At 39.2% G+C, this 65,428-nt stretch overlaps 4 protein-coding genes across 5 annotated transcripts in view; all 4 read right to left on the bottom strand.

Annotated features, from left to right (window-relative positions):
• Positions 1-18,453: 18,453 nt before the first annotated feature.
• On the bottom strand, positions 18,454-25,449 carry KRT25 (keratin 25). Its single transcript, XM_017880248.1, has 8 exons — positions 24,966-25,449; positions 24,502-24,584; positions 23,993-24,149; positions 21,606-21,767; positions 21,395-21,520; positions 20,826-21,043; positions 19,710-19,777; positions 18,454-18,824 (listed from the first exon to the last, which is right to left on the bottom strand). The coding sequence occupies exons 1-8, from the start codon at positions 25,392-25,394 to the stop codon at positions 18,715-18,717; spliced, it is 1,353 nt and encodes a 450-aa protein (XP_017735737.1). The 5' UTR covers positions 25,395-25,449; the 3' UTR covers positions 18,454-18,714.
• A 10,849-nt stretch (positions 25,450-36,298) lies between these two features.
• KRT26 (keratin 26) lies at positions 36,299-42,214 on the bottom strand. Its single transcript, XM_017880244.1, has 8 exons — positions 41,734-42,214; positions 41,216-41,298; positions 40,331-40,487; positions 40,039-40,200; positions 39,833-39,958; positions 38,961-39,175; positions 37,660-37,727; positions 36,299-36,742 (listed from the first exon to the last, which is right to left on the bottom strand). Exons 1-8 carry the CDS (start codon positions 42,172-42,174, stop codon positions 36,591-36,593), a joined length of 1,404 nt encoding a protein of 467 aa, XP_017735733.1. The 5' UTR covers positions 42,175-42,214; the 3' UTR covers positions 36,299-36,590.
• A 4,659-nt stretch (positions 42,215-46,873) lies between these two features.
• Positions 46,874-52,609, bottom strand: KRT27 (keratin 27). 2 transcript variants are annotated; one of them, XM_017880246.1, is made up of 8 exons: positions 52,133-52,609; positions 51,261-51,343; positions 50,714-50,870; positions 50,114-50,275; positions 49,908-50,033; positions 47,586-47,803; positions 47,318-47,367; positions 46,874-47,204 (listed from the first exon to the last, which is right to left on the bottom strand). In XM_017880246.1, the coding sequence occupies exons 1-8, from the start codon at positions 52,574-52,576 to the stop codon at positions 47,065-47,067; spliced, it is 1,380 nt and encodes a 459-aa protein (XP_017735735.1). In that variant the 5' UTR covers positions 52,577-52,609; the 3' UTR covers positions 46,874-47,064. The 2 variants fall into 2 exon arrangements, with proteins under 2 accessions (XP_017735735.1, XP_017735734.1); XM_017880245.1 differs by having other exon boundaries at positions 47,574-47,803; positions 52,133-52,606.
• Positions 52,610-61,768: 9,159 nt separating this feature from the next.
• Positions 61,769-65,428, bottom strand: part of KRT28 (keratin 28) — a 10,094-nt gene continuing 6,434 nt past the window's right edge. The window contains 4 exon segments of the mRNA XM_017880243.1: positions 61,769-62,142; positions 62,736-62,778; positions 62,780-62,792; positions 63,418-63,635. Coding sequence (XP_017735732.1) covers positions 62,000-62,142; positions 62,736-62,778; positions 62,780-62,792; positions 63,418-63,635 — 417 coding nt within the window. The 3' untranslated portion in view covers positions 61,769-61,999.

Here is a 65,428-nt window from a genome sequence, read left to right as displayed (position 1 = left end):
AAAAAAAAAAAAAAAAAAAAAAAAAAAAAAAGATTCACTGGATCCTTTCATAAATCTAAGACACATTTATGAGATCTTAATGGTTTTATTTTGTCTATATCTTGAAACATTTTGCTATTTCATTATCCTAAAAGTTATTTCATCTTCACTAATCAGTTATTCCGAACTATGCTAAAAAAAAAGGCTAAAATAAGAAAATGAAAGAATTATGGAATCACCTGGAAGGATGATACAACAATAAAATAAATAATCGTTATTCCATCATCAGTTTTCTCAATGCATTGCCCAAAGTATTATATCACTTTTCAAGAAGGTATAAGGAAAGTATGGTGATACCAGCTTTGAGCCTCTGTCTTTTTTTTTAAAAATTATAATTGAACAATATTGAAAATTTAGTTTTAGATTTTCTGCCCATAATGGCAGAGAAGAAACCTGAGGAATATGTTTGATAATTATTAGAAAAATCGGAAAATGATGCAAAGGAGAAATAGCAGCACTTTAGACTCTAAAGAAAATGGTGAAGTTGATTGCTTAAGCAGATCTTGGACTATGAATGTCCAGAGGATGATGTTCTAGAATGATTTTCTCTATATCAAGATTTGAAGACTAATTTATTTATGGTTTGACTGTGTCCCCACCCAAATCTTATCTTGAATTGTGGCTCCCATAATCCCCACATGTCATGGGAGGGACCTGGTAGGAGGTAATTGAATCATGGGGGCAGTTTTTTCCCCTGCTGTTCTTGTGATAGTGAATAAATCTCATGAGATCTGAGGGTTTGATAAAGGGCAGTTCCTCTGCACACCCTCCCTTGTCTGCCTCCACTTAAGATGTGCCTTTTCTCCTCCTTCACCTTCCACCATGATTGTGAGGCTTCCCCAGCCATGCAGAACTGTGAGTCCATTAAACCTCTTTTTTAAAATAAATTACCCAGTCTCTGGTATGTCTTTATTAGCTTGAGAACAGACTAATACATCGTCTATACTCATTCAACAGAAAGAATTTCATCATACAATATTTTGCCACAAGTTCCTGGGCCATTCCATTTTGCTGAAAGAAGGTGGGCAGGATTCTTTCATTTTTTATGATGTTTGTTACCAAAATGAATGAGGTATCGTTTGTAAGTGCACAGGTGATAAAGGCAGGTGTGTATACAAAGGTTGATTGGGAGGAAACAGGTAATGTAGAAATAAAAAATATTATATTGATTATACAATTGATGTTTATAAATATAAATATAAAAGCGAAAATGTTTTGCATTTTCACTTTTATATTTTATATTTTATAAGAGAGGAGCAAAGAGGGTGGCTCCTCTCTTAAAAAATCTTGTGAGCTATCAAAGTTCTCAAACTTATTGCATTTTGTTGCTGCTAGTGCAAGAGTTGAAAGTGATGATGAGCTAGAACCTATTACAGATGCATTTGAAATCTGGAATCCATAAATACAGAATCGGTATGTTCCAGGGGCATGTGTGACATGCGTTCAAAGGATGTTGCCCATTTTAGGTATATATACTTCCAAAACCACAAAACTATAGAATAAACATTTGGGTTTTCTATGTTTTAGTTTATATTAACATTTTAAATAAATTCGTTTTGTGCTATCTTTTAAATCTTCTGTATGTTATTTGTAAAAGTCACTTGAAATTATAAAAAAATAAAATGGGCCTATCTGATGCAGTTGATAAATGATGATGACTTATTTCTGGGGCATGCAAGGGGCTAATGGGCAATCTTTGCTCCAGAACTCTCACGGAGCTGACGGAGACTTTGGTCTGTATCAGTCTGCTAACTATCCCCCAAAAGACTAAAATCCTGCCCGGTCTTTGCTTTCTCCCTTTTCCTTTCGTAAGTGTTACTTTCAGTCCTCAAACTCAGTCTCAGCATTTACTTCCTGAGAGCCAACCTGCAACAAAACTCCAAGAAATAAAGTGACTTCCCCAGGGCCAGATATCTGGGCCAGATTCCCTTCCCCTTCCCTTCTCTTCTTTCGTTCTTTCTTTTTCTTTCTCCCTTTCTTTCTCTCTTTCTCTCTCTCTTCTTATGAGTCTATGCACTCATATTTGCAGAAGTCTGCCCAGATTTGGGATCAGAACTAGTAGCGTCCTCTAGTGGTAGAACCCTACTAGTTACCACGAAGCCTTCAGCTAGAAACTTCGATTTCTTGAACCATAGTTTTTTCACCTGCAAAATTAAGGATAAAAGTTCCGGCCCTACAAATGGCATAGGATTATCACATCAAATGTGAGAGCGCACAAGTGCTCTGTAAATTGTAATTCCATATTCACACATAAGGTTTGATCATTTTTATTGTTTTCTTGCATTTGTACTGTATTATTTATTCCACAAGACCATATATTTCTAAACCAGGAGGTCAGCTTAACTTCATCTATTGAAAGGCCCATCATAGTCCTCACCATTTTTCTATGTACACTTGGTGTTCCATTTGATGTCTTTTCTAAGGGGTTTATCTTTGAAATTTTTATATATAATTATTTACAAAAAACAATGTAGACCCTATCTATGGCTTCTTTCTGATTCAAGTTTGAGGTTGTAATCAGCTGCTCTCACATACCTTAGCTATTAGGGATTGTAGTTCAGTGTCATGGGTGTGAAGAATGCGTTTTTCAGTTTCAAGATCTCATATCTTGCTGCTTCAGTGGAGAACTGAGCTGGCCTTGACTCACTCTGAGCTATAACATCCTGGCAAAACAGAGCTCTGAAATATACCTCTATTTTATTTACACACACACACACACACACACACACACACACACACACACACACACATATATGTGTATATATATATATTTAACTAGCCACTCTATTAATTGAACTATTCTTTAGCTTCTTTATAGTTTTGCTTGACAAAAATGTCGTGTTACGGTTATCAACATTCAAATGTTAAGACTGGTCGGCGGCTGGGGCAGCATTCCTTACAGTAATTATACGACTACTAGACGATTCCTCAGTCTCATTGCCTAATCAAAAGCAACAGAAAATATTACATTAAAACAGAAAAAATCTATACTTCTGTTTTCTCTGATTTTTTATTTTTTTTGCTGTTGTTAAAACAAACCCTGAAGAAAATGATTGTTTTGGAGGAGAGGTGGAAAAGCACTGAGGCGCGATTCCCTTCTGTGGTGATTCACTTTCTTCAGTTTGGTTTCATGTTCATTTCCAGGCCAGCAGTTGTGAAAGTTTTCAGAGCATTGCCTGTGTCATTGACCTCCATTTTGCACTTTAGATAAACCCTGTTTTGATGCTGGTGTTTTGAAAAGTGGTTAAAATTGTTTAAAATAAAATATTTTCCCAAATATTTTCTATTAAATTACACGTATTTTTTTTCCCCTGATATCAAGTCGAGTAACTTCAGGCAAATTTAGTGAAGTTCTCTACCACCTAGAAAGGGATGAAGAACTTAAAGGAATTTAGATGAATTCCTTCCTTTTAAAATTCAAAAATCTTAATTTTAAAAAGTCTTAACTCAGAGTAGTGGTTTCTTTAAGAACTCAAACGAGTTAGTGATATTGCTTGAACAAAGATCCATGACACCTGCACTTTTATTTGTTTACTGACAAGATGAAGATTATTCTTCCTTACATGGCTTTGTAGATTTTGTGTTGTATCCAAAGAGGAAGTTGTATTAAAATATCCGAATAAACTGGAATCACATCTTCCTGCTATAACATACAGATTTTAAAGATTAAAGATGGAAATGTTGATAGCTTCAGAATAATTTATTTTGGACAAGGATACCTTTAATGCCTGTTTTCTTTATTGCTCACATTGTATATTGTATAACAAGGTAATATGAATATTTCAAACTCACTGTGCTGTTTATGATGAACATAGTAGTTAAAAGTTGGTGCTATTGCTTCATTCATTTACAATTTGTCTATCACTCCATTATTCTGCTTATTTATTATTCTCTTATTATTCAATTTATTATTCTATTCATTTATCAATTATTCTATTTAGTTATTTTAGTATTGTTATTATATATCATATATACATTTGAGACAGGGTCTGGCTCTGTTACCCAGGCTAGAGTGTTGTGGAGCGATCTTGGTTTACTGCAACCTCTGCCTCCTGGGCTCAAGAGATCCTCCCCCTTTGTCCTCCCTAGTAGCTGGGACCACAGGTGTGCACCACCACACCTGGCTAATTTTTGTGTTTTCTGTAGACATGGGGTTTCATCATGTTGCCCAGGCTGGTTATTTATCTTCTATTTTACATATCAGTAATAAATCAACTTTTATCAATTATTTAATATTTATTGAGCATCTTGCAAAAACATTTTGCTATGCCTTGGGAATAAAACTAACAAGTAATAGTCCCTACTCTTAAAGAATTTCATATATAAGCCTGATCAATATCGAGACCTTTTCTCTACAAAGAGAAATTTAAAAGTCAGCTGGGCATAGTGCTGCATACCTGTAGTCCTGGCAACTCAGGAGGCTGAGGCGGGAGGATCACCTATGTCCAGGAGTTTGAGGTTATGGTGAGGTGTGATTGTGCCACTACATTCTAGCCTGGGAGACAGAGCCAGGAGTGGGGAAAAAAATCCTTCATGTATAATTTTTGTTGTATTTTATATAATCACAGCAAGTCTTCTCTTACATATTCTTCACGGTGTTCAGTAACTGTCCAAAAAATAATTTACTTTTTTTTTTTTTTTTTTGCCTACTGAGAAACAGTAGAGAGAGATTATTAACTGTCCGAGTGTTGACCTAGAGACAAACTCTGGGTTGCAGATGGCTGATTTATCATCTTCCCTTGTTGACAAATAGCTGCCCTAGTTACAGACCCAGTTTCCATGTGTCTTGATACCAGAAACTCACTTTGCCGTCCACCACCTACTTCCACTCCACCTTCTGCCACAGGCTTGCAACCATATCCTGCTGCCCAGTAGAACCCAGATTCTCTCCACAGCTTGCTGCTGAAGTTCTGTGCTGCTGCTTTGCTGCTAAAACCAAAACCCCATCTGTCATCTGCTGCTAAAAAGTTGTGCTATCTCCATAAGGCCCAATCCCCCAAATTCCTTTCCACCACCAAACCGTGGAGACCAGTGTAGGAGACGCTGTAGAGGAGCACATCTATGTTTCTGCCATTGACTGCTCCAATATTCTAGAGTGTTAACATCATAAGTGGGGCACCTATTCCATCTTAAATTCAACAAACGCTATTAAGCACTTCCTTTCTGACAAGTACTGAGCTGGGAGCCAGGGATAGCACTTTGATAGATAGTAGAATTTCAGCTACATGTGGTTTAAATAGGGTATTGTGGAATTTTATAACTATACCATTGCTTCTGTGGAGAACTATATCAGTTCTAAAAGGTCAGCATGGCATGGCAGCTAAAAAATCCTGGAGCCACATTTTTGTACTTCTAGCTCCCCACTAATTATTTGGCTATTTACTTGCTGTGTGACTTTCAGCACGTAACATAACATCTCTGAGCCTTCATTTTCTCATCTGTAAATCGAAGACAATAGCTCCTGCTTCATAAAATTATCACATGGATTAAATAAGTTATGTTTGTAAAGGACCAGGAGTAATTCCTGGCATACAGGAAGTGTGAAATGTATTATTAAATGAAAACATTTATTAACAACTCTTGGAATACAGCCTTCTTTTGGATTGAGAACCGCTTTTGTTTTTAATGACAAATGGATGTAATCAATAACCATTATGGCTATTTATAAGATTTTAATCACTAGCAGCTGTTAACTTCAAAAATAGAAAGCAAGATTATGTCTATGTTGCAATGCATTTTTTTTTTTCAAATTTTAAAAGCCCCTCCAAACCATTGCATCTAATAAAGAGGCTGAAGAGTGTAGGTTTTTTTGCTCGACTCGTCAATTCTTCAATTAGTGGATAATATTTGTTGTAATTTTTGGCTGGACCAAATCCCTGCTGACTTTGTTGAGTGAGCTGCTTGTTTAATACTGTACCCTGGTAAGAAAGGGTTTCCCAGATCATCTGTTCTTCATGTGGGAAAAGCCCACTGTTGTAGAAGTTGGCCTTTACATCTCGACATTACCTAAACTGCAGGTCTGTTCATCATCATGGAAACCTACACCACTTACACCACTATCCCTAATCTGCCTCAAGTGCCACTTTTCAAAAATATGTCCTAATGATTTATCAGATTAAACACGTTTGGCTCCTTTAAATAAGACATCATTTTCTTGTCTAATCTCTTCTGCTATCAATGCTTTTGCATTTCTATATCACTTTTGCCGTTTTCAACTACGTTTGTATGTGTCATTGTAACTGAATACTTATTAGAGCTGTGAGAGGCAGTGAGGGCATTTTACAGAGAAGGAAACTGAGGCCCAAAAGTGATGTTTTCCTCTATGCAGTACAATCTGTTACTGCAAGAATTAGATTAGAATCTGAGTCTTTTGATTCCCAGCCAGCACTCATTTTCCTACCTAAAGTCCCCTGAGATCCTGAGCTTATGGTTGCCACCTTCGCTGTTAGTCTCTGAGGGTGTGTCATCGACCACCCATTTACCTTGAGGAGATGCTAGGCTGAAAGGTGTACATACCTGCAGAGATGAAGTTTATGGGAGAACACGGTTCTCCCAGTTTTTATGATTCCTTACATATGAAATTCAGTGTTCCCCCATAAGTTCTGTTCCTTTGTAGTGATTTAAAAGTTATCACCACATATTTTACGTTTCATAATATTTCATTTTTTGGGGGAAAGAAAGAACCTGTTTGTGTGTGTTTGTGTGTTAACTGTGACACAGGCAGATATAGCAATTTGGCTTTATAACATTAAAATTTTAATCCTTTTTAATGAGGAATATTTTCTTACCTTTTACTCTAATTTCACCAACTTTGTTTCAGATCTTCCTTGTGAGACAAGTTTGGTGAATATTATAATTAAACAAAACTTCCCGTGAAATCTACCAATTTTCCTATGACTCTGAGAATCACACTTGTTTCAATAACCGAGAGGTATTCTGTCCTTGTCTTGGTGAATTCTCCTTCGTGAAGTGAATATATTTTATTTTCTCTTCATTGGCATTAACCAGTGGTATAAAATTAAACGTTTTTGGTTCGCGTTGAAGAAAAGACGTGACATCTGTTAGTTTGTTGCTATGCCTGCCCATGTGTTTTGAAAACATTTTCTATAAAATTGCTTTTTGTGGAATCACTTTCAAGGGGTTCAGTTTTTTGAAATCCATGCCAAATTCCTGGGGTAATGTGTTGAGTGGGAAAAACACTGGACTAGTAGTTTGTAGACCTGAGTTCAAATTCTGTACTTTCACTAAATTGCTTGTGACCCGGGACAAAACAGGTAACATCTCTAATCTGGATCTTGATCTATAAATGATCATCGTACTTCTTGTAAGGGTTTTGTGAAGATCAACTTTTACTTTTTGTCTGTATATTAAAATTCTAAAGTAATATATACACAGAAAGTATAATCACTATTCAATTAATTGCTAGTGTTTATTTTCTTAAGTTCTATCTCTAGACTTTAAGAAAAATCTATATTGTAGGTGAAGAGGAAGGAAAGAGTGGGTTTTACGTCTTGGAAGATAAATGTTTATGTTAGATTTAAGGGAGTACCCATTTGTAATTTCTTCTTGCATTTCTGGGTCTAGAGACTTAATTGTGGCAACAGATTGAAAATACTACCTTCTGATATGTTTGAAACATGCCTATTTGTATTGCTTGAATTTCTCACTTTTGCTTTATCGCCTGGAAAACAGTTTCAGTGAATGTAAGTTTTTTCTTAAGCTTGCCCTGATTCAATTATTTCTTACACAAAAACTTCATCCTTCTTCTTTAGTCAAAGCTTCCAAACACTGTTAGATCCCTCTGAGCCTGAGTGGAGATTTAGGTACTCTCAGGGGTAATTGTCTTTATTTTCTGCTGAGGTGACTTCTGTGGAAAGATCTCAAGTCTTTTCTGCAATTGGGCTTTGCATACATGCATGTGCTGAAGATTGGCAGGAACCCAGCAGATGCTAAACATCAAAGAAAGTATGTAAGAGAGAACTCTTCTTTTTTTTTTCTTTTGAGTTGGAGTCTCCCTCTGTCACCCAGGCTGGAGTGCAGTGGTGCAATCTTGGCTCACTGCAGCATCCGCCTCCCAGGTTCAAGCAATTCTCCTGCCTCAGCCTCCCCAGCAGCTGAGATTATAGGTGCCCACCACCAGGCCCAGCTAATTTTTGTATTTTTAGTAGAGACGGGGTTTCACTGTGTTGGCCAGGCTGGTCTCGATCTCCTGACCTTGTAATCTGCCCTCCTCGGCCTCCCAAAGTGCTGGGATTACAGGCGTGAGCCACCATGTCCAGCTGTTTTTTTTTTTTTTAGACCAAGTCATGCTCTATTACCCAGGCTGGATGCAGTGGCATGATCTCAGCTCACTGCAACCTCTGCCTCCTTGGTTCAGGCAATTCTCCTGCTTCAGCCTCCTGAGCAGCTGGGATTCCAGGTGCCTGCCACTGTGCCAACTAATTTTTGTACTTTTAGTGGAGATGGGGTTTCACTATGTTGGCCAGGCTGGTCTTGAACTCCTGACCTCAGGTGATCTGCCTGCTTTGGCCTCCCAAAGTGCTGGGATTACAGGCATGAGCCACCACACCCAGCCCGAGAGAACTCGTTTTAAGGAAAGATGGACTCCATCATGAGCTCTATGTGACGACAGAGCCTAGATGTCCAAGGGTGTGGAGGGCTTGAGGGTGGGGTGCTTATGCATGCTGGCAGTTGGGGGTAGGACTTGTAGGGGATGAATATGCTGAAGTGAAACTCTGTACTATCTTGGGGCTCTGCACAGGAGACCTCTTTTGCAGGAAAGAGTTAACTCGGCAGGCTTGGGGTGTACAGATCTTGCACATACCAAAGAAAGGCTTAGCCCTTACCCAGCTCTTGGGGAAAAAGCTCTCAGCTTTGGAATATTCTGCCTGATAGGAGTGCCTTTGTATACCTGGGGCTTTAGGCCACAGCAGAGAGTTTATGCCAACAGTGTGACTTACAGTGGGGTTCTTGGGCTACGCTGTATCAGTTTGACTTCTGGAGGGGCTGGAGACTGAGTAACTGAGGTGAATCAGGTAGACATCCCATACCTAAGTGGTTGACCCCCAATAAAAACTCTGGACACCAAGGTTTGGGTGAACCTCTCTGGTTGACATTACTACGTATGCATTGCCACACATCATTTCTGGGAGAACGAAGTGCTGTTTTTTGTGATTCTGTGTGAAAGAACAATTGGAAGCTTATGCCTCATCTCTCCTGGACATGGCCTATGTGCCATTTGCCTTTGCTGATTTTAATGTGTATCCCTTCACTGTAATAAACCATAACCGTGAGTATAACAGTCTTTCTGAGATCTGTGAGTCCTTCTAGTGAATCACTGAAATTGAGGATGGTCTTGGGGGCCCCAACATACCCCTACAGAATGGAGCTCAGAGAAAAGGTAGAAGGGTGTTTCTTTTCTCCCTTTTTGGATAGAAACTTTCAAGTAATTGTAGCATATCATGAGACTTGAGAGTATCAGTGGCCTAGTGCAGAGCATTAAATTATAGTGGAAAAGGCTGGTAGCCAGAGGTTCTGTATGTAGTTTTTTATAGGTGGCAGTTAAATAACTAGAACAATTAAATTAGTGCATCAATGTTAAGAAGACTTCACGGATACCGGTAAATTGGTGGGGAGTGAGGACTTTTGGTTATGTTTCAGTTACTAAATCCTCTAGGTAATTTACAAATTATAGCCATGCTCTCTTAGGTATGTAAATATACCTCTTTCCATATTAAGCAGAATGCCCTCAAGAACCAAGGTGGTTACATTTTTCTTCCCTTTTTGGAAAGCTTTCAATTACTTCCTGCCTTTGACACTAGTTCAGGCATGTTAACCATCTTGCCACATAGAACCTCCCATCTGAGCAGGAAGGTTTAGGCTGCAACGAGCACCGTGTTCCTGCAGGTATAAGTATCACAGAGGACAGGATTAGGAACAGTGCTCTCTGTGTGTTCTTTGTAGACTTGCCATTTTGGCAACACAGTCATTGGAACTAAGCCATTTTCTCCTGAATATATATTTTTTAATTGACTGATTTATTCAACACATTGTCTGAGTCTTACGGTAAAGTAGGGAGAATTGTCATTCACCTTTAGGAGGATTGATGAGGCTGGGCGTGGTGGCTCATGCCTGTCCCAGCACTTTGGGAGGTTAAGGAGGGAGGATTGCTTGAGCCCAGAGATTTGAGACCAGATAAGGCAACATAGTGAGACTCCATCTCTACAAAAATAAATAAATGAATAAATAAATATGAGAATTGATAAGATGAAATCTCTCATTCTGCCTCTGAATCAACTACTTCTCATGGGGCATTAGTTTCCGCAAGGGGAAATGACATGGACTAGTCTCTAATCTCTCTTATAGCTTTAAAGTTCTCTGATAACATAAAATTAATTTTAAATTTTATTTTTTCTTTGCCATAGTAGCTACCTTGACTGAGGGTTTAATATGAACCAGACACTCTCCAAAGTGCATAGATCAGATATTTAATCATCACACCAACTCTCTGAATAGGTGTTAATATTATTATCACCATTTTACAGGTGAGGAAATTGAGAGACAGGGCAATTAGATAACTTGCTCAAGAAAACACAGCTAGAAAGGGATAAAAAAAAGTTTTAAATCCGGAAAATTCGAGGCTTATTCCCTTAACCACTTTTCAGTGTTGCCTTCTCTGACAACTAAGGGACTATATTTTCTTTAGCTTGATATGTTCTTTTGATTCATTAATAAAATGAATTAGAGGAAAAGGTCCCAGCCATGGTGCTCTGACCTTCTCACCGAGGCTGGAACCACTCGGCTCTAGTCTGAATCCTCATAGGACTACCTAGGAACCGCTCCTGATCACGTTCTCATGCCCTGGAAACTGATCACCGGGAATGGTGGAAACAGTTCTATGTACAACCACTAGACCATTCCTGAGGCTACAAATGGTTTGTAAGATTTTCTAAGATGTGGATAAGAAAGATTTTCTAAGATGTGGATAAGAAAAAAACAAAGGAAAAATGAATAAAACCAGGTGTGATATCCCAAATAGTTAACAATTATATGGCCTGGGCATGGATGAGTCAGAATGAATACCAACAGCTGGTAAGTCTGGACTGGGGTCCTGGACCCCCTGCTGTGCCTGGCATGTTTGGTTATGGTGTGCAGCGGGTCATGGGCATCTCTTGCCTTCAGCTGTTCTTGAGTTGTATCCTTTATAGGAAACCCACAATAGTAAGTAAAGCACTTACTTGAGTTCTGTGAGTCATTCTATAGAACTATTAAGCTTTGCAGAGGGGGAGGTTGTGAGAACCCTGAATTTGTAGCCATGTCAGACAGAAGTGTGGGTAACCTGGGGGCCTGGTACTTGTGGCTGGTATCTGAAGTGAGGACAGTCTTGTGGGACTGAGCCTTTAGACATGTGGAGTCTGACACTAACTCCAGTGTGTTAGCGTTAGAATTGAACTGAATTGTAGGACATTGAGTTGGTGTCAGAAGGGAAGAAAACCTTTCACCTGCCTTTACAAAAAGTTTTGCTATCTACGTATGCACCTCTAAACAATGTCTTGTTTAGTTTTTCTATTTGGAACTTTATACAAGTGGAATCTGCCTTATGCACTATGCTGGGACTTGCTTCCTTTGTTTGGCTTTATGTTTCTGTAACTCATCATTGTTGATGTGTGTGGGAGTTGTAGGTTGGATTCTCTGGGAAGCAGAGTCAGAGCTGAGTTTAGTGTGCAGGGTGGTTATTAAAGATTGCCTTGGGATCAACACCTGTAGAAAGGGAGAAGGAAGCAGGACTGGGAACAGGTAGAAAGTGAGTTTCCATCAGGAGCTCTGGAGCTCAGTACTGTCCTGAGTGGGGCCAAGATGGCCAGGCCTTTATACTGCTGTATCAATCATTCATTGGATGTAGGGTGTGAACTCAGGTGAGGTGACACTGCAGCTGAAGCAACCCGAGGGGCTGATGGCTGAGGACTGCCTGCCACCAATACCTATGCAGCTGGGATGAAAAGCTCTCTATTGGAAGCCTGCTGGATCTGGGTAGCCAGTGGGATCACAGCATCACCACAGGGTTTATAGTCCATTATTTTCCACTGTTGGATAGCAGTTTTTGGTATAGACTTCACTTTATTTATCCATCCTACCATTGATGGCTAGTATTTGGGTTGTTCCTAGTTTTTTACTACTATGAACAATGTTGTATGAACATTCTTGGACATGTCTCCTGGTGCACCTGTGTAAGGGTCTTTCCAAGTTCTAGACCTCCTTAATCTGTTTGGTCTGCTGTAACAAAATACCATACACTAGGTGGCTTATAAACAACAGAGATGTATTTCCCACAGCTCTGGGGACTGGGAAGTTCAAGATCAAAGTGCTGGCAACTTTGATGTCTGGTCAGAGTCCACTTCCTGGTTCATAGATGTCACCTTCTGTGCTGTGTAACACTGTGTCCTCACAAGGTGGAAGGGCAAGGGAGTTCTCTGGGTCTCTTTTTTAAGGACACCACTCTCAATCATGAGGGCTCCACCCTTATGACCTAATCACTTCCCAAAGACCCACCTCCTCATACCATCACCTAGACTTCCACATAGAAATTTTGGAAGATCGTAAATATTCAACCCACTGCATAGAATATGCACATATCCAAGTTGGTTAGGTGAAACCAAATTTTTGAAGTTCAGAGTTACAACCCTACAAGAGTATGAGTTTTCGTTGCTCCACATACTCATCTATATTTGCTACAGGAAGACTTTTTGATACTTGCCAAGTTGGAAAGTGTGAAATGGAAGCTAGCTGTGATTTTTAATGTGCATTTCTCTGGTTACTAATAAGATTGAGTATATTTCATGTTTATTGAATGTATGGATTTCCTCTTCGGTGAGGAGCTTGTTCAAATTTTGTGCCATTTTAATAGGGCTGTCTTTTTATCCTTTATCCTCTTTTATGCTTCTCTTAATCTTATGTATGTATCTATCCATCTATCTACTTACCTACCTACCTAATATTTTTCTCTCTGTGCTGAAGTCTGGATAATTTCCTCAGTCTACTTTTCAATTTACTAATTCTCTCTCCTACTGTGTCTAATCTACTATTAGCTCTAAACATTGATATTTTAAATGTTATTTCTTACATTTGTTATATCTAGAAGTTTATATTTGGCTCTTTTCAAATATCCTTAGCCATTCTTTACAGTGTTTTGGATTCTGCTCATATTTTGAAGTTTTATTTTAAAAGTATTTTGATCATTTTTATGCTCTATATTTTAAAATTGTTTCTATTGGCTCTTGCTCATGGTATCTTGTTTAGCAATTTCTGATTATCAACAGCTAATTTCCCTTACAAGTTTTATTTATGAGAATCATTTGAGGCTTGGGATGATAATGGGTCTATCTAAAGAGAATTTGCATTTGCTTCTGTTAGGCCCCCAGGGAGGTACCAGTGGTTAGGAACCCTCTTAAAGTAAATTCCCAGCTTAAAGTTATTTTCATGCAGCAAGGTAGTGTGGATTTTGGCTATAACCCTATCCAAAGTTTGGCTTGTAACCATATATTCTCAGAGTTAATTTTCCCTCTTCCCTTTATGCCAGTGGTTGAGACAGGGAACTTTCTTTGCAATTCTCTGGCAGGGAGGTGAGTTTATTTCTAGGTCATGCTTATATTACATGTGTGGCTTTTGGGGGCTAACACCTATCAGGAAGGGTCTCTGTTTATACTCCCCATCTTAGGCAGGTGCTACATTTTATCTCTTGTTCTTCATACTCTGTGGGGTCATAAACAGTGAAGTACAAGTTCACAGCTTCAGCAAATGCCTCAAAGTGCAAGCCATCTTCAGATTTCTCCTTTTCTCTCTGGGTTCCTTCCTTCATATAGTGTTTGGTCGGGGTTTTCCTTGTTATTACAGCTCGTTAATTTGAAATCCTAATTAGGGAAAGGGAGTCAGGCTGGTGGGGCAGGAAAAGCAAAAGATAAAGCAGATAAGCTACAAGTCTGCCTTTCTTCATGGTCTAGGACACACAGCCCTCCTGCAAAAATAACTTACAATCTTCCTGCACCCAACTATCACCAGACATCTGCAAGTTAGCTCACTACAAGCTTTGCATTATCAATACTAAACAAAGCCCTCTTCAACAGACAGCATAAACACCATCCTATAAAATCTCCAGCAAGCCTTTCTTTCTTTGCAGTCAGCTTCTCTTCTTCTGATCCTGCTTGTTGCCTTCTCACAATGTATTTTCCTACTTTCTCTAATAAATCCGCCTTTTTTTTTTTTTTTTTTTTTTTTTTTTTTTGAGAGTTTTTTGAGACAAACTCTTGCTCTGTCTTCCATAGTGGAGTGTAGTGGTGTGATCTTGGCTCACTGAAACCTCCACCTCTGGTTCAAGTGATTCTCCTGCCTCAGCCTCCTGAGTAGCTGGGACTACAGGCACTTGCCACCATGCCCAGCTAATTTTTGTATTTTTAGTAGAGACGGGGTTTTGCCATTTAGGCCAGGGTGGTCTCGAACTCCTGACCTCCAGTAATCCATCTGCCTCAGCCTCCCAGGGAAGGGATTAAGGGCTTGAGTGACCGTGCCCAGCCAAGTCTGCCTTTGTTTATCTACAGCTCTCTTGGTAAATTCTTTTACCCCCGTGCCACCAGCCCCATCGTTGTTCCCTCATAAAAATTATTATTATTTTTTAAAATTTTGAAACAGAGTCTCCTAGGTTCAAGCGATTCTCCTGCCTCAGCCTCCCGAGTAGCTGGGATTGCAGGCATGCACCACCATGCCCAGCTAATTTTTGTATTTTTAGTAGAGATGGGGTTTTGCCACGTTGGCCAGGCTGGTCTCGAACTCCTGACCTCAGGTGATCCACCCATCTTAGCCTCCCAAAGTGTTGGGATTACAGGCATGAGCCACTGTGCCTGGACAATTAATGCTTTTAAAAAGATTTTAAAAGGATTTTATCCAGTATTTTTAGTTGCTTCCAGTAGGAGAACCAGTTGAAACCAAGTGTCCTGTATCATCTCTTGATTCTCGTTTTTACCCCTGTGACTATTCCTACTGATTGTTCTTCATAGATTTGCATTCCTCTACCTACTCCTTAAATGTTGATATTCCCATTTTAGAACATGACCCCATTTCTTTTTTATTTTACATATGTACATTTATCACATTCATTCTCTTTAATGTAATTTTTCCTTCAGTAAAGCTTACCAACTCTCTACTGTCTAATGGAGATAACTGGTAGTTCATCCCAAATGAAGACTGGCTTCTGGCGAGACATCCCAGGCCCCTCACCTTGGAGGACACAGGGACACAGGACTTGAGCCTTCCCAGCGAGCCTATTATGTTCTTTCTCTCTTCAGGGACCCGCCCGTGTCTCTCTACTTTTCTCCTCTGCCGTCAGAGAAATATGAAAGGTCACTCAGGGGGCCTAGAGTCTCCTCATTCAGGCCAAGACTTTCACTCTTCAAAAACTCATCATAGGAACAATCACTGGGGACCAAGTTTGTGCAAGGCACAGGTTTTGCTGTATAATGAGAGGCTGGTCAAAGATGTGTAGCATAAGCTCTCCTTTTTTTTAAAAAAAGCTTACAGACTAGTTAGGGAGAGGGAGACACCTGACTCATCGCAGCCGTGACCTTTTATAGTTTTATTTTTATTTTTATTTTATTTTATTTTTTTTTTTGAGACGGAGTCTCGCTCTGTCACCCAGGCTGGAGTGCTGTGGCCGGATCTCAGCTCACTGCAAGCTCCGCCTCCCGGGTTCACGCCATTCTCCTGTCTCCGCCTTCCCGAGTAGCTGGGACTACAGGCGCCGCCACGTCGCCCGGCTAGTTGTTTGTAGTTTTAGTAGAGACGGGGTTTCACCGTGTTAGCCAGGATGGTCTCGATCTCCTGACCTCGTGATCCGCCCGTCTCGGCCTCCCAAAGTGCTGGGATTACAGGCTTGAGCCACCGCGCCCGGCCTTATAGTTTTAATTACTAACTTTAGTCTTACATGTTTCCAATATAAAATACTTCTTCTGGTTTTAGATGTGTATATTTATTCATTTATTGAGCACATATTTAATGTGTACCTACCATATGCCAGAAACTGTCTGGTTACTGGAGATATGATATTGAACAAAATGGGCCATATCCCTGCCTTAGAAAGCTTACATTCCAGTGCAGGGGAAGGAACAACAAATAAGAAATAAAATAAATAAACAAGATAATTTCAAGTGCTGATGAAGGTTCTGAAGGAAGTAAGGCAGTGTGAGGTACTAGTGACTTCTGCTGGAGTGGTCAGGGACAGCTCTTCTGACGAGAAAGATCAAAAGGAATTAGCCATGGGAAGATCTGGGGAAGAGAGTTTCAGGCAGGGGGCACAGCTAGTACAGAGGCTCTGCGGCAGGAATGAGCTTGCTGTATTCAAGGAATAAGAGGAGGGCAATATTGTTAGTGCTGCGGGGGAGGTGAAGACATAAGATATGAATAGAGAGATAAGCAGAACCAGGTCACATCGGGCTCTGGAGGCCATAGAAAAATATTTCAATTTAGTCCTAGGTACATCAGGAATCCCCTGGAATGTTTTATCTTTAGTTTTTTTTTTTTTTCTATTTGGAATGCAGGGTCTCTCTCTCTCACCCAGGCTAAGGTGCAATCACTGTTCTCTGCAGCTTCAACATCCTGGGCTCAAGCAATCCCACTGGAGGATTTTAAGAAAGGTAGTGATGTATTCATCTTTCTCTCTGTCTGTGTATATAAAGGGGTTAACCATTGTGTGTGTGTGTGTGTGTGTGTGTGTGTTTTAAAGTCATCTTTGTTAGAGTACAATCAGTGATGTGCTGGCAAATGTGTAATAACCAGGTTTCAGAGGAGGAAGAATTTCTGATTTGCAGGGTTTGCCAATTTCTGCAAAAGTGTGAATACCTTCTCCTTTGCTGACATCAAGCTACCAAGTGATATCACTAAATGGAGGGTCAGGAAGAGATGTGCAGAAGAGGCTGCCATGAGATGGTAACAGTTCTAGCACATGACAGGGTGTATTACAAACTTATATTAAAATTCACCTTTTTAAGTTGTTCAGGTCTATGAATCGTGACATATATAGCTGTGTAAGGATTTACATTGAGAATCATTGCTCTAGTCAATAAGTGTATTAGTCCATTTTCACGCTGCTGATGAAGACTGGGAAGAAAAAGAGGTTTAACTGGACTTACAGTTCCACATAACTGGAAGGCCTCAAATCATGGTGGGAGACGAAAGGCACCTCTTACATGGCAAGAGAAAAATGAGGAATATGCAAAAGCAGAAACTGCTGTTAAAACCATCAGATCTTGTGAGACTTACTCACTACTATGAGAACAGTATGGGGGAAAATGCCCCCGTGATTCCAATTATCTCCCACTGGCTCCCTCCCACAACATGTGGGAATTATGGGAGTACAATTCAAAATGAGATTTGGGTGGGACACAGAGCCAAACCGTATCATTGAGGGAGGATGTGATGATAGGTGGGGAAGAGTGGTGTAAATTGCTTCAGCACTTAGACGATTACAACATATCTTTTTTTAAGTGGAATTTTCTCTGAGATTGTAATATTTTTGTTTCACATAATCTAATGGGGAACATAATGAGGCCTGTGGCTAAGATTGTATCAGAAGCAGGCAATACAAACAATTCAGGGATAATTATAACACACTTAAAAGACTCTTTTTTTCTGCTTTCTATTTTCACATAGAGGCTGAATCTCATTTTTTTGAATAGATTATAATATGGATAATCCATCCATACAGTATAGAGGGTCAACTAAATATCTAGAGGTAATATCTGATCTGAGAAAATTATGTTTTTAATTAATCTAATTTATTTCCCTTTAGTAGAGATAAATCTGATGGTCAAGAGAGTTATAAACATCAGCTACAACTTTGTAGTAGAAGTGGATGGCTCTATTCCTATAACTTGGGTTCTAAACTAAAACTTTTGCTATAACCTCTATTACATTTGGAATACTGTTTAAAATATATATCCAAAAGGAAAATGAGATTGAGCATTAATCATTATAAATATTGAGTATTAAAAATACGTATTAGCATCTATCAAATGCTTATCCCGTAAGTGCACTTTGCAATAACTTATTTCTTTAATCTTTACAATAACCATTTGAAAGAACTACTTTTATTATCCCCATTTACAGATGAAGAACCTGAAATATATACATTTTAGTTATTATTAAAGGGAATAGGCTTCTTAGTATGTCAAAGTACGGCAGATCGGGGATTTAAATAAAAGTACTTTTATTCTTTCTGAATTTGTCTCAGTTTGAATTATAGGGTGAGCCCGATGAAAATCTATGAGGAAATCTATTATTTTAAAAGAGTTTTTATATAAATAAAAGCTGTTACGTGTTCACATATTTATATTGCACACATAAACATTCTAAAGACAATATCACCAATGATAACTTGCTAAAGAAGAGGTTTATTGAATACAAAGAATTGACAACAGATTTCTGTAGGATAATAAAATGAGTCATCATATTTGTGTGTGGCATTCTTCCAGATGAATGGGGAGATGCTGTTATTGATTGCCCAGAAAGAGAAAATAACAGAAAGACAACAGGACAGACATTTTTCTTAGACATGCACATTTTTCTGGACAGATACATAATGCCTTTTCTTCTTAGGGGGTATGTGGCAGACGTTCTCTGTTGCATCTCAAATTAATTGCTTTGAGATTTCTCTTCCAGGGAGTGAAGCCTGGTGGTAAGTATTTTGCTGCGTTGGTCTACCTCCTCAAGAACTTTCTTAACCACTATGGCTTTGGCTGAGTCTGAAAATTAAAATTAAAAGGAGATTTTATATAGTTAAAATGAATAAAACATTGTATCATTTAAAGGAATAATAAAGGAATAATAGTATTTGCATATAGAATGAACTATGCACTAAACACAAATACTTAGACTCATTTTTGGTGAATAATTTTGATTATTTGGTTAGGAAAAAACACAGTGACATGTTATTTTGTTTAAAATTAGCACACATCACTGACATTAGATATCTAGCACATATGATGTCTACTACAAATCTTTATTGTGTGTATTCTTACCAAGCCATGGTAATATAAGAACAATCAAGCTATGCATTAAAAATGAAGTAGTTGGGTATATATACCCAAAGGAATAGAAAGCACTCGACCGTAAAGACACATGCATGCGAATGTTCATTGCAGCACTATTCACAATAGCAAGAACAAAGAATCAACCTAAATGTCCATCAGTGACAGAGTGGATAAAGCCATAAGCACCATGGAATATTATGCAGCCATGAAAAAGAAGAAGATCACGTCTTTTGCAGGAACATGGATGGAGCTGGAGGCTATCATTGTTAGCAAACTGACGCAGGAATAGAAAACCAAACACCGCATGTTCTCACTTATAAGTGGGAGCTAAATGATAAGGACTTATGAACACAAAGAAGGAAACAACAGATACTTGGTTCTACTTGAGGGGGAAGGGTGGGAGGAGGAAGAAGAGCAGAGATGATAATTATTGGGTACTGGGCTTAATTCCTGGTTGATCAAATAATATGTACAACAAACCTCCATATCATGTGTGTACCTATGTAACAAACCTTTCAATGTACTCCCAAACCTAAAATAAAAGTTGAGAAAATTTAAAAAGTAGGATAGCATAACAACAGATTTCATTTTAACTACCTTTGACTTGACTTCCCACATTTCCAGATCCATAATCTTTAGACTTGTAACCTCCAGACTTACAGGCTCTGTGAAAACATCACAAAAGAGGGTGATTTAGAGAGAACCGCATCAATTCTAGGTTCACCATATGGTTTTCTTTAGCTCTTTGGTAGTTTCAACTGTGTAACCCAATATTTGATTTGTAGTGTTTACCGATTTCTGTAGAGGTATGAATACCTTCTCCATTGCTGATATCAAGTTATCAAGTGACATCACTAAGTGAGGAGTTAGGAAGAGATGTGCAAAAGAGGCTGTCATGAGATGCTAACAGCAGTTCTGGCATGCCACTGGATGTATTTATACAACTTAGGTTGAAATTCTCCCTTTTAAGTTTTGCAGGTTTATGAATTGTGACAAATGTATATAGCTGTGTAACGATTTACATGTGGAAGCATCACTCTAGTCAATGAGGGAGGGTTTGATGATAGATGGGGAAGAGTGGTGTAGATCGCTTCAGCAGTTAGACAATTACAAGATATTTTTTCTAAGTGCGGTTTTCTCTGAGATTGTGATGTTTTTGTTCTGCTTCAGTGTTAAGAAGTGATTTTTTTCCTGTATTTCCTTTTATATTAACATCAAGAATGGATAAAATAGTAACTGCCAAGGGAAGTGGGGCACAGAAGAACTTTTTGGGGTGATGAAATGCTCTTCGTTGTGAATTCAGGAAGCTTCCTGCTCCTAACAACCCTGAGCTCTAGACTCTCAGACTTGTGCCCATGGGACTTTATCAGTGCTATGAAGACAGGATTCTGTGAGTGATGAGCTCCAGAAACCATTTCCAGAGTCAGAATCCTGGTCCACATATTGAAACTCCAATTAGCTTCCCGTTTATTCTTTTCACTCTAGAAGTGATATTTTCAATGTTCATACCTTAAACTCGCTGCCTGCTGCATATTGGTTTGTTAAGATGTTAATTTGTATTTTGGCAGTCGAGTGTGTATTATATTTAATATTTAGTATTCATGATAATAAATGCATGCAGCCAAATTATGTCCACTTTCCAGTGGAAAGTGGGATCTAACTTGCAAGCAGATTTCAGGATATTATGCCATCCATGCAAATTGTTTTACCCACCCATCATCTCCTCCTATAAGGAGACAGTAGGTCTCAATTTCTTTTTCCAGGTGGAGCTTGATGTCCAGGAGCTGCTCATACTCGAGCTTCTGGCCCTCAGTCTCAGTTCTGACCTGGTGCAGCTGCTCCTCCAGGGCCCCGATCTGAGCCTGGATCTGCGCCAGCTGTGCACAGTAGTTGCTCTCGGTCTCTGTCAAGGAGCACTCCAAGGAGTGTTTCTGTCAGGAAGCAATAAAGAGAACCTGAGATGGATATGCAGATATGCAGGGATTTGTTTGATATATGATTTTCTCCTGTTGTTAACTTTACGTATAATTGTTTTAGATTTCACATGGGCACATAGTTAAGACTGTGATACTGCCTGAAAATGAGCAAATCCTTCTTTTTGGTAGAATAGACCTAAAGACATTCATGTTGTTTTAGCTGTCAGCTATATAATCCTATTCTCTGCTTATGTTTTAAGACAATTATAAAAATATATATTTCAATATTGTTAAGGTTTTTAAAACCAGCTGGCAAGTATCTAACATGATGCCCTGGGGGATGGTAAAAAATTGTTCTTTTCATACCGTGGCTAAGAGAGACTGAAGTTCAATCTCCAGGGTTTGAAGAGTGCGCTTCATTTCAGTCAGCTCGTTCCGGGCTGAGGTTGTGGCTCCGACATCCTCAGAAATCTGCTGCTGCAGGGAGGCGCTCTGAAATGCCATAAGTGAAGGAGCAAATCTTAGTTTCGTGAATATCAGTTACATGCAAAGGGATTGTTTTCCGGAGGAGAGTCACCTTCTCGTTGAACCAGGCCTCCGCATCCCTGCGGTTCTGCTCTGCAAGAGCTTCGTACTCAGCTCTCATGTTGTTCAGTAGAACTGTGAGGTCCACCCCGGGGGCTGCGTTCATCTCCACGTTCACGTTGCCTCCAGCTGCACACTGCAGAACTTGCATTTCCTAGAGGCAGAAAAGTGTTCAGTTCAACTCTGCAGGGATCTCATGGAAGGTCTAGAAGCTTAGCTTTGGAAGGGCACTTAGAGTTTGTCTGGTTTTCCCCAGGCTGTGCATTGACCCCCTCCCACCACATTTGATATTTCCTGTCCTGTTGACCTAATTCTCAAAGACGGTGAACTCACTACCTCATGAACTAGCCTGTTTCATTCTGGAAGAGTTTTAATTGTTCCAGACTTCTATATTATAGTGAGTCAAACTCCTGTTCTTATAACTTAAACTTATCAGTTTCAGTTCTACTACTCAGAATGAGTCTTAATTCCTTTTCCAAATGAAAGTTTTAAACATTTAAAATGAATGGTCCTCCATTGCTTATTCTATTCTCCACGTTTGTGGACTGCTCTTCATTTCACTAGAGGCCAGCTTTGATGCAGTCTTAACTCAGCTACACCCTGAACACAGCCATGAACATGGTTGAAGGGCTGAGTTTGAATAATTCTGAACAATTGAAATGATGATAAGTAAATAAATTGTGTGTGTGTGTGTGTGCGTGTGTGTGTGCATGTGCACCCCTCAGGGAAGAACATCATCCTCTAAAGAATTGCAGCTGTCTATTAAGTCCATACAGGGACATATATACAGTATCATGTTGGACTTTGGAGTCACACAAATCTCTCTGTAAATTTTGGTTCTGCCCTATAGTGGCTGGTGAGTTTGGGAAAGTTGCTTAACCTCTTTAAGTTTCTATTTGCTTACCTGAAAATTGAGGATAATTAAATATCCTTCCTGAGTTGTTAAAAGAAATCAAAGAACTAATAATAATAATGACTGTGATACTACCTTGCACATAAATGCTAAATGAATGCTGGTTATTATAATTATTATCATCACGGAAGCTGGAATTTATTTTGCAGCCAAAGTCTACATGTTACCCTGTCTGAACTGCAAGCTGTTAGAATGTGTGAGTCAGTTCTAAGATTGTGAATGGCAGGCATCACAGCGAAGACTGTGTGTACTGGAATACCACCCATCAACTTCTGTCTGCTGCAGAAACTCTCCTCCTCATTCATGAATTGGTCTTAATGATGGTAACTAAGGCTTTCATTCCTTCCTGCAGTGAGCCCCTCAGCTAATCCAGCCTTCTTTCCTCCTGGTTGACCCTATGTCTTCCTGATCTACAGATGTGGCTTTTACTTCTGAGGATTTAGTGAAAACTTCCTGGTTCAAGCATAAAATGAAAAAGATTATATATATATACATTTATATATTATATATATTTATATATTATATATATCTATCTATATATATTTGCCTGTGTGTGTGTGTGTGTGTATAGGGTTGTCTGTAAGTGAGGCATTACAAAAATCAAAAATCAATTGCTTTTAATTCATCAAAAATTGATTAAACACCATGGGCTATAATTATATTTGAATCCACGTAGGCAAATCAATGTTATTCAAGTAGTTTTATTTATAAGACAGCCTCATGACTAATCAAGTAGGATTCTTAGCTTGATCTTCTGTTTTAAGCATTTGGCTTGACCATAGAAGTCTTTTGGCTATTTAAAATATCAAATTTATTTTCAAAGGATAAAGATTTTTCCCTTTTGGAAAACAGCACCTCTGAAAGCAATCCTAAGGATGTAATTGCTGCAATATAAAATTTGGAACTTAACTTCCAACAGTGACCGCTTTGGAAGTTTATGATTAAGTATAAATTCTGGTGTAATAGCTTAATTTCATTCTCATTATTTTTACAGCCATACCTATAAAGAATACGTACTAGTGTTAAGTGTGTATACTTCATGTATGTATGAAGTAAATGTTTTAGTGTTTTAAATCTGCCACTGTCATAGAGAAATTTAGATCTAGTTTTCCAGTTTAAGGATGTCCTTAAAGTATATTTATTTTATATTTATTTTATCTAATTCGATGTAATCTCCTAAGTAGATCATTTTAACTCAGCTATAATTACATAGCCAAACACTGCTCTTATAACCCTGATTGGTCTGGAAAACATGATTCCTTTATTTTTTCCCATAGGAAACTTGATGAGAGAGCAAGGGTGAATCTGTACAAAGAATTTGACTCTTGAAGAGACAGCTCAGCCCTCATGTCTGTCTGACAATGTGTCTTCAGCACCAACTTTTTATATGAGAGGTTATGTACATTATCCCCTGTCAGGTGCACAGTGTCTGCAAAAATAGCAAAGTGTAGATGACCAGCTCTTACCTCTTTGTGGTTCTTTTTGAGGTAAGTCATCTCCTCACTCAGGGTTTCGTACTGAATCTCCAGATCTGTTCTGCACAGGGTTATTTCATCCAAAACTCTTCGTAACCCATTGACATCAGCCTCTACACTCTGGTGAAGAGCCAGCTCATTTTCATACCTTAAAGAGTGTTAATGATTTCCTAATTTGTCACATGGTTGGAGACATAGTCACTGATCAATGACAAATGCTAGAATTCCAGAATTTTGAAGATTTGGCCACAAGAGGCATTTTCAAAACTTGCTGCATAATAATAATTATTATTGTTTCTACTTTGCAGTATTTGATAGAAAAAGAACTAGTTTTAATAGCAGTTCACGCTTTGTATTTAATAATCAAAGCATAAAAAAGTAATAACATCCTGTTTATGTGAAATTCAAGTGTTTTATAGTTTTGGAATAAGAGTTGCAAATTTGATGTAATGGTTTGCATGAATTGCCATGAATTCATTTCACTCTGGCAGTCTACTTACTTGAGTCTGAAATCATCAGCTGTAAGCCTGGCATTATCGATCTGCAGAACAGCATTAGCGTTGCTGGTGGTGGAAGTGATGATCTAGAAATGGGAATTTGACTTTTATCATGAAGTAAACGAACTGAATCTACTTAATGCTTATTTCCAATGCTAAACTGGAATTCTCTTTAAGAAATCACAAGTAGGTGGGCGTGGTGGAAGGCGCCTGTAATCCCAGCTACTCGGGAGGCTGAGGCAGGAGAATCTCTTGAACCCAGGAGGTGGAGGTTGCAGTGAGCTGAGATCCTGCCTTTGCACTCCAGCCTGGGCAACAAGAGCAAAACCTTCTCAAAAAAAAAAAAAACAAAACAAAACAAAAAAAATCACAAGTAGGAATGATAAATGTTTTAGAATTTAATAAAGAAAGGAAAACAATTTAGAAATAAAGGTACATGAAAATGATTGTGAAGTATGATTTCTTACCTGGTTTTTAAGGTCATCAATTATCGGGAAATATCTGCTATAGTCATGATCAAGACCACGGCAAGAGCCGGGCCCAAATTTCTCATACCAGCCCTTGATCTTCTGCTCCAGGTCAGCGTTGGCCTCCTCCAGAGCACGCACGTTGTCCAGGTAGGATGCCAGGCGGTCATTGAGGTTCTGCATGGTCACTTTCTCATTGCCAGAAAGGAGTCCCCCCTCATTCACAGTGAAGCCAGCACAGGGATTGCCTCCCGCTGCGTTTCCTCCGGATGAGCTGCCTCCGAAGGCACAAGAGAAGTTACTTCCAATCCCCGAAATGCCACAAGCATTTCCAGCCCCAAAGCTGGTTCCCCCACCAGAGAGTCTGAGTGATCCTGTGGTGGGACGAGGACAGGACCTCCTGGATGCACTGGAAAGTCGAAGAGACATGGTATCAGGGCAAACGCGTTGCAGAGCTGTATTCGTGAAACCTAGAATGGAGTCCCTTCTTGTCTAAATGGTTCTGTTTGCCTTTTTATAGGCAAGTCCCAAGTGTGTTCTGAATGAAATTCTGTCTACATAGAGTAAAACATGGCTTGCCAGTCTCAGCAAGTTGGCATAATTGGGTGATTTTTTCTAATTAGTAACTCACTTTGCTGGGCTCATTCCTGTAGGAGGGCAGTTGCCCTCAGGTTGGTGGTAATCTGAGAAATGGGTCTGGGCGGAGCAATGTCAGGTTCATTATTACATTTTTAAATGTTGGGTGAGTCATTCTTCACTTCCATCTTTAGAAGATAAGCCTCATCAGCTCATTACTGAATAGAAATTTGGCATCATGGTTTTGGGCTATTATGCCAAGGCAGGCTGTGATGTTTCTGAGACTTTTTCTGCTTTTATTTTCACAAGTTTTTCTACATAAGTAGAGAATAGAACTGTAATCATTATTTCCCCAACCTAGTTCTTCAACCAATAGGTTTTGTTTTATTTTAAATTCCTCTTGCCACTGTTTCCCATGGGAAGTTAACTTCCATTCTGGCTGACATGAGCATCCTATTTTGTTGACACTTATGACTGGGGAGAGTTGCCTTATCTTATCCATTTTGGTAATTAGGAGCACACCCCTAATTGGTGTTATGTTTTGTGGGAGTTTGGAAAGACATGAACTTATTTCCTGACCCTGCAAAATCTGAAGCAAACCTGGAAGGAACTATTTCTTCTGTCTTAATTTACTGTGGTTTAGCTCAGGTGAAAGTCATCAGTAAGGTATTTAGTGGGTGGGAATTCACATATATTTACTAAAAACTCTACCTATTATGGAAATATAAAATATTGACAAATAAGTCCGGGCATGGTGGCTCACACCTGTAATCCCAGCACTTTGGGAGGCTGAGGCAAGTGGATCACTTGAGGTCAGGCATTTGAGACCAGCCTCACCAACATGGTGAAACCCCGTCTCCACTAAAAATACAAAAATTGGCCAGGCATCATGGCGAGGCGCCTGTAATCCCAGCTACTCGGGAGGCTGAGGCAAGAGAATCTATTGAACCTGGGAGGCAGAGGTTACAGTGAGCTGAGATTGTGTCACTGCACTCCAGCTGGGGTGACAGAATGAGACTTTGTCTCAAACATTTTTTCTGACAAATAAAAATTGTATATATTAATGGTGCACAACATGATTTTTTAATATATGAATATATTGTGTAATGACCAAATCAAGCTAATTAACATATCTATTATCTCACATACCTATTTTGTGGTAAGAACATTTAAAATCTACTTTCTTATTGTTATTAACTATAGTCACCATATTGTACAATAGTTATCCTGAACTTATTCCTCCTACTTAAATGAAATTTTGTATTCTTTGACCAAAATTTCCCTATCGCACCTCCCTGATGATTAATGATGTTGAGCACCTTTTCATAAACCTATGGGCTATTTATATGTCTTTTGAGAAATGTCTTCTTTTTTTTTTTGGAGACAGAGTCTCACTCTGTCGCCCAGGCTGGAGGGCAGTGGTGCGATCTGGGCTCACTGCAAGCTCTGCCTCCCGGGTTCACGCCATTCTCCTGGCTCAGCCTCCCAAGTAGCTGGGACTACAGGCACTGCCACCAAGCCTGGCTAATTTCTTTTTGTATTTTTAGTAGAGACGGGGTTTCACTGTGTTAGCCAGGATGGTCTCGATCTCCTGACCTTGTGATCCACCCGCCTCGGCCTCCCAAAGTGCTGGGATTACAGGCGTGAGCCACCGCGCCTGGCCGAGAAATGTCTTTTTAATCACATTCTTTTCTTGTTATTGAGTTGCTTGAATTACTTATATATTTTGGATATTAAGCCTTGATCAGATGTATGGTTCACAGCATTTCATCCAACAGGTTCATTTGTGTTGTCACAAATGACAGAATTTCCCTTTGTAAAGGCTGAATCGTACTCCGTTGGGTATATATACTATATTTTCTCTATTACTTCATTTATTGATGGATGTTTAAGTTGAATCCCTATCTTGGCTATTGTGAATCATGCTACAATGTGCATGGAATGCAGATATCTCCTTGACATACTGATTTCATTTCCTTTAAATACTCAGTAGTGGGATTTTTGGGTCACATGGTAGTTGCACTTTTAATTTTTTGAGGAATCGCTATACTGCTTTCCATAATGGCTGCATTGATTTACATTTCCACTAACAGTGTACAAGGATTTTCTTTCTCCACTTTCTTACTAACACTTGTTATTTCTTGCCATTTTCATGATAGCCATTCTAGCAGGTGTGAGGTGATATCTCAGTGTGTTTTTCATTTGCATTTCATTCATGATTAGTAGTGTTGAGCATTTTTTCCATATACCTGTTGGCCATTTATATGTCTTCTTTTAAGAAATACCTTTTAAATTGGATTGTTTTTGTTATTGTTGTTGAGTTGCTTGAGTTTCTTATATATTTTGGATATTAGTCCTGTGTCACATGTGTGCTTCACAATATTTTCTCCCAATCCAAGAGTTATCTCTTCATTCTGTTGATTATTTCGTTTGCTATGTAGAAGCTTTTTAGTTTAATGTAATCCCATTTATGTATTTTTTTCTTTTGTTGCCTGTGTATTTAGGGTCATATAAAAAAATTTTGCTCAGACTAATGTCAAGAAGTTTTTCCCCTGTGTTTTCTTCTAGTACTTTTACAGTTTCATGTGTTATGCTTACCTGCTTAATACATTTTGAGTGGATTCTTGTATATAGGGTGAGATAAAGGTCCAATTTCATTTTTCTGAAATATAGTTTCCCCAGCACCATTTAGTAAAAATACTGTTCTTTCCCCATTTTGTGTTCCTGGCACCTTTGTTTGAAAATCATTTTGCTGTAAGTGCATAGATTTATTTCTCGGCTCTTTATTCTGTCTAATTGGTCTATATGTCACTTTTTGTGCCAGTGTTGTGATGTTTTGATTACTATAGATTTGTAATAGATTTTGAGATCAGATAGTGTGATGCCTCCAACTGTTCTTTTTGCTCAAGATTGCTTTGGCTATTCAGGATCTTTTGTGGTTCTATATGAATTTTAGAATTCATGTTTTTTTCTCTTTTTGTGAAAATGCCATTGGAATTTTGATAGGAATTACATTGAATCTGTATATCACTTTGGGTAATATAAACATTTTAACAATATTAATTCTTCCAATCAATGAACATGGCGTATCTTTCCATTTATTTTTGTCCTCATCAATTTATTTCATCAATGTTTTACAGTTTCACTTATTTCTCTTCTGGTCCTTGGTATTTTCTCCTTCTACCAACTTTGGGCTTAGGTTGTTCTTCTTTTTTTCTCGTTCCTTCATGTGTAATGGCAGGTTATTTCTTTTTTTTAATGTAGGCATTTATTGTTATAAACTGCTCTCTTAAAACTGCTTCTGCTACATCCCATAAATTTTGTCGTATGTCTCCATCTTCATTTGTCTCTAGATAGTTTTTGATTTCCCTTTTGATGTCTTCTTTGTTCCACTGGTTGTCCAGGAACATATTGTTTAATTTTCACATATTTGTGAACTTTCCAAATTTCTCCCTGTTATTGATTTCTAATTTCATACTCTTGTGGAGAAAAAATACTTGATGTAATTTTAATCTGAAGTTTGTTAAGACCTGTTTGTGACTTAACATACAATCTGTCATGGAGACTGTTCTGTGTGTGCTTGAGAAGAATGTGTATTCTGCTCTTGTTTGATACAATGTTCTATATACGTCTGTTAGGTCCACTTGGTCTAAAGTGTAGTTTAAGTCTAATCTTCCCTTACTAATTTTCTGTCTGGATGATTGATCCATTGTTGAAACTGTAGTACCGAAGTCCCCTACTATTGTTGTATTGTTGTCTATTGCTCCCTTCATATCTGTTAATAATTGCTTTATAAAGGTACTCTGATGTTGGGTGCATATTTATTTACAATTGTTATATCCTCTTGATGAATTGTCTTCTTTATCATTACATAATGACTTTCTTTCTTTTTATAATTTTGACTTAAAGTCTATTTTTCTCTGCTATAAATATAGGTACCTTTGCTCTTTTTTGTTTCTATTTGCATGGAATATCTTTTTCCATCCCTCACTTTTAGTCTATGTGTGTCCTTAAAGCTGAAGTGAGTCTCTTGTAGACAGCATATAGATTTTGTGTATGTGTGTGTGTGTGTTTGCCTTTTTAATACCCTTAGCTATTCTGTGTCATTTGATTGGAGAATGTAATCCATTTATATTCAAGGTAATTATTGATAGGTAAGGACTTACTACTGCCATTTTGTTGTTTTCCAGTTGTTTTGTAGATCCTTTGTTTCTTTTTTCCTCTCTTGCTGTCTGCCTTTGTGATTTGACAACTTTCTGTAGTGGTATGCTTTGATTCCTTTCTCTTTCTTTTTTTGTGTATCTACTATAGAATTTTGCTTTGTGGTTATCATGAGACTTACACTGAACATGTTAGAACAGGTTATTTTAAGCTGATAACTTCAATTGCATTCAAAAAATTTACAGTTTTACTATTCCTCCATCTAATTTTTTGATGTCACAATTTATATCTTTTTATACGTATATTCCTTAACAAATTATTGTACCTACAGTTAGTTTTAATAGTTTGGTCTTTTAACCTTTATACCAGATATAAGTGATTTGTACACCACCATTACAGTAGTATATTCTGAATTTGTATATTTACCTTTAACAGTGAGGTTTTTTTTTACTTTCATATGTTTTCATGTTGTTAATTAGAGTTCCTTTGTTTCAACTCATTGACCTATCTTTATCATTTCTTATAAGGGAGGCAATGAACTCCCTGAGCTTTTGTTTGTCTGGGAATATCTCCTTAATTTCTGAAGCACGGACTTTTCTGGGTATGATATTGGTTGGCAGGTTTTCTTCTGTCAGCACTTGAATGTATTATCCTACTCTCCTGACTTGCAAAGTTTCTGTTGAGAAGTCTGTTGATAGCCTCATAGGTGTTCCATTGTATGTAATGAGTCTCTTATCTCTTGCTGCTTTCAAGATTCTCTCTGTCTTTTGGCAATTTTTAAAAAATTTTACTTTAAGTTCTGGGATACATGTGCAGAACGTGCAGGTTTGTTACATAGGTATACATGTGCCATGGTGGACCTATCAACCTGTCATCTAGGTTTTAAGCCCTGCATGAATTAATGTGCCTCATAGTGTTTGTTTTTGGGTTGATCTTGCTTGGGATCCTTTGAATTTCATGAATCTATATGTCCATATCCCTCCCAAGATTTGGGATGTATTTCTTTACATAAGCTTTCTTTCCTTTTCTCTCTTTCCTCCTTCTGAAACCCTCATAATGTATATATTTGTATGCTTGGTGGGATAGAATACATCCTTTATGCCTTCTTTACTCTTTTTTATTATTTAAACATTTTCATTCCTCTAATTGGGTAATTTAAAATGCCCTGTCTTTGAGTTTGCTAATTCTTTCTTCTGCATGATAGAGCCTGCTTTTGAAGCTTTCTACTGAATTTTTCAGTTTTGTCATTGTATTCTTCAGGTCCAGGATTTCTGTTTGTTTTATTTATGGTTTCTATTTTTAAAATTAAACTTCTCATCTTATTTATGCATTGTTTTCCTAATTTCATTTAGTTATTTATCTACATCTTTTGCATCTTATTAAGCTTCTTTAAGATAATTATTTTGAATTTTCTTTCAGGCAATTTGTAGATCTGCCTTTCTTTGGGGTCAGTTATTAGTTTCCTTTGGAGGTGTCATTCTTGCCTTATTCTTCATATTATTTATGGAGTCTTGCATTGGTATCTGTGCATTTGAAGGTACAATACCTCTTACTCTGTCACCCAGGCTGGTATGATCTCAGCTCACTGCAATCTCTGGTTCCCAGGCTCAAGTGATCCTTCCACCTCAGCCTCCTGAGTAACTGGAATGACAGGCATGTGCCATCATGCCCAGCTAATTTTTATATGTTTCATGGAGATGGGGTTTTGCCATATTACCCAGGCTGGTCTTGAACTCCTGAGCTCAAGCCATCCACCTACCTCAGCCTCCCAAAGTGCTGGGATTAAAGGTGAAAGCCACCACACCTGGCCTTCTTTAAATCTTTATAGACTGTTTTTGGCAGTTTAAGGCCTTCTTCTATTAGGTTCCTGTGCTGATGGGATTGTGGTCAAATGGGGTTGGAGCTGGATCACATGGCTATTGCTGAGTCTACAGTGGGGTCTATAGTTGGTAGGTCTGTTACCAGGGGCTCTAGTAGCTGTGGATTCTGTGTAATCTCTGGGTTGACTGGACTGTCTGTAGAACCTTAGTCCATAGAGCTGGCACTGGAATGAGAGTCCATTTCAAGATCTGTAGATGATGGGCCTGTTACCAGGTGTGTGAGTGGGTGTGGCTTCTTCTGTGTCTCTGGAAAGTTTCCCTGTGGATCACTAAGTGAGACCCTGGGTATGTAGTGCTGCTCAAGTCCATGGCTGAGACGAGTTAGAACTGAGTTTTGGGGCTGCTTTAGAGGCTGTAGCTGAGACCGAGCTCTTCAGGCCTGTCTTTGGGGTCACAGATGGGTATGTTTTCTGGTGGGTCCCTGGGCAGGCAGGCTTGCTCTAAGACCACAGTTGATAGAGGCTGGTGCTGAATTACAGGGCCATTTCAAGATCCACAGCGGGACCAAGGTCAGTGGGTTAGATTTTAGGAGCACTGATGAGCATGTCTGTCTCCAGGTCTCATGTGGGCAGCACTGCTCTCAAGCCACAGATGAGAGGGGCTGGGACTGCTTTTCAGGGCCATTTCAGGATCTTCTGTGGGACCCAGGTCAGCTGGGCTGCCTGTGGATCTCAGATGAGAGTGCCTCCCTCTGGATTCCTGGGCAGGTAGAACTTCTCTCTGGCCACAGCTGAGAAGGGCTAGGGCCCAGATTCAGGTTTGTTTTAGGGATGCTGTAAAATTGAGATTGGCAAGCCTGTCCTGAGGACACAGAAGGGTGTTTCTCCCAGCAGGTCTCTGACAAGGCAGAAGTGCCTAGTCTGCAGCTGAGAGGGGCTGGAGTTGAGACTTAGAGCTATTTAGGGATCTGTTGTGGGACCAAGATTGGCAAGCCTGCTCTGCACACTCAGATGGACATGTCTCCCTGTGGGTCCTTGTGGAAGCAGGACTCATCTCATGCTGTAGCTGACAGGGGCAGGGGATGAGTTAGAGGATATTTTTAGGATGTATGGCTGAGACAGAGGTTGGTGGGCCTATCTTCTGATGTACTAGTGTGCATGACTTCTCTTTGACAAATGGTTTTGGCAGCAGGACCAACACAAAATGGGGTTGTAGCCAAGCTTGCAAGGATATGGAGCAGTTTCTAGGTCTGGAGATGGGCCCATGATCAGTAAGTGCCAAGTGGGTGTGGGTCTATCCTGTAAAAATGATACTCCTAGGTCTTGGGCTCTACCAGGGCTTTATAAACTCCTACCTGAATCCCAAGGCTCCTATAAAGGTACTTTTTTCTGTTGATGACTCTTACAAAATTATTGTTGCTTTGGGGCATATGAGCGGGGGATCTCCTATTCCACCATCTTGCTAATGTCATTTCTGTTTTATGACTCTTTTAAATACGTAGATCCATGGATCGTTTAGAAGTATGTCATTTAATTTTTGAATGTTGAGAGATTTTTCTTTTCACCTTGTATTATTAATTTCTGATTTGATTCCATTATGACCAGAGAACATATTCTGTATAATTTCAATTCTTATAAATTTTTAAAGGTTTATTATATGACCTAAGACATGGTCTATGTTCCATTGGTGCATGAGAAGAATGTGTTTTCTGCTCTTATTGAGTGCAGTGTTCTATAAATGTCAATTAAATTCTGTGGTTTGATGGTGTTGTTCAGTTCTTCTATTCATCATCATTAATTTTCTGTCTAGTAGTTCTATCAATTGCTGAGAATTGGGCATTGAATTTCCCAACTGTAATTTTGGATTTGCCTCTTTCTTCTTTCTACTCCATTCGTTTTTGCCTCATGTGTTTGAAAGCTTAGTGGTTTAGTGTATTTAGAGTTGCTGTATCTTCTTAAGGACCTCTTTATTATTATATAATATCACTTTTTATCTCTAGTAACATTCTTTGCTTTAAAGTCCACTTTGAAATTAATTCAGTCACTCCTGATTTTTTTATTAATGTTTGCATAATATAGCTTTTTCTATCCTTTTACTTTCAGCCTACCTGTGTCACTATGTTTGAAGTGAATTTCTTGTAGATAGCATATTGTTGGGTTGTGTCCTAGAGAAATGCATGCAGTCATGTACTAGGTAACATGTAAGGGATATTTATAGTAGTAGTATTCATAATAGTTTCAAATTGTAAACCATTCCAGAATAGAATGCATAACATTGTGGCAGATATTTTAAAAGTGCTGCCAATCTGGTGGGTGTGTAATAGTATTTCATGTGGTTTTCATTTGTATTTTTTCCGGTTAATATGGGGTTGAGCACTTTTTAGAAATTTAATGACAATTTGGAATTTCTGTCAGCATATTGAAGATATTGTTCTATTGTCTCCTGCCTTCCATTGTTCCTGTTGAGAAGTCACTGTGCATTCTCACTGTCACTCATTTGAAAGTAATCATTATTTTCCCATATGGCTGATTTTTAAGATCTTTTGTTTGTGATTTTGTGGTTTTATTACGATTTTTCTACATGTGGGTTTCTTTTAGCTTGTCTTTAGTTTCACAATTGGTAGCTCACAATTAAGGATGTCCCATAAAAGTTTTGGGACTTGTCAAGTGTTGGTGACAGCTTTTCACTTTTACATTTTTTTTGCTAATACTATCTTTTGGAAACCAAGCTGAGCACTTAAACTTTCCAGCCTTCATTTCAAGAAGTATGGTTGATTCATCAATAGCATGTATTTTGGAGTCATGAGTTATGCTTGTATTAAGTGCAAATCAGTCTTACGTAGATAGGCAAATCTATTTAAGTAGAAAGAGTGGATATAGAAAAATGGAAGTTAGCCCGGTTGTTCTTGGAAAGAATAGGACCTCTGTTGGGAATAAGAAAGAGTGAATATTACTGGTGGCACAAGAGAAAGAGAGTCAACACTGTGTTTGTAAAACGGTGAGTTAAGCAAGTGTCTTGAGAGAGCTGATAATGTGATTTTACTCCTTTAATTCCTGGGGGATAGAGCCTCTGAGTGACCCTACCAGTCAGAATGAGAGAGTAATGAAGCCTAGTGATGGAAACTGTAGCAGAAGGGAGGGGCATCCAGTAACCAGGACTTAATAAATGTGGAGACAGAGAAGGGAGGTGCTGGGAGAGGAGCTGGAGGTGGGTAACTAGCAGATAAGAAAAGACTGTATACGTACTGCAGGCATGCTGTAGGCTTTCTGTAGGGATGCTGTAGGTATCTGTAGGCATAATGTAGATATACTGCAGGCATACTGTAGGCATCTTTCAGCATACTGTAGGCATACTGTAGGGGTGCTATACACTGTAGAATGCAGTAGGCATACTGTAGGCATAGATACTTGAGGGATTTGTAGTCATGTTGCAAGCATGCTTGTTTCATGTTACAAGCAGGCCACTGCACTGAAAGCCATACTCCTGGCTTTCATTGTATCATTGATAGTCATGCACATAAAAGTCTGCCTGATTGTGGTCCCTCTTGGGTGACAATGGAATCTTAGTGTGAAAACAGTGAATTCCTATGCTTATTTTTGTTCTGTTCAATGGAACTCAAATCACCATGGCAGAGAAGGAGATCTGGATTTGCATCTAAGCCCCGGTACACGTCAGCTGTGTAGCCCTGGAGAAATTCCTTAATCTCTGAGAATCTGCTTTCCTCATATATAACATAAAGATGATAAAACACCTACCTCATAAGCATTTATGAAAATTAAATTGGTTAATGCATGTAAAGTGAGTTAAAACACACTCAGTAAATTTAAGATATTGTCACTATAGTTCTGCAATTGAAAGTGCTTCTAAACAGACTTAATCTAACTCCATACCATTGAAATATGGCCTTTGTCATCATGGTTGGCACCATTCATCACAGGAAGACCCTGACAAAGGTAACTTTCAGCTGTATCTACCTCTCCAGAAAGAATCATTAGGCTAAGGTCAACTACCTTATGTGGAAGCAGGAAATAATGGTGACCAAGCTTATATTTGAGACTTGTAGAATGCAACCTCACAGGGTTCAGCACCCTGAAATGGTGCAGTTCAGTCTTCATGGGCCATTTTGAATCCCACATCGTCTATATGCCAGTTGATTAAAGCCCTTCAATGATGCTCTGCCATGCAAGTTGGAAATCTAGGTGGTTATAGAGGTCACTGCCTCATTCCACTCCAGCTGAAGAAAACCTCTTTAGCCTAGAACTTTGCTGCTTTCCAATCCCAGTGGCACTTTTCAAAATAATTTAGTAAGGATGTCAGGCAGAATTTTGTGTGCAGGAGAATATGAGCAAGATTTAGAATCACCCCAGGCTTGAGCTCTAAATTTGCTTAGTCATCACCATGGTAGGGGCAGAGAGATGCATGTGCTGGAAAATGGAAAAATAGCTTTCCAGGTTCAGATTTTACAACAAACATTTGCTGATCACCCAGGAGAGGTATTGTAAGGGTAAACAAGTCCTAGTGATCAGTAGATATTATCTCCTTATTTTATGTCCATAGACGCTCAAACCCAAAAAGATCGAGTTATTTACATAGTTAACCAGGGACAGATTTGGGACCAGACATTATTAGTGCTAGTGCTCTTGACACCTTATTCTGTTATTAATTGAGGTAACTGTGACTATGAAATGGAACACATTATTTTATTAGCAGGTCCTTAGTATTGTCACATTGGGATCAACTTTAGAAATTAAAAAGAACCAGATATTAAAAAATAACTTGCAACAGAAGAATTTTAATGAAATGTCAAAAAAGACTCCCAAAATAAAACAAAATTAGGGACAGAGCAGGATTTTCTTCTCTGGAAAAGGATTACATGCACAGAACATGAGAAAAGGAAGAGAAGGAGAACAAATTCTAGCCCTTTTACCTTTAAGAACAGAAATGAATAATTTCCTTAGGTTATTTAATCAGTAGGACTTTTGCAAAGGCGGGCTTTCTTTCTTTCTTTCTTTCTTTCTTTCTTTCTTTCTTTCTTTTTTTTTTTTCTTTCTTTCATAAGTTTTCCTCCTTATGGTGCTTTAGAAGGTACTCGTTGTTCTACTGTAATGTTGCTTATTTTAGAGGACTTTTCTTCAACTGAGTGGACTCTCAGTGAAAGCACACTGCCAATTTGATCCAGTTCCTCAACCACTGTTTTGACAATAGTTTCTTTTGCTGAGTCTAAAATAAAATAAATAAAACGTTAGTGGTCATTTTTTAACAGGTTGAAAAGTATTTAGCCATAACAGGTATGCTTTTTGTTTGTTTGTTTGTTTGTTTGAGGAGTCTCGCTCTGTCACCCAGGCTGGAGTGCAGTGGCATGATCTCGGCTCACTGCAGCCTCTCCTTCCCAGGTTCAAGCGATTCTTCTGCCTCAGCCTCCCAAGTGGCTGGGATTACAGGCGCCTGCCACCACGCCTGGCTAATTTTATATTTTAGTAGAGATGGGGTTTCACCATGTTGACCAGGCTGGTCTCAAACTCCTGACCTCAAGTGATCCACCTGCCTTGGCCTCCCAAAATGCTGGGATTACAGGCATGAGCCACCGCACCTTTTAAAAAATGTTTGCTTTTTTAAAATGTTTTTTGCAAGTCTGCAGTAAATTGATATATAATACTGTGTTTGAAGTCAGTGTTTAGCAAGAACCTGGACTATCTCTCTTATATTTGCCACTGTTTTTAGAGCAATGGGTGTTTGAAAACATAAATTAAACATGGATTAAAACAATCTAAGTATCAGGCAGTAAAGGCTGGCTGCAAGTAATGTCTTCTTTTAAATACCAGCTTGCCCTATTTTTATGGTTTAAGATAAAGTAGCTCTTTTATCAAAGTATTGAAATTATGAAAGATAATACATTCCAGGTAAGAAATATATTGTGGGATTAATTCCTCACTCGGTAATTTCATAATTTGACCACATCTGTTGTTCTATAGGAATATAAAATACAAATATTAAGAACTATAATAATGACCCCTCATGCCTTTATTCACCACAAGTAAACTTAAAAACAAATTTTATTTAGTTAACAAATAAATAACTTAGTTAACACAATTGATGGAGTTTAAGGAGTTACACCAGGTAAAAAAAACCATCTATACCTTTGCCTTGATTTCCAGAATTCACAGGCCTGCATCCTTTTGATTTGTAACATGTGGATTTGCTTTTTCTGTGAAGAGAAGAGTAAATTATTGCATCTTTTTCTTTCCTTAGTGAGCTTATAAATACCTCTAAATTGGAAATAAGCATTTTGGAATTCTAGTTTCAACAAGATTCAAATTCCTTATATATTTAAGGGATACTAGTAAGCTTTTCATGACTTCAACATAGTGAAAGAAGAGATGAAATGGATGTTTATGGATAGAAATTTTCTCATGACCAGATATTACCTCTTTCATCTAGCAATATTTCTCACTCTGACTTTTCAATCAACTGGCCAATGAATATGTTTGGAGAGCCTACCATGAAGAAAGTGTTGCTGGGCTAGGTGCTGCAGAAAATATAGAACCAAGACACAGTTTTTACGGTTGGAAAAAATTATACACATGCTAAAAATTACCTATAACTTGAAAAGTGCTGTAAATTAAGTGAAAAGTGAGTGGTATAATGAGTGCTTTGTTCTGAGGAGGCAGCAATCACTGTTGGGTTCCTGTGAGAATAGGCTGCAGAAGGCTGATGGGCCTTGTAGTGTGCAAGACTTTACCTCCTCACTATGCGGCCATGGGCAAGCATTTAGTAATAGGCAGTGATTACCAGATACCTTTTCTGTGTAGGCCACTGTCACAAATACCTTTTCTGTGTATGCTACGTAGTGAGACATCATAGTTAAGACTTGTTACAAGTATGGTTTTGGCGTTACCACAGTTTCACCAACGAGGAAACTGCATTTGAAAAGGTTAAACAATGTGCTCGTAATTCACCCAGTATTTGATTCACAGCTAGGGCTACAATTCCAAGGCTGTTGCTATTGACTAAGAAACTGTGGTGCTTCTCCAATTAATTCTTCCTATATCTTCATTGCTCACCTTTAATACAAGGTACATGTGGGGTCACTAGTGAAGTGATAAGAAAAGAGAGTGAGTTATTTATAAGAAATGTGCTCACACACTAAATCGCAGAAAGCAAGCTTCCTCTTGAATTGGAGTACTGGAATTGTTAAATATTCTATACTTAAATGACCTTTATATTATTATACATACAAATATTTTTACATACTTAGAAATTTGATTTTCAAATTTCTGCATGTTTTAATTTCACTTGACTGCAATAATATGCATTCCTGAGGATAAATATATGTGATCTCTAGAGTAGGAAATTCTAGGATACAATATTGGCATACATATACTGTGAGAAAACCTAGTTGATGGGAGGCTTTTTTTTTTTTCTGCAAGTTAATAGTTACCTTTCTTCTCCATCTAGTAAGTTGCAATAAATTTCAATTTCTTTTCTAAAAGATTTTACATCAAGAAGCTGTTCATACTCCAGCTTCTGGCCTTCTGTTTCTGTTCGAATCTGTTGCAGTTGTTCCTCTCTCACCCCGATCTGATCCTGAATTTGTTGGAGTTGATTGCAATAATTTCCTTCAGTCTCAGCCAAGGAGCATTCATAGGAATGTTTCTGAAAGACAAAAAAAGCAAAGCTTCATTGTGTAAAAGAGAAATGGCATGGACATTTTACATTATTTTATTCACTTTTTTGAGATGGTGTCTTGCTCTGTCACCCAGGCTGAGTGCAGTGGCACGATCCTGGCTCACTGCAACCTCCCTTCCTAGGTTCAAGTGATTCTCCTGCCTCAGCCTCCTGAGTATGTGGGATTACAGGTGCCTACCACCACACCCAGCTAATATTTATATTTTTAGTAGAGATGGGGTTTCACCATGTTGGCCAGGCTAGTCTTGAACTCCTGACCTCAAGTGAGCCACCTGCCTTGGCCTCCCAAAGTGCTGGGATTACAGGCGTGAGCCACCATGCTTGAGCAGCATGGTCATATTTTAAATATTCTCAAGGTAGAAATAATTATTTGTATAAGGTCTGAATATTTTCAATTGAAAGTCAACACTTGCAAGATTTTTAAAAATTCCTCTATTGTAAAAAGGCATTTTTCAAGTTTTGGAATTGGTGAATTTAGGGACAGAATTCTTGATATGTAATATATTTTATACTTTTAGTCATATGTAAATGGTTATACGTACTTGGTGTTACATACATTTTTATATCTGTATTCACTTATACATATTCACACATATATTCAATTCAGTGGCGATTCCTACATACCACAGCCATGAGGGACTGAAGTTCTATTTCCAGGGTTTGCAGATTGCATTTCAATTCGGTCAGCTCATTTCTGGCTGCTGTGGCTGCTCCCTCATCATTGGAAATCTGTTGTTGCAGCGTTGCACTCTGAAGTGTAGTTGTCGAAAGGGTTAATGACCGGCCTGATTGCCTCCTGAGCAAGCCTTTGTAATTTGCCATAGACCTACCCTCTCGTTGAACCAGGCTTCAGCATCTTTGCAGTTCTGCTCAGCCAAGTCCTCATACTCAGCCCTCATGTTGTTTAACAGGAGAGTTAGGTCCACTCCTGGGGTTGCATTCATCTCCACGTTCACATTTCCCCCAGCTGTACACTGCAAGACTTCCATCTCCTAAAAATGGGATTGGTATTCATCCTCAGTGGAGGACTTTGATTGATGTTCATGCCCTGCTATGAAATGAACAGTGGACTTAAAAAAGGAAATTAGACACTATATGAAGCCACTCTGCAGGCTTCCTTACCTCCTCATGATTTTTTTTGAGGTGGGTCAGTTCCTCACTGAGGGTCTCACAGTGTATCTCCAGGTCAGTTGTACAAAGGGTCAGCTCATCCAACACTCTGCGAAGACCACTGGTGTCGGCCTCAACACTGTGGTGCAGAGCCAGCTCATTTTCATACCTGAAAGGTTAGTAAGGCACCTGGGAGTTGTCATCATAGGCAGCTGCAAAGCACAACTTTCTAAGACATCTCATATGCTGAAAGATACGATGTTCTCTACATACTTCTGAGGCTTCTTGCAATGGCAAACTGCTAAAATGGTTTGAGATACCTAACAATTCATGAATTGTATTTTGGGGATGTTATTTCTTCAGAGTTGATTTTTGTCATCCAATATGCTTAACAATTAAATACAATATTGCTAGATTTTAGATTTTAAAAAATACGTAATAGCTCTTTTTTGTTGTTGTTTGCTTTTGAGATAGTCTCACTCTGTCACCCAGGCTGAATTGCAGTGGCCCCATCTCAGCTCACTCAACCTCCGCCTTCCGGGTTCAAGTGATTCTCATGTCTCAGCCTCCCGAGTGCGCCACCATGCCTGACTATTTTTCTATGTGTGTACTTTTAGTAGAGACGGGGTCTTCCCATGTTGGCCAGGCTGGTCTTGAACTCCTGACCTCAAGTGATCCACCTGTCTTGGCCTCCCAAGGTGCTGGGGTTACAGGCATGAGCTACTGTATCCAACCATGATAGCGCTTTTTATAAGGGTGTATTTAATTCAATTTCTTTATTGATCTAGTCTGGCTTTAGAAAAACATTTTGGTTTTCAAAGCAAAATACATATTCCTTAATCCAACTGTAATATTTTAACTTTTATTAATATAATTAATTAGTTCGTTTTCACCTACTTCAGCCTGAAGTCATCAGCGGTCAGTCTGGCATTGTCGTTTTGTAGAACAATGCTGGCGTTGCAGGTGGTTGCAGAAATAATCTAAATAGGGAAGATTATGAAAAATGTTGATTACCAAAAGTCAAAGGAGGCTCCAGATTTCAGTGTGATTTTATATCTTCTTAATCTGTCAAACATCTGTTTTAGTATCTTTTTTCTATGTTAAAGAAACCTGGATTTTCTTCAGATAATAAGCATCCAGAGCTTAAGCGCCACATAGGTACTTTTATTACTTTTGATCAAATGGTATGAGCTAAATATAAGAAAACAAAGTGAATATATCTGTTTTGAAATGATTTCTTTTTCATTATTTAATTCTACAAGATTTTATTGCCAGGTACTGTACTTAGCACTGGAAATACCGAGTGAACAAATCCTACATCACATAAATTTGTTAAACACATTTTATATTTTCTCTTCTTTAAATTATCCAGACACAAAGTCTGTAGTAAAAGTATGCAAATCCCTATTTCTTACCTGCCTTTTAAGATCTTCAATGACTGAGAAGTATCTGCTATAGTCATGATCGTGTCCCCGGGAAGAGCCAGGCTCACATTTCTCGTACCAGCCCTTGATCTTCTGCTCCAGGTCTGCGTTGGCCTCCTCCAGAGCACGCACATGGTCCAGGTAGGACGCCAGGCGGTCATTGAGATTCTGCATGGTCACCTTTTCATTCCCAGAGAGGAGGCTGTGCTCATTGCCAAGAAAACCACTACAGGCACCACTTCCCAACCCTCCACCGCTATTGCAGAAGCTTCCTCCAGAAGAGACGCCCCCAAGAGTACAAGAAAAGCTGCTTCCTGCTCCCGACCCAACACACACATTCCCAGCCACAAAGCCTGTTCCTCCACCGGACAGCCTACCAGACCCAGTTCGCGAGCAGATCCGCCTGGACCCACCAGAAAGTCGAAAAGACATGGTGGCAGCACAGTCGGGCAACCCCTTGCCAAAGAGAGGAGCAAAGCCAGAGTTCACCTTCCACACTCGTTAGCTCCCTTGGCCTTTTATAGGATTCACTGGGTCATTTCAGTCTTGACTATGCCAGTCTGTAATAAAATTTACTTGCATCCTAATTGTTGTTTTTCACAATTGGGTGATTTTTAACAGCGTCCAGTCTGTAGGTGGAAAGGTGCCCCAAGGATATTTTTTATATATAAAAATGATGCCAGGTGAAGTAAAACTAAATCACAGCCTCAAAGGCCAAAATTAAATATGACTAAATATGCATCTTTTTGACCACTGGAATATTAATAGAATCTAGAGTCTCCCCGTCACATATAACAAAGAATTAATAATTCCAATGAGAAATGTCTCCTACTTTTGTCCTGTTAATGCTCATAGAGTATTTCTAGTATTCCCACTTCATTGAGTGCCTCCTTTCTTCCTTTTTTTGTTTCTTTTATTTTTCTTTTTTCCTTTTTTTAAGAGATGTGGTCTTGCTATGTTTCCCAGGCTGGTCTTGAACTCCTGGCCTCCAGTGATCCTCAGCCTCGGCACCCAGCTCAGCCTCCTGTAGCCAGCATTACAGGTGTAAGCCACTGCACTGGGCATCTGGGTGTGTTTTCCTTCTTCTTGACACCAGACAATCTCAGCATCTATTGATCTTTTGGTAGTGGGAGATTTTAAAAGAAATCTACCATTTCTTGAATTGAAAACTGAAGTAACAGAAATCCTGCAGTCCTGCTTATTATTAATTTCAATATAATTCATGAATATGTCATCGTGGTGGAGAATTATTTTGATTGAGATTTCTTGGTTCGGTCCAGGAGCAGGACATCAATTCAACTAACAGTCTCCAAATTGTTCACTTCCCTACCCCTAAATAGTGTTCACTGTCTTTTAGTGTAAATGTATGTATTTAAGACATTAGGAATTATTTTGAGAAGTGAGCGATTAGCAAGGAGTAAAATATATAAGAAGGGAGGCATTTTCATCATTACCTAGAAAACCAGTACTTACGGTACCCTAGAGAGAAGATAAGTTGTCACAGGGAAGTACTCTTTATTCTCTTGCCTTGATGCCCTGGAAAGTTATCCAGGCTTGGATCATTTCCCTACTGGGCAAATGAAAATAATAGTATCAGACAGTCTCAAATGAATGTTGAGCAGTTCCAATCATGAATGACTATAAGACAGTTTGAAAGGCACAAACATTTTAAAATGTTAATTGTTTAAATTATTATAATAAAGTGGACATGTCAGACAGGGTGAAGTCTCTATCACCTATAATGACATAAATTGATTGGTTAACTAATTATGGATTTAGTTTTGAAACAGTAATTTTTTTCTGAATGATATTTTTCAGTGTTCTGGATACTGAATACTTTGGAAAACGTCCAACATTATTGTCACTAAAATGTATGTAACATTGAGTGGACTGCATGGATTTTCTAAATCAAAAATATTTAAAAATAAATAATAAATACAAAGCTATAACTGGGCCATCAGCTTAGGTTTAAAACAGTGCATGATAACCTAGATACAGTTCCTATTTAGAGACTTTTTACTGATTTTGTTGTGACCTGGTCAAATTTTAATCTTTTGCTCATTTTCCCAGGAATAAAACAAGAAAACAGAGAATATTGTCAGTTTAATGGTTTATAGAGCTTGAGTTTCTTAGGTGAGTTGTTATGAGATTTCAAAGTATTATTAACATAATCTATTTATCTCTAGATACTTTACAAATACAAATTATCTTTTGTGAAATAAGTTAAGCACATATTATTAGGACCATTTTGGAGATGAGTTGTCTCTGAAGCTAAGTGGCCACAAAACATTTCCGTATCAAAGCAGGACTGGAATGTATGATGCTTAATTCCTTCTTGAAACGTTGTTGCCTATTTACTCATGTGCGTAGGTCTCTTAAATTATTTTAATCATAGATTTTCCTCTAAACTAATACTTATTTTTAAAATGTAGGTATGCTCTAGTTCTTTCTGGAAGTGGAGGTTAGATTTAACAAATTCTCTGGACCACTTCAGTCTATTTTCCCCCAAGATTGATTATTTTATTCATGGCAAGAAAGTGGTATTTGGATGTATATAACTGATCATTTCTTAAAAATCTACTAGGTAGTAGAACATTACATGATGTGCATACGTATTTTAGGTATTCAAAATGAATCGAATTAAGTTTTATGCAGTGTTGCTGTCTCCTTATTTCAGGATAAAGTTTTTCGTTACATTATCTTGTCCTGATGATCATATGCTAATTTCCCCCAATAGATTTATTGTTTAGTTTCAAGTACGCTGTTGTTTAAAATTCACATTCTATATTTCTGTTAGATAACCCTTTTTCTTGAACTTGAATGAGGTTTGTTTTGTCACTAGATTCCTAGTTTTGTTTTGTTTTGTTTTGTTTTTTTTTTCCTGAGAATCAGATTCTGGTATACTAAGTCCTTCCACAAAATGGCTTCCCTGGTTTGGTTTGGGAAGAAGGAGATACTGATGTCTCTGCTAATGTCAGACCGACTGGAGTGAGCATGCACGTAGTTTCTTTATCCCTTCTCTTGCTAGAAGGAAAGTGGAGTCATAAGGTTCTCAGTAGCATGGTATTATGTCGTGGTGAGCACCAGACTCTGAGCCATTCTGTGTGGTTTACACATTTCAGCACTTCCTGTTATTAGCTGTGTGATCTTGGGCAAATTACTCAACTGGTCTCTGCCTCAGTTTCCTTATCTGTAAAACGAGGACTATAACAGTACCTACCTCATAGGGTTGTCATGAGGAATAAATGATGCTTAGAACAGAGTCTAGCCCCCAGTAAGTGCTGGTTATCAATTATTATTGACTCTCTCCTGGAAGTCATATTTAAAGGTCTTGAATATCGGCCTGGTTTTAGCAGAAAGAATTTATTCCCTGAGTTACGGTGAGTTGGTGGTCAGGCGTCTTAAATACTGTGAAATCTGAGCTAAGTATTCGGTGACTCACGCCTGTAATCCCAGCACTTTGGGTGGCTGAGGCAGGTGGATCACAGGGTCAGGGGATCGAGATCATCCTGGCTAACATGGTGAAACCCCGTCTCTACTGAAAATACAAAAAAAATTATCTGGGCGTGGTGGTGGACGCCTGTAATCCCAGCTACTCGTGAGGCTGAGGCAGGAGAATGGCGTGAACCGGAAGGTGGAGCTTGCAGTGAGCCAAGATGGCGCCACTGCACTCCAGCCTGGACAACAGAGTGAGACTAACTAAAAAAAATAATAATAAATTAAAGACTTTGTAGTATTACGGTTTACTCTTAGTGTTGTACATTCTACGGGTTTGGAAAATGTATAATGACATGTGTCCATTCTTACAGTATTATCCAGAGTATTTTCACAGCCTTCAGAATCCTCTGTGTTCTGCCTGTGCATCCCTCTCCTTCAATTTCTGGCAGCCACTGATCTTTTTACTATCTCCATAGTTTCGCCTTGTACAGAATGTCATATAGTTGGGGTCATACAGTATGCAGCCTTTTCAGAGTGGCTTCTTTCACTTAGTAATATACATTTAAGTTTCCTCTGTGTCTTTTCATGGCTTAATAGCTCATAGCTTTTTAGCACTGAATAACATTCTAGTGTCTAGATGTACCACAGTTTATTTATCCATTTGCCTAGTACCACAGTTTATTTATCCATTTGCCTACTCAAGGACATCTTAGTTGCTTCCAAGTTTTGCTGTTATGAATAAAGCTGCTATAAACATCTGTGCACAGGTTTTTGTGTGAATGTAAGCTTTCAACTCCTATGTGGTAGGATGCTTCCTTTTCCTAATTTTGATATGAGGGTATATGATGCGAGAACTGGTTAATTAAAAAGTTAAGTGAGAGGGTATCTGCCTTACATTCATCTAGGTATTACTACATGCATGTGGGAAAGAGAGGAGGAAAGACAGCTCGAAAGTGACTGTGTTTCAACTGGACTGAACCAATTCTACAGAGTTCAGTAACAGGATACTGGTTCCAGAGAAAAACAGGCTGTTTTTGTTATGGGATTGGTGAGGGGGAGCCAAATCTCTCACCCACAAATAAACCTCTGGAGGGTTTTCTGCTGAGTTTAACCTCCTCCCACTCCCAGCCTTGAAATAGATTCATTAATGATAGGTGCTGAAATTATTGCACTAAAACTTACATTTGACGTGAGAACCACATGGCTCTGCAGTCTTGGAATGCAAAAACAAAGTAGAGAACTTGTGAACTCCTACCCTTATGGTGGAGTGATCAAGATGATGAATTCGATACCCGCTGGAATTCTCCTCTTACCCTTATCCTCACAGCTCTCTTTTTCCCCTTCTACCTTCAAATATCACCACTTCTAGCCTTTCCTTTATGTTTAAGGTTGTTTCTGATTCTTCAGTTTCTTATTTCTATGTCTATGAGCCTATTGACCTCAGGGACTGGATCTTATTAACTGTTTTATCCTCGTTATCTGGCATATAGTGTGTGCTCAGTAAGTACTTTTCGTACTGAGACAAGGGAGACAAAAGTATACAGAGAAGTGAAAAAGACTCCAACTAGTTTGCATGTTAAACTCACTTCCAACTTGTGAAGACCACTGAATTCGACAGAAGAAATTAAAGACAAAATTCAGCACCCATTGGAAGGTATATCTAAATGCAAAGATCGGCCAGAACCAGGGAAGATGACTTGCAACAGGAAGAACGTTTATTGAAACACCACCATAGAGAAAAAGCCAAAGAAATGGTACTATTCTAAAAATAACTCGTCTTCATTCATTGAAAGAAAAGCAGAAAAATAAGGGGACCCTTATTTAGGAAACTGGTTTCATTTTGGTATTTTAATGTGGGGGCCATTGTTTCTCGGAGGCGGCAGTTCAGGAAGGCACCCTCTGTTCATTCTTGTTGTTGACTTTGGTGGCTTTCTCTTCCACAGCGTGAACTCTGGATGAGAGAACTTTGCCACGAGGATCTATTTCTTCAACAACTGTTTTGACAATGGTGGTTTTAGATGAATCTAAAATGCCACATATAAACGGTTAGAATTTATCAAATTCATAAATAGGAAATAACTCATCGTTTGAAATACATACAAATAAACACTGAATACCTAACACAGCTTTTGTTTACCTTTTGTCTGATTTCCTGGGCCTCCATAGCCTTTTGATTTAGAACAGGAGCTGTAAAAGTACAGAACACTTATATGAATCATTTCATTCTGCTTTACTGAGGAAACTGAAAAATAATGATTTAAGGTGGGAATTCACTGCATTCTGAAATAACACTAAAAGAGTGTTATCTCCATGTGATCTAGATCATTAGATATTTTGTAATTGATTTCAAATAATCTTTAGTAACCTTAAAAATGAATTGTTTTCTCAATGACAGCAATACTGACCCATCTTCTCCATCTATCAGGAGGCAGTAGGTCTCAATTTCTTTTTCCAGGTGGACCTTGACATCGAGGAGCTGCTCATACTCGAGCTTCTGGCCCTCAGTCTCGGTTCTGACCTGGTGTAGCTGCTCCTCCAGGGCCCCGATCTGAGCCTGGATCTGTGCCAGCTGTGCACAATAGTTGCTCTCGGTCTCTGTCAAGGAGCACTCCAGGGAGTGTTTCTGTAGTTTAGTAAGACATGGTTTAATAGAAAAGGTCACAGTGTTTTAGAATAAGTCAAAGCATTTAAGAGATAATTAAGATAATTATCCTTACATCACACAAATAATTACATTTACCCAAAAGATTCTATTTGTTCAATATTAATTATTGCCTTTATTAAACGTCATACTACTTTTTGATTTGAGAATGACACAGGTGGTGCTGAATGTCCCTCAGATGCCCAGGTGTGCTAAAAAAGATGAAATTTTCTCTTCACAGGGCACAGACAAAAAGATCCCTCCCCTGCACCAATGTAGCCTGTGCTTGTAGAGTTTGGCACAATTTGCCACTTTCCATACAACTGGAAGTCCGCCTACACTTTGCTACTCATTTCTAGCCATGTGACAGTGTTGGCTCATGAGGACTGTAGCTTTCTATTAAAAAGTCATCCTGCAGTGAACTGCATAAATGTTCCATGAGTAGAATAAACCACAGAAAAGAATTACCTTCTTATGCTTTAAATACAGTAGTTCAGTTCATTGGCTTGTGAATCTGAATGGGTTTATAGAGATACTCAGAGGGAACACTCACTGCAATTTTACATGGAATGAAGATGAGCGTGTCTTATCCTTTCACCTGCAAGTATTTTTTATATAAAGCCTTGATTTTATGTACACTCATAGCTTCATCTGTGGATAAACTCTGGTGGTTTACTAGCCATAGTGGGAAAAGTGTCGACTTGGGAGTTAGAAAATTAGGAGAGAACTTCTGGATGCCTTCGTTACCCAACTGTGGGACTGTGGGAATTGCTTAACTTCGTCGAATCTCAGAGTCCTCTTTTGGAAATAATGACATGAGTTATAACGTCTGCCCTGCCCTGTGCCCGGGGGTTGTTGTGGACTCACATGTGGGCGGAAGTGCTGGGCAAACACTTAATGAAAGCAGTTATGATTATCATTACACATGTTTAGTTTTATAGTCAGTGTTCATGCCTCTAGTTTGCCTCTGTTTATGCCGCTTAAAAGGAACTTGTAAGTGCTCTTAATTGAGTAGTCAAGGCCGGGCGCGGTGGCTCAAGCCTGTAATCCCAGCACTTTGGGAGGCCGAGACGGGTGGATCACGAGGTCAGAAGATCGAGACCATCCTGGCTAACATGGTGAAACCCCGTCTCTACTAAAAAATACAAAAAACTAGCCGGGCGACGTGGCGGGCGCCTGTAGTCCCAGCTGCTTGGGAGGCTGAGGCAGGAGAATGGTGTAAACCCAGGAGGCGGAGCTTGCAGTGAGCTGAGACCCGGCCACTGCACTCCAGCCTGGGCGGCAGAGCGAGACTCCGTCTCAAAAAACAAACAAACAAAAAAAAACAAAAACAAAAAAAAAATTGAGTAGTCAAAAGGAATGCTAGATGAAGTTAGGAGTGGCGCAAATGTATTTTTACTCTCTTTAAGCAGTAGGATTTTTTCTTCTTTTCTTTTAAATGGACACATAAGAATTGTACATATTTACGGGGTTCCATAATTATATTTCAAAACACACATTGTGTAGTGATAGAATCGGGGCAATTAGCATATCCAAGGTCCCAAACATTTATCTTTATTTGTGTGTTGGGAACATTCAAAATCCTCTCTTTGAACTATTTGAAATTATAGAATAAGTTATTCTTAACTGTAGTCATCCTCAGCACTATAGAACACTTGAACTGATTCTTCCTATTTTGCTGTAATTTTGTGTCCTTTAACCAACCTCTTCGCATTCCCCTATCCCCTTCCCAGGCTGTAGTAAGCATTATCCCACTCTCTACTTCTATGAGATTAACCTTTTTAGCTTCCACATATGAGAGTTTTTTGATATTTTGACTTAGGATAGAAGATTCAAAGTCAAAACTATTTTCTTTTTCCAGTATCTTGATCGTATTTGCCAATTTCTAATATTTCATAATTATTAGCATCCAGCTATACTTTGTAGGCAAAGAGGATTGTCATGTGCAAAATGCAAATGTGTCTTATGTCAAGCACTGTAATTAATGGCTAAAAACTAAAATATGTAATTATGTTGGAAGAAAATTATCTTCGATTATTTTTTTCTCAATTTCTAAAGCAAATCTGTTTTGTAACTTTTCGCTTACCGTTGCTAAGAGGGACTGAAGTTCAATCTCAAGGGTTTGAAGGGTGCGTTTCATTTCAGTAAGCTCATTCCGGGCTGAGGTGGTGGCGCCAGCGTCGTCAGAGATCTGCTGCTGCAGCGAGGCGCTCTGGAACGGCAGGGGCCGCGTTAGGGTGCTGCTGGCTGCTTCGCCCGGCGCCCGCGGAGCGCACCCAAGCGTGCTTTTACCTTCTCGTTGAACCAGGCCTCCGCGTCCCTGCGGTTCTGCTCGGCAAGGGCTTCGTACTCAGCTCGCATGTTGTTCAGCAGAACCGTGAGGTCTACCCCAGGGGCCGCGTTCATCTCCACGTTCACGTTGCCTCCAGCTGCGCACTGCAGAGCTTTCATTTCCTGAAAGATATTTGTTTAACGGAATTAGGATCTGAATATTTTATTTATTTTATTTTTTGAGTTAGGGTCTCGCTCTGATGCCTAGGCTGGAATGCAGTGGTGCGATTATGGCTCACTGCAGCCTCAATCTCCTGGCCTCAAGCCATCCTCCAGTCTGGGTCTCCTACAGTGTTGGGATTATAGGCGTGAGCCACCGTGTCCGGCCTGAATATTTTTAAAGGAGCCAGATGGACAAGATCTATAGGGTTAGAAACTTTTTGGGAGGTTTGTTTCTTTTGAGAAGGATGCACAGAAGCATCTTAAACAATCTAAGCCTTATGGAGAAACTGACAGGTTCCTTCTTGAACGTTAATTTCATATATTATATTTATCATCTGAAATTAATTTGAAAATTCGGGAGGGAGGAGATTGTGAGAGCCAGCCTGGTGGAGCTTCTACCTCCTCATGATTCTTCTTGAGGTAAGCGAGCTCCTCACTGAGAGTTTCCAGCTGGATCTCCAGGTCCGTTCTGCACAAGGTCAGCTCATCCAGGACTCTGCGCAAACCGTTGATATCTGCCTCAACGCTCTGGTGAAGTGCCAGCTCATTTTCAAACCTTAGAAAAGTATTTGAAAGTTTCATGATTAGTCATTAGACATGGCACATCACAACTCAGACTAAGCTTTGAGCTAAAACTACTAAGATAATACTTAAAACTTCAGTTAGGTCACCTATCATGCCACAAATACATTTCATTGAAGCAAGAGAATGGGAAGAGGCAAAATTCTTTCTCATATGACTTTGACATTCATTTTTGTTAGTCCCCAAATTTCCCAGGTAAAATATGTTGCTCGGCTAGTTACTCATTCTAATATGCATTTTGTTTAAAACAAATACATGAATAAACAAGAACAAAGACTGAGCCAACCTCAAATAACTTAGAAGAATAAAGGAGAAAAAATGCTTAGACAACTTTTTTTTCCTATTTATCTTCAGCTCTACTTACTTTAGCCTGAAGTCATCAGCTGTTAGTCTTGCATTATCATTTTGCAGGACAACATGGGCATTACTGGTAGTTGCAGAAATTATCTGACAAAAGAAAAGTTAGTTAAGATTGAGGAAATATTTAAGACGCATTTCAAAGTTCCTTGAAATAAAATTACCTATGAAATGACAGTGATATTTTTGGCATGTCTCTAATAATCAGATGATTCTTTTGAAGATGGGTAATTTAAGTATGGTCTCTCTCACTCTCTCTCTTTTTTTCTTGAGACCGAGTCTTGCTCTATTGCCCAGGCTGGAGTGCAGTGGCATGATCTCGGCTCACTGCAACCTCCACCTCCTAGATTCAAGTGATTCTCCTGCCTCAGCCTCCCAGATAGCTGGGATTACAGGCACGTGCCACCACACTCGGCTAATTTTTGTAGTTTTAGTAGAAACAGGGTTTCACCATGTTGGCCAGGCTGGTCTCGAACTCCTAACCTCAAGTGATCCACCTGCCTTGGCCTCCCAAAGTGCTAGGATTACAGGCATGAACCACTGTGCCTGGCCAGGTGTGGTCTCTTTTATTCCCCACCCCAAGCATTAAGAAAATCTCTTTCTGTGGGAAAGCCTATAAATATATAGCTGGAGACACTGGGCAGCTTTTGATATTTTAATATTACCAAAAGCATACACACATACCTAATACCACATGATGGATGTGCCATGTTCAAATATTAGAATTTATTAGAAATTATTTTTAATATTGAAAATGAAGTCCTAAAATTTAGAAGCTGAGGGCAAAGCCCCGTTATTGTGATAGCTTATACATTTGTGCATCTGTGAGTGGCTAAACACTCTCAGGAGTGCTAACACTCATGCCATGGCATTTCTTACCTGGTTCTTAAGTTCATCAATGATTGGGAAGTATCTGCTGTAATCATGATCAAGACCACGGCAAGAACCCGGTCCAAACTTCTCATACCACCCCTTGATCTTCTGCTCCAAGTCGGCGTTGGCCTCCTCTAAGGCTCGAACATTCTCCAGGTAGGAGGCCAAGCGGTCGTTGAGGTTCTGCATGGTCACCTTCTCATTGCCAGAGAGGAGGCCATGCTCATTCCCTGTGAAGGCAGCACAGGAAGCACTTCCCCCGCCCAGACCTCCGCCATAGCCTCCTGCAGATGAGCTGCCCCCAAAAGCACAAGAGAAGCCACTTCCAATGCCTGGCACACTGCATGTGTTTCCGGCCCCAAAGCCTGCTCCCCCACTAGAGAGCCTCACAGAGCCAGCGCCCCCGCAAGAGCCAAGTCTCCTCGAGGTAGAAGAAAAGCGCACAGACATGGTGTCCAGGCTGGAGCGTTTGTTTCTGGGGTGTTGCTCTGATGGTGAACGTCCTACTCATACAGCTTGGTTTGCCTTTATATACACATTATTAGGGTGTTTCTTGATGAGCTTTGCTCATGGCCAAATGATGTTTGCCAGCTCATTGTGAATTATCCATAATGGGGTGTTTTTTTAATGAATGGCTTTACCGTACTGTGTCCATTTCTGTAGGTGGATAGTTATCGTGGAGTTATTTGTTATCTCTGGAGTTGGACAGGGTGGAGTATTATCAGGATTATTATAGTGATGCATTTCAAATGTAGTATGAGTAACCCTTCCTGTCTTCCAGGCTTCAGGAATGTATAATATCTATAAGAATAAAAAAGTACGATAGACAGATTTCTCTTTCCCTTACCCAAATCAGCATTGTGTTCTCTTCAGCAATGAAGTATCATAGTCATAGTTTTCTATCAGATATGCTGAAAATAATTTCAAGACCGTGTGTTCATAGTACCAGAAGAAGGAGGGGAGGTCCTAAGGGAAAACAGGGGCATTAAAGGGAATCTTCTTTGGAGACCAAAAGTGTTCCTTTGATCCTTATCCTTCCTGAATTACCATTTCATCTGTACTGGTTTTCTGTCTAAGTTCCATTGCTAACCAGGTTAGGTAAAGGAATTGGTCACCTCCTTGGGCCTCAGTTTCCACATCTGTAAAGTGAAGAGTCCAGACTGTGGCCTCTGTATTTCCTTTCTATCTCTAGATCGCTCATATTTCTGCATTCGTTCTGTTGGCTGTCCGTTTCCATAGCACTTTTCTGCATTGCTTCTTGTACTTTTCACCTCTTACTTATTTCTGAATTGTGGTCCCACCATTTTACTGAAATTAACCTCTCAAACATCACTGCACATCTCTAATCATCATTTATTTTGTTTATTCTCCTATACTCTCTTGGTTACATTCAGTACTGACAACCTCAGTCTGATGAGTCTGATCGAGTTTCAGACAGCTGCTTTCTGAGAATTTTTCTACATCTCATGTTGTTCCCCTTTTCTCTTCCACTTATAGCTCCTGCGCCCTACCTTTGTCATTTCTTATAGTTTTGTGCTTGGTATTTAGGACTCTCTTTCCTTTTTTTTTTTTTTCTAGACAGGGTCTTGCTTTGTCACCCAGGCCAGAGTGCAGTGACATGATCACAGCTCACTGCAGCCTCAACATCCCAGGGTCAGGTAATCCTCCCACCTCAGCCTACCAAATATCTGGGACTACAAACTACAGGCACGTGCCACCATACCTGGCTGATCTGTGTATATTTTTTGTAGAGATGGGGTTTGCTATGTTGTCCAGGCTGGTCTTGAATGCCTGGGCTCGACAGATCCTCCCACCTTGGCCTCCCAAAGTGCTGGGATTATAGACAGGAGCCACCTCACTGTCTTAATGTAGATTTTCCCTCACTGACTTGTCCGTTCTGTTTTACTACTTCCCTCTTTCCCATCTCTTTCCCTTTGTTCATGTTGTTCTTTCCACCTGGTTTTCTTCTTCAGACTAAAAATTATAACAAATCATTTGAGATCTTGCATTTGCCAAGAATGATTGACATCACTTTCAATTACCTAGATTGAAAATCAAGTTGGCAAAAATTTAAATTTTCATGACTTAATAAATAAGCTTGCAGAAAAAAAGCCAGAAAGATTTGTCAATCAATTTAATACATTAGTAAAGTATTATGGTTTATTGTTTTACATAAAACTAGGACACCAAAACATATTTCTTTGCTGTTTGTAGTTTATGCTGTTATAAATGTGTCCTCATTACCTCATTACGTGTTATAAATAATAAGACATTTTAAAAGAAAAGATTTATATTTTAGTATTTCTTTTTTTTTTTTTTTTGAGATGGAGTCTCGCTCTGTCACCCAGGCTGGAGTGGGCTAGTTTTGTATTTTTAGTAGAGATGGGTTTTCGTCATGTTGGCCAGGCTGGTCTCGAACTCCTGACCTCAGACTGCCCACCTTGCTCTCTCAAAGTGTTGGGATTATAGGCTTGAGCCACCATGCCGGGCCTGTTTTAATATTTCTAACTGAACGTTTTTCCTGACTTTTCAAGAGGAGACCTCACATTTTCATTTTGCACGGGGCCTTGAAATTATGTAGTCAGCCCGAATTGTTGGGTCTCTCTGAGGAAGCTGAAGAATCTTAGAGAAAATACCTCCAGATAAAAATGTTTGAGTCTTCTCCACAAAAAGGGAGCTCACCACACAACCACTCTGGAAGGAAATACAGACACTTCACGGAAAAGTTCCAAGTGTTTAAGGTCTTACTCAAAATGAACATATTTTAAGATATCACCATGCGTTGAAGAACACTTCACCAAGAAAGACAGAGACTCAAACAAACAGAAAACAGTACTCAGGGGAAACAGATAATGAAGAACATTGAAGAAAACTTTAAAAAAGAAACTACCTATAATTATTACTTTCAGAAGTAACAAAAATACTGTATATTTCAAACATGGATAGAACATCATTATAATTGAACAGGAAGCACATAAAAGACCTCTTAGAATTAAAAACTAGCTCCCAAAATAAAACTTCAATAGACGAATTGGAAAATAAATTTTAAAAAACTCCCCAAAATTAGAACAAAAGATAAAAGATAAATATGTGGGCCTTGAAAGACCCAATCTCTCTCTCTCTTTCTGTCTCTCTCTCTTTTTTTTTTTTTGTTTTGAGATTAAGTCTTGCTCTGTCACCCAGGCTCAAGTGCAGTGGTACGATCTCGGCTCACTGCAAACTCTGCCTCCCAAGTTCAAGCAATTCCCCTGCCTTAGCCTCCCAAGTAGCTGGGATTACAGGCACGTGCCACCACGCCTGGCTAATTTTTGTATTTTTAGTAGAGATGGGGTTTCACCATGTTGGCTAGGCTGGTCTTGAATGCCTGACCTCAAGTGATCCACCCGCCTCGGCCTCCCAAAGTGCTGGGATTACAGGTGTGAGCCACCGTGCCCGGTGTAAAGAGCCAGTCTCTTAAGATGAGTCCTGAGCAGCCAACTGGGCCTAAATTCAAATTAAAACCAAGCAACCTCCTGTTTATGCCTCCTGAACCAAACAATAGACTGTAACCTACATGGATCAATCAGAAGTCTGCATGCCCTGACTAATAAGAGCTAAGTAAGCAAACATCGACCAATCAGAACTAAGTAAATTTCAATCCTGCATTTTGCATAAGCAGACCTAAGTGGGAACCTGGGTGGGAACTTTCTCTAAATACAAATTCCCTCCCTTTGTTCTCTGGAACACACTTTCATTTTACACCAAAGGCTGTGTCTCACCAGCTTACTAGCTGTTTGCTGGAATGAAGTCTCTGTCCTTGAATTTCCTGCTCAGAGAACTTTTGTTCACAGATAAAAGAAAAGATTAGAAAATGAGAGACTTGGTCAAAGAAGAACAATGTCAAATAGGTCTTCTGGAAAGAGACCTACTTATTATTTTATAATCATATTTTCTGAAATACTACTCAGAACTAAACAACTGAGCTTCTAAATTCGAAGAGACCACCAAGAAACATGAATGATCAATGAAAAACAACCACAGTGAGGCACATCCACAGGATCTTTCAGAGAACCATGGCTGGGGGCAGGGTGAAAAACAAACACTTAAAATGTCAGGAGCAAAACCAACACATATTCAATTTTAGGAAAGCCATCATTCCACTGAAGAATGCTTTCAAAATACGAACCCAGCCCAGGCGCAGTAGCTCACATCTGTAATCCCAGCACTCTGGGAGGCCGAGGGGGCTGGATCACTTGAGATCAGGAGTTCAAGACCAACCTGGCCAACATGGTGAAACCCCGTCTCTACTAAAAATACAAAAATTAGCTGGGTGTGGTGGTGCGTGCCCGTAATCTCAGTTATTTGGGAGGCTGAGGCAGGAGAATCACTTAAACCCAGGAGGCAGAGGTTGCAGTGAGCTGTGATCATACCACTGTACTCCAGCCTGGCTGACAGAGCGAGACTCTGTCTCTTAAACGGAAAAAAAAAAAAAAAAAGTGAACCCAAAATGATACCCAACCTTTTATTTCTAATCCTTTCCTAAGGTTTGTCACCTCATTTCTAAGTTTTTTTTTTTTTCTAATTGTGACTTATGTAGAGAAGCAAAATTCTCTACTTTCACAACCACAAGTGAGGGTGGAATAAAAATCTTTTCAGATGTGAAAGGTCTCAAAAAAGTTATCTCCTTTGCACATTTTGTTGGGAACCCGCGAGACAGAAAAACAAGAAAAAGGAAAACTTAGGTTCCTGGAAATGGAGCTCCAATGTGAGCACACGGTGTTCCCACATGACAGCTGGGTAGCAGGCTTAAAAAACAGAGAGCCCATATTGCACAGGAGGACAGGAGATTCTGAAAGTGAGGTCTTCATGGGAATAGATGAAAATGATTGCTTGGTAGTTTTAATTGCATAAGAAAGTGGCATGAGAGATAAAGATACGGGGAAAACAGGGTTAAACTAGTTAGAAAATTGTTCTAACTTTAACTCTAAACTAGGGGTCCTCCATGAATTCAGAAGGGAATGGAACAGCCTACATCCTGTGAATTCTCAAAATGACCAGCCATGGTTCCCTCCTGGGAGAGCAACCCACGACGAGGAGAAACTGCTGGGGGAAGAATCAAAATTATTCAGGAGAGGGTCATAGACAGGAAGGAAACAGAAGGTCTAGATACAAGTTGGGGAGGGAAAAAAAGATAGGAAATTTCAGAAATCAAGCCAATGTATTTTTGAATCCTAGATAAAAACAAGAGAAAAGGGAACTCTGTGAAGTTAGTAAAGCTATTTGGAATTATACTTTATTATTATTATTATTTTTTGAGATGAAGTCTCACTCTATTGCCCAGGCTGGAGTGCAGTGGCACGGTCTTGGCTCACTGCAATCTCGCCTCCCAGTTTCAAGTGATTCTCCTGCCTCAGTCTCCCGAGTAGCTGGGATTACAGGTGTGCACCACCACGCCCGGCTATTTTTGTATTTTTAGTGGAGAGGGGATTTCACCATGTTGGCCAGGCTGGTCAACTCCTGACCTCAAATGATCCACCTGCTTCGGCTTCTGAAAGTGTTGGGATTACAGGTGTGAGCCACCGCGCCCGGCCAGGAATGACACTTCAGTCTAGAAGTTAAGGAACATGAATTGGCAATAAAACCAAGCAAAAGAAAAGGATTGAAGTAAAATCCCAAGAAATGTGGATACAAGATAATAAGGGTGAGGAGTTGATAGTGTCCCCATAGAAAATGAAAGCATACCGGAAAGACATGCCTACAAAACTGAGTAAGATACAACCCACCATTTCAAAGTGACTTAAAATCGCTAAAAATGACAAAAGAAAAAAAAAAATCCCCATATACCAGAATTAGAAAAAAACTTAGAAATGAGGTGACAAACCTTAGGAAATGGTTAGAAATAAGAGGAAAAAAAACTAATTAAACTAAGGTAGAATCACAGAAAATGAGAAATTTAGTGGAATCAGTCCCCAGAAGAAAGACATATTCTGGAAATAATCTTAAATAAAATATTAGCAAATATAATTCAATAATATATTAAATAACATAAAATATCTCAAGGAAGTTATTTACCAGAAATGAGAATGACTCAATATTATGTGGAGCAGATAAAAGTGTCCTATGACAGAAACCATATGATCACCTTAAAAGTACTAGAAGAACAGTCCCAGCAGTTGTAAAACTCAGAACCTAAGATGGAAATTTTTATAAATATGACAATGAATTATACATTCCTATATGATGACAAAATCAAAAGAAAATAGAAATGTCAAAACATTTGCTACAGCCATAAAAGTGGCAATTCATTTCCCTTGCAAAAGCTCCCATAAATCTTGGGGTTTTGTTAAAAGAAGGAATAGCAGCATGTAGTTTTTGCTTTAACAACCACTCAAGTACAGTAGTTGCATTCCTTTTCCTTCAGATGGAGACTGATTTTTGGGAAGTACTTTCAGTGTAGAAACCCACTTCAGCAAAAAGCAAGGTGAAGCTTCAAGGACTGGAGAAGAACAAGTAACCATTAGCAGAATGCGTAAAGAACTCAGGAGCCCTAGAATTCTGCCCAGCAAAGGAAAACAGTGAACCAAAGACCATAGTCAATTTTTACACACCTAGGAAGGAAGGACAGATTTAAGACCCAAAAGACTGAGGGCAGGATGTTTCCTTCCATCCTGTGGACTCAACAGAACTTAAAGGAAACTTATCCAGAATTTAATTTTACTCCCATTCCTTTGCTGAATAGATGCACAGGGAATTCTGGTTTATTTTTTTCAACAAGAAATGGTGAATTTATAGTTATCTTTTCAAGTAAACAGTCCCCTCACCACAAAGTGTAGTGTGCACTTTCTGTGCTGTAATGGGCCTTGCCTTGGAAAGCAGGCCACCATGAAGACTGTTAAAAAAAAAAAAATCAATGTGTCATGAGCATACCTGATAAGCGGGTCTGGCGTCATGGGCATAAAGCCTGTGCAGTTGCACAAGGTCTCATGTTCAGAAAGGCCCCACATTTGGATTAATGCTCTCCTGTTACCATCTTGAAAATCTTAGTTTCAAGATGGTAGCAGAACTTTATCTTTTAAACCTGTCTCTTGTTAGTGAATTCTGATGGGATTATGGGGCATACAAGTGAGCAGAGAAGTACGCCAAATATGTTTGCCTGCAGGTGCTCCTTACTGTCTCAGGGGCATATGCCCGTGTGCCCAACATTCTGGTGGATCCACAACGTGCAGGAGTCTAAAAAAACCCAAAGCAAGTACAAGGTGAGTATATTGTGTCTATAACTGAGTAATCCCAATTTCTATCGAACCCAAGAAGCCAGGCTTTCCATTCAAACCAGAACTTGCTCTCTGAGTACAGAAAGAAGACACTGGTCTTCTAAAAAAATGCGAATGACCAAGGAACTCTATCATATACTTTTTTTTTTTTTTGAAACAGTGTCTTGCTGTGTCATCCAGTCTGAAGTGCAGTGGCGCCATCTCGGCTCACTGTAGCCACCACCTCCTGGGTTCAAGTGATTCTCGTGCCTCAGCCTCCTGAGTAGCTGGGATTACAGGCATGTGCCACCAAGCCCAGCTAATTTTTGTATTTTTAGTAGAAATGGGGTTTCTCCATGTTGACCTTGCTGGTCTCGAACTCCTGACCTCAGGTAATCCACCCGCCTTGGACTCCCAAAGTGCTGGGATTACAAGAGTGAGCCACCACGCCTGGACTATCATAGTTTTTTGTACTGCTTTCCTTCTTGCCTGTGTTGCCGACTGCTTAAGTGGAAAATGATGATATAGAGAGATCAAACAACCCATAGTTCCTTTTCCTTTTAGTCTTCTTATTCATTGGTAAACCAAAGGTAGAGAATGCTGGTAGAAGGTGGGTATATACAAAAGTGAAATAAAAATAAAAACAATTGAGTTTGTTTTGTGCGTGTTTCCACTGTTTTGGTAGGAACAAAATACATATACATGTGTGAGCTACAAATTATGAATTGTGTGATCTTGGGGATTCTGTATAGAAGTTAAATGTTCTTATGCTTGGATTTCAATATAAAACGAATGGTAACATTTATGCCAATAACTTAAAATTTTAATTTTTCTTTATGATGTGGTTTGGCTCTGTGCCCCCACCCAAATCTCACCTTGAATTGTAATCCCCACGTGTCAAGAGAGGAAAGTGATCGGATTATAGAGGTGGTTTCCCCATGGTGTTCTCTGAGATAGTGTGAATTCTCACGAGATCTGATGGTTTTATAAATGGTAGTTTTTCTTGCGCCCTCATGCACTCTCTGTTTCCTGCCGCTGTGTGAAGAAGGTCTTTGCTTCCCTTCACCTTCTGCCATGACTGTAAGTTTACTGAGGCCTCCCTAGCCATATGGAAGTATGAGTCAATTAAAGCTCTTTTCTTTATAAATTACCCAGTCTCAGGTAGTTTCTTTATAGCAGTGTGAGAACGGACTAATACACTTTACTTAGAACAAAACTAAATGGCAAAAAAAAAAAAAAAAAAAAAGAAAGGAAAGAAAACGACAACAACAGAAAACCCCAAATCAAAACAACAAAATCCAGGACGAGTTGAAAACACAAATGCGGATGCAAGGAAACAGCTTGATATTTTAGTGCCTTTGGGTGATACATTTTGCCTGATTGTTGAATAAGGAATCCCATGATTTCCTTTGGCACTAGGTCCTGAAAATTATGTAGCTGGCCCTGAATATTATACATTTGGAAATTATTTCTCTGTGAATTTCTAGTATTTGCTTCATTTGATGGCTTTTGGCTGAAGATTTTGTGAATATCTCATTTTTCACCGCTTCTCTGAATCCCATGTGACTGGAGGGTTGTGAGACAGAATTCCTTCTCTTGCTGGAGATTTTCACTGGAATCAGGCCATATACTAGAGAAATAAAGGAGCTGCTTTCCATTTAGGCAATTTAATACTTGTTGGGAATTCCTACCGTACATTTTGATCCAGAAAGGTATAAATAGTCGTAATCACAAGAATCATGATGTTCATCAGCCTCATGGGGCTTCATGTTTGAGAACAGGTGTTGGTGGGTTAAATTTGGCCTGCCATGTGTTTTTGTACAGACTGTGAGCTAGGAATGGTTTTACATTTTTAAATGGTTGAAAAAAGTTAAGAATAATATTCCATGACAGGTAAAAATATTTACAGTTCAAATTTCAGCATCAATAAATTAAGTATTATTGGAACACCGTCATGTTCATTCATTCATTTATTGTCTATGGCTGAGGTTTGTAGTTGAAATAGAGACTGTACGGCCTGCCATGCCTAAAATATTTACTATCTGAGTCTTCACAAAAAAAGCTTCTGATCCCTGTTCTAGGAAAAGTGTCACTGACACAAGCCATATTGCTGTGGAGTTTTCTGGAGATTATCCTGTTTAGACGAGGAATGATATCCTGGGTATTGTGAAAAGAAGAGTTTGAGAGAGGCTCTTGGTAAAATACCGGGAATGCGTCATCTAGTGGTGAGGCTTTTCAGTCACAGGAGAATTTCTGAATTTTTTGATTATTTGCCCACATAGACATGGTGTGATTTAAAGATTATGCCTAGTGATTCAAATGCCATGTGGTGGTATTGACTATTATTTAAAACAACAGTGAAAGGCAATTAAAATATATTCCACAAATGTTTCTCTATGAATTAGACAGAGAAAAAAAATCACAAATAATTATTTATTAGTCATCAGTGAATGGAAATGAGTGCACATCAACTTTTTTATTTATTGGAAACAAACACCCAACATCCTGTAAAACTAAGAAAACAGATATTTTTGCTAAGTAACTTATCTTTAAAAGTAAAAAGTGTGTATATTCTCTCTGATATTTAGAATAACACAATTGTATAGGATCCTTTCCCAAATTATTCTTTTATCTAAAATGACAGCTAGAAAGGAACCCTTTGTTCTGTCTTGCCGTTGGTCATTTTAGATGTCTTTTCTTCAATGGAGTGAATCCTTGATGAAAGAACTTTACCACGTTGATCTATCTCTTCAACCACTGTCTTTACCAGTGTGGTTTTGGATAAATCTAGAAATAAAACATAAGAATACATATATTCAACCAAAAAGATTACGTGACAATTCCACTGCTAGTTCAATATAATATATTATGCGTATTTTTGATTGAGGGAGTAAGTGTATATTTATAATAATAGCTTGGGATAGTTTTAGCCACTTAATACTTCCCATTCAGAACAGTTTAGTTAAAATTACTTAAATATTGACTACGGTTGTAGTGTATGACTGCCATTAACGTAAAAGTATTGCTCTGATAGAAATAGAACTAGAGGGCTGGTGTGGAGGCTCACGCCTGTAATCCTAGCACTTTGGGAGGCCGAGGTGGGCAGATCACTTGAGGTCAGGAGTTTGAGACCAGCCTGGCCAACATGGTGAAACTCTGTCTCTATTAAAAATATAAAAAACTAGCCGGGCATGGTGGTGGGTGCTTGTAATCCCAGCCTGCTTCAGGAGGCCTGAGGCAGGAAGAATCAACGTTGAACCCAGGAGGTGGAGGTTGCAGTGAGCTGAGTTTGCACCATTGCCCTCCAGCCTGGGCAACAGACGCGAGACTCTTTCCTCAAAAAAAAAAAAAAAAAATAAGTAAAACTACGATTTTATTACCTTTAGATGAATTCCCAGAGCTTCCTGATCCAAAGCCCTTTGCGATTTGAGCATGAACTGTAGAAAGAAATATAAATTTATTCTTTTATATTTCTGCTTACTATCAGTTAAGAAATATTCATTGACTCAATGAACTCAAGTGAAATTTGTATGCCAAAAACAGGTCTTAGTTTTCTATAGAGGAAACTCTTAAGATTTTTATGAGTAGGAGTTGAAAGTAATTAAATGTTATCTAAAGAGAGAGTTTAAATAAATCTTATTTCCATCTGATTTTTTTTTTACACCCAAAAATTTAAAACTTAAGAACATACATACATATATATGGATCCAGGTGGTTTGTTCAGAGTACATTTATTTCAGGGCAGCAGTTATATTAGGTATGCACTGAAAGAAGGATAAAGCCTGCTTGTGAGAGTTGGAGAGAATCTTTAGACCCACAGTGATTAACATGGACAACAGATGGAAATGGCTACAGGAACAGTTCCAGTCATCTAAGGCAGAGGAGAACACTGTGATGTACAAGATTTGGAAGATGACTCTCTTCCGAAAAAGCAAGAGATGGACATGCTTTTCTGCAGTGGGAATGAAAAAGAAAGGGCTTGGAAGTATGGAAGGCTAATGGGCAGCCCATGTTTGTAGCTTAAAAGAAGTAAAAACTGGATTTTCAAATGACTTTACTTACTTTCCGTCTCCATCTATCAGGCGGCAGTAGGTCTCAATTTCTTTTTCCAAGTGGACCTTAACGTCGAGAAGATGCTCATACTCCAGCTTCTGGCCCTCGGTCTCGGTTCTGACCTGGTGCAGCTGCTCCTCCAGGGCCCCGATCTGAGCCTGGATCTGTGCCAGCTGCGCACAGTAGTTGCTCTCAGTCTCCGTCAAGGAGCACTCCAGGGAGTGTTTCTGAGGATATCAAAGAAGCCATGGCAAGGGATGAAAACACTCTGAGGACCAGTAGAACAGTGTTTCTCAGTAACCAGCAGGATTGCTTCCTAGGCAGTTGTGGAAATTCGTGAGGCATGTCACAATCAAATGGGAAAGAAAGGAGGCTGGCATTTATGAAGTGAGGGCCAGGCATGATGGACTTGGGATCCCAATGTGGGATAAATGGCCCTTTTCCCACAAGACTTTTGATGTTCCACTGGACATAGGTGACATATAGGTTATATTTCTACTAAAACTGACTGATATATTAAAGCGCCTTTTAAGGATAGCAGAATAGAAAATCGGTGTGGGAAAACTTGTATTTTGAAATTATATATTTATTTCTGAGTTACCTGTTGTTTCCGTGTTACTCGGCTACTGTCCCCGCAGATCCAACCCGCCAGTGTTCCAGGGCCTTTTGTGCTACTGGTTTTTTTTTTTTTCTAATCCATCTTTGATTTTCTGGTCTCTATCAAAGGTCTTTTATTAAGGTACTTGAGATTGAATGAGTGCCTTAACAGATGTGAGATTTCAAGGCAAGAGCTATATCTCATAACACAATACAGGCCATTATTTCGACACTACTCTTATGAATATCATACTTCCTCTGCTACTTCTACAGTCTGTAATTTGTCTTGGCATCTGCTCCCCACTTTAATGAATGTAATTTTCCTCTTTCCTTTATTATAGATAAATATGTCTGGGCAATTATTACTTCTCTTGATATTAGTCATTATCCCAGTGTCCACCCCAACTTCCACTCTTTCATTTCCCTTTTCTTGTGTGGTTGAAAATGAAAGATTTATTAAGAGAAGATGCAAGGCTCTGCCTCTTTCATTATATTTTCTAGAGTAGTCGGGCCCATGTATTTACCTAGTAAATTCATTTTATCTTAAAATACTTGCTTTTTTATTGCATTTATGGTATTATACTTCAAAAAATAATTTTGTGTATTTCTAAATCTATTACCTAGTGACTTCATTCTAGCATTGCAAAGAGGGAATTACACAATATTTGTCATCATAGGCAGACATTGGATCTAATGGGGCTGAGAACCTAACATAGAATTAGAGCTACTGACTTAGGCAAACAGGTGTGTTACATGGAGGGTGCTGGGCTCTCCAGGAGGACCTAAGTGGAAGGAGATCAGGATGGTAATGGGGAGAGTGAGGCATCAGGTAGCAAGACTCCAGTGAGGTGTGTGCTCGGCAGCTCAAAACTTTAATTTCCCTGGTAATGCGTCCTCCTAGGGTATTCCTTTTTATGATTGCTAATACACTCATAAGTCAGAGGGGACAGCATCTCTACTTCACAGTCTTCCACTGTGAAGGCTGGCTTGTCAAAGAGGGAGGAGAACAGGATGAACTTGAAAGTTTGTACATCACAGGAAGCAAACATGTGAACATTTATGTATTTAGACAACTCCCAACTTGCCAATGACTTGTGTTCTAGCTCTAGGAGATTGAGCTTAGAATTCATCATAAGACAGGCCGGGCGCGGTGGCTCAAGCCTGTAATCCCAGCACTTTGGGAGGCCGAGACGGGTGGATCACAAGGTCAGAAGATCGAGACCATCCTGGCTAACATGGTGAAACCCTGTCTCTACTAAAAAATACAAAAAACTAGCCGGGCGAGGTGGCGGGCGCCTGTAGTCCCAGCTACTCGGGAGGTTGAGGCAGGAGAATGGTGTAAACCCGGGAGGCGGAGCTTGCAGTGAGCTGAGATCCAGCCACTGCACTCCAGCCTGGGCGACAGAGCAAGACTCCGTCTCAA

Source organism: Rhinopithecus bieti, unplaced genomic scaffold (genome assembly GCF_001698545.2).
Source record: "Rhinopithecus bieti isolate Rb0 unplaced genomic scaffold, ASM169854v2 scaffold_11744, whole genome shotgun sequence".
In the NCBI taxonomy this organism is placed as follows: Eukaryota; Metazoa; Chordata; class Mammalia; order Primates; family Cercopithecidae; genus Rhinopithecus; species Rhinopithecus bieti.
Note: the sequence above shows the minus strand (reverse complement) of the source record. Positions and strands in the feature narration are given on the sequence as shown.

Excerpts from the sequence above, each read along its gene's own strand:
- KRT26 (XM_017880244.1), bottom strand. The coding sequence starts at position 42,174 with ATGTCTTTTCGACTTTCTGGTGGGTCCAGGCGGATCTGCTCGCGAACT. Across the intron at positions 41,299-41,733 it reads TTGAAGATCTTAAAAGGCAG|ATTATTTCTGCAACCACCTG; the intron begins GTAAGAAATAGG and ends TTCCCTATTTAG. Across the intron at positions 40,488-41,215 it reads GCTGATGACTTCAGGCTGAA|GTATGAAAATGAGCTGGCTC; the intron begins GTAGGTGAAAAC and ends CTAACCTTTCAG.
- KRT27 (XM_017880245.1), bottom strand. The coding sequence starts at position 52,576 with ATGTCTGTGCGCTTTTCTTCTACCTCGAGGAGACTTGGCTCTTGCGGG. Across the intron at positions 50,034-50,113 it reads AGGCCTGGTTCAACGAGAAG|AGCGCCTCGCTGCAGCAGCA; the intron begins GTAAAAGCACGC and ends CTGCCGTTCCAG. Across the intron at positions 47,205-47,317 it reads CCCAGGAAATCAGACAAAAG|ATTCATCTAAAACCACCATT; the intron begins GTAAACAAAAGC and ends GTGGCATTTTAG.
- KRT25 (XM_017880248.1), bottom strand. The coding sequence starts at position 25,394 with ATGTCTCTTCGACTTTCCAGTGCATCCAGGAGGTCCTGTCCTCGTCCC. Across the intron at positions 19,778-20,825 it reads CTTATAGGAGGAGATGATGG|AGCCTGTAAGTCTGGAGGTT; the intron begins GTGGGTAAAACA and ends ATGTTTTCACAG. Across the intron at positions 18,825-19,709 it reads TGTGGGAAGTCAAGTCAAAG|ACTCAGCCAAAGCCATAGTG; the intron begins GTAGTTAAAATG and ends TTTAATTTTCAG.